Source organism: Pieris napi, chromosome 12, assembly GCF_905475465.1.
Source record: "Pieris napi chromosome 12, ilPieNapi1.2, whole genome shotgun sequence".
Lineage (NCBI taxonomy): Eukaryota > Metazoa > Arthropoda > Insecta > Lepidoptera > Pieridae > Pieris > Pieris napi.
In genome coordinates, this window is record NC_062245.1 from 10,013,353 (window position 1) to 10,085,441 (window position 72,089).

Below are 72,089 nucleotides of genomic sequence, written 5' to 3' on the forward strand. Positions count from 1 at the left end.
TCCAGATGAGATAACATATAAATGATAGTATAACCTCGGTATAACCCAGGGTAAAACCTCGTTTACATAGGAAACGTAACAATGAAATGATGTATGTACTGTGGAGTTTCAAACTTGCCTTTTCATTTCAATTTTACCCGCAATAGAATACTAAATAGGCGCATTAAAGTAGAATTACAAGGAAGATGCGCGGCACGGCATAAAATTTTGATTTTCGGTCAAGCTTTTGCGAGCTGTTTATGTACTTTATACAGTTGTAAACACGCGTTATGTTCATAATTTGGTTTTTCTTATAAATAAAAACCTTACCAAATCTTCAACCACACGCAAGCAGTTTTTGTAGCACCTTGATAACATTATCAAACCCTTAAATATGTTATTAATCAAACCCAGGATCTCTCCGTCGATCTCCGTCGATCTCATAGCATGCCTTCTAATTCTACTCGACTGATAGTGAATGTTTTCGTTAGAAATTGGCACCTATCAAATCTAGTCGTATTTGAAACTACTTTCAAAATACCGTTTAGTTAGAAAATGAATTTCAATATAAATCAGAATTGAAATATCAAACATTCATTAAAAAGTAGTTCAAATAGAGTACAAAAAGACAATCTATATTCATAAAAAGACGCGCCAAAGTGTTTTTCAATTACTGCCCCTCCGTGGAATATGAATCACTCTGATATTACGATCAGGGCGCTGTCACTCAAATTTTATATAACAAAATTGTAAATTCGCCTGTATTTATTTATTTTTTAATGTATATTAATAGGTAAAGAATAAAATCAGCATCACCATTATTAAGGGTTATGACTTCCCGGAAGTCGACCCCAAATTTTTAGATGTTGATCTATACATCAGAGAATGAGGAAAGAAAAAAATTGAAATGTTTTGTTTTATTTTTATGCCTTTTTTATGTGTATACGTATTTAGTTTTGAAGACAAGTTGCATTCGAAGTGCTTCGAAATTCGAAGCCTTATCTAATATAACCTTCTTCTATAAATTAACTTTATAACAAAAATAAATAACTTATCAATTGGGAGTAGTAGTTACAGCCAAACTTTCTAAAGTTACCAAGGATTTATTAACTATAAATTACGATTCTCTTAAAAGTTCACTTAAGGCTGAATTTTCTCGTTTTATATTTATTAGTACTTAAGGACAATGATTAAGGCCTGAAGCTAGATTAGATGTCCCTCAGGCATAGTCCCTTCTTAAGTCTTTTTACTTTCAATACTTAATTAATCTCGTTGATAAAATGTGAATTACTTTTTATATTTTAATGTTTGTTCTATAACTTATGCTTTCTTTCCTTTTTTTTAACAAGAGTTTAGTTATTACGCAACGCACGATAGCTTGGCACCATTGGGTTCGATTATCGGCGAAACATAACTGCAAGCTTTTAAATGATTCTCATAAATCATATTTACATTACATTCGTTTTGGCATATTTAATAGAAAACGGACGTACAGAAATAAGACACCAATATTGGTCACTATAATTGGTTTGACCAATTCTTAAAAGGCCGGAAACGCACTAGCAAGCCCTCTGGAATTGTGAGTGTCGATGGGCTTATCAATCACGGGCTATCACTTAACATCAGGTGAGCCTCCTACCCCCTGTTTTATAAAATAATGTGTGCGTGTACTAGGTGTAGGTACACACGTAAGAAGTGAAACTTCTTTATGACCTTATTTTTCGAAAAATGATCTACGCAACTTTATGCAACTACTATATGCAACTTTACAGAAATTGGTTAAATAAAGTTAAATTAGGTAAAGTTTAACAAAAGGCTTTTATTATCATAGACATGAATACAAATACAATTATTTCATTTTAACTTATTACTGTACTACCTACTATGTAGTACTAAGATTATTACAGAATTTCATTAATTGTAATAGAATTATTAGTATTACTATCATTGTTATCGTTATTATATATTTTTGTTACTAATAGCTTCGAATCTCTTCTGATCAACCGTGGTAGGGACATGAAAAAGATGGCGCATAACCGAAAAATGTGACAAATGTGTGTAAATTTGTTTCCAACGCCGATAAAGAAGTTTGACTTCAAAAAGCAACATGGCGCGTAACCTGCTACAAAATTTCTCCCATACGTCGATAAAGAAGTTTCACTTCAAAAGATGGCGCGTAACGGAAAAATGTGACGCGTAACGAAAAAAATGTTACACTAAATTTTTTTCCAACCCCGATAAAGAAGTTTCACTTCAAAAAGTCACTCTCACGAAATTTTACTTAAGCATAAAACATTATGGTAATCACCACTGGTTCATTGTATAACCTTTAAAACAATTTTTCGACTGCGTATAAATTTTTGGAACTCAGAGGTCATTATTCTACGTGCTATAAAAGAAAATACATTTAACACAATAAATAAGAACGTAAAAAGAAACTTTACAGCATTGTACTGTAGTCTGAGGAGTTCTCGAGACTTCACAAACGACGTACGACTAGAACTTTATCTGACAAGTATAAATTGTAAAAGTAAATAAGTATGATCTTAATGAAAGAATATGAATTTATTAAATTATATATATAATACTTAATTAAAGCGAGCGGTCTCGACGGTGTTCCAATTTTAAAAATTGTTATTATAGGCGTAGATCGACTTAGTGAATTATGACAGATTTAAATTGATAGTACGCGATTTAGTTACAAAAAAACGACGGGTTGCACTCCGGGAGTGCCGGCAGAAGTGAAAACTTGAATATTAACGTTGTGCATTTTTGATATTTTGGAATGGTTAGGGAATAATTTTGCACGAATTGCATTAATTATCAGTATAGAACTACTATAATTTATATCGTAGAATACAATATTTATTTATTGCGATATCCTACAGAAACATGACATTTATATTACATTAAATACGCCGCGTCAGCTGTCTACTCTCCATCAGTCTTACGAATTTTCGATCAGGTCACGTCTCCTGACGCGAGTTTAATTTTTTTTACCCATTCCAAAAAAAGTGTACAACGCCGCTAAAGAATTTTTTACTTCAAAAACCTATTTGATACTGTTGAAGTCATAAAATCCATTGCAATATAAATAAATATCAATGTAAATAAAAACAAATGCGAGTCTGAAAATGGTTCTAAAACTAAAACGTGTTTCAACAAAAAAATGTACATCCTCATATACCCTTTATAGACCAGTCAGTCAAGACAATTAATTCATAATAATTCCAAAAGTTTTCAAATTTTGATGTAAGGTCGGGAGTGGTATTAAAACAAACTATAAAATTTTGCAACCTGCTCTGCGGTCCGGAACATTGTTAAAAATAAGTTTTGGTCGTGAAAAAAAATCCAAAAGTTCTGCAAACTTGGGGAAGTTTTCGATACAATATTTCATATCACGTATAAAATTTGCAACCAACCTAAGTGTACGGAACATTTTTTGTTATTAAAAATTAATGTTTTTCTTTATTAAACTGAAGGAAAACGTTCCAAAAGTTCTGCAAATTTGACAGATATATCGAAAATAAAATAAATAACAAAAAATGTTCCGTACACTTAGGTTGGTTGCAAATTTTATACGTGATATGAAATATTATATCGAAAACTTCCCCAAGTTTGCAGAACTTTTGGAATTTTTTTCACGACCATACAGCAAAAATTAATTTAATTGCAATTTTAACAATGTTCCGGACTGCGGACAAGGTTGCAAAATGAGATTTATTGTCGTCCCAAGGTACCATTCACTTGACCGAAGTTTGAAAACTTTTGGAATTATTATCAAATTTTCGATTTCGAATGTCTATAATGACTGGCCTATTAGTAGAATCAACTTGACCTATGACCAGTTAATTGAGAATCGAAATAGTTACTATAAATTCAAAATAACTGAGTGTGGAACTTGTAAAGGCGATTGTAGTGGGGACCTTTGTACGAATGATATATGGCTACTAAATCTCGAAACACAATAAGTATTGGCAAGCTGACAGGTTCCCGTAACAGCCTAATTAACATACGCAGTTCCTTTACTTTTAGGTTTATCGATAACGGGTCATAGCTCTATACAAATACCCTTAGTTTATCACTTCTGTATAGGGTTACTATTTTGGTTTGTAAAATGGGAGGGCTGGTGACCTGCTACCATTTAAAAAGTAGCCATTAGCTGTTCACTTTATTATGAAGACTTGTGAAGAACCAAATAATAATTTAAATTTAAATAAATCTTGATATAGCACACAGTAGTAGAAGTAGTTTTTAAGTAACAACGGAATGTTGTGTACCTGGGCCACGTGATGCACCATGACCGCTACCACCTCCTTTAATTAATTATAATGGATAAAGTCAAGTCAAAATCAATTATTCATTTATGAACGTGAATAAAGAAAAACATATTAAATTCTAAATGCTTCTAATTTTAAATGTACTGCATTCTCAAATCAAGGGCGTAGAACGGACGAGAAGAACTGGCACTAAAGCCTCCGCTACTTTTTTTAATCGCCAAGTTTTTACTTTTACACAATGTAGTGCTGCAACCTTTACACCATGTTCCATATGATATCAAATAGGTAAAATCAAGGATAAACTGCGTGTTGGTCAGAAGGAAAAAATCATGGTTACGTAACGTTAGGTAGTGGACGGGTATTGCAACTGGTGATGAGTTGCTGCCTCTGGCAGACACGCTTCACGAGATTGACTGCCAACCTCCAGCAACAAAAGAAGAGGTTTTTAGAAACGTGAGATAAAACGCAAATTATTTACATATACTTTTCACTTTCAACTTTTCATTCGGTTAAGTTAAGGCTGACAAGCAAGCAATAGCAATATCACAGCAATATCATGGATCGACCTTCATTTCTAAATCTTTTTAGGCGATTTATTATTTACAATTTAATTTATTCATATTTTATAAGTGAACACGAGCTTTTCAATACAATAGAGTATTTTCAGAGATTTTTTCTGAGAATTTATCGTAATGAAATTGGATTTTAAGATTGGAACTCAACCCAGCGTTACTACTTTGACTCCCACACGTTCTTTTTACATACATCGAAAATCTATAAAATATGACTGATAACGCGGCCTGCTAGACATTTCAAGTGTTCATTTTTACTTTATTACCTATAAAGTTAAGAGTTGCTTTTATTATTCATTTTATTGTATTTCGTTATATCCCTTTTCTTTTAAAGCTATTTTTGTCTGAGCGGTCTGGAGTCTAATTTTTATTACAAATTTTTTGATAGAAATCTAGTAATTTTATTTATTTATTTACACTCCGTTGCAAGAAATACATTACAAGCAAGGCTTGAAGCTTTCGAGCGATGTCTTCCAGGCAACCACATCTGCCTCCTCCTCTGCTTCTCTTTTTTGTTTTAAATTTTGAATAAAATAAAAATAAATCAGTGGCGCTACAACCTTTTCAGGTCTGGGCCTCAGATTTCTGTACGTGTTTCATCATCAATCTAATAGACAAGTAGGTAGTAATACCTGTTTCATCATCAATCTAATAGACAAGTATTTACAATTAATTTAACTTCTTTCTGACAATTCATAAGTGTACTTGTTTACCTACATGAATAAAGATATTTAGAGTTTTAGTTTGAGGTACAGCCTCCTATGCCTGACACACGCCGTCGACTTTTTTTTGGTCTAAGGCAAGCCGGTTCACGATATTTTCCTTCACCGTTCGGGAATATTAAATGCGCATATACAAAGAAAATCCATTGGTGCACAGCCGGGCATCAAACAGGGATGAGAGTCGCACGCTGAAGCCACTAGGCCAACACTGCTCATTTAATAATTTTTATTTTATACCATACCATGCCATACCATGTACCATAGAGATGAACCTAGTCTTGTCACCAACAAGGCAGGGTTCCCTTAGGTGGAAAATAGCGTGCGAAGAATTTTGTAACATCCACATTTATTATTATAAATAAAAAAATGTATATATGTAATAATTATTTGTGGTACGTTTGACTTCACGTACGTAAGCACTTGCTTACGTTTATCATTTCCGTTGCGACACAACTCTTCAACAAAACCTATTCGTATCGAAGAATACAAGCCATCATGGCTAACGAAAAGGTAACCCTTTTAGTTCGGTGAGCCTTTATTATTATTAAACTGTTAGCGGTTCCCTAGTTAATTTACCGTTACCCACGTTGTTAACGGGTCAATAGATAATTGACCCAAGGAAACCTTTATCCGTTTTTTTTATTCATTAGATAAGATTAAGTAAGTTAAATACAGTAGACTTGTCTATATTAGTGGAGCTTCTTGGATAGTGACTTGTTTGAGACTAAGGGTTTGTTTCACAATGTATGGATAAAGTACCAAATAGCTATGCAATACATAAATTATTTGTAAGATAAATTGTGCTATTTGACACTTCATCGGACTCATAACTTATAATGGACTTTATGTGACGAATAGCGCTATCTGACAGTCTTGAAACGCAACAATAGTGTTTATCCTACCAATAAGTAATAAATAGCTAATTTGGAACTTATGTAGAACTTATCCGTACATTGTGAAACAGACCCTAATTAATTTTAATTCTCTATAAATTTCTTTGACGGATATGGGTTTCATATCACGATTTTACATTTGTTTTGTATTCAAAACGATAAACGTTTTGCATGCTTTACAACAAATATAATAATAATTATTAAGCCTTATTTATATCTAGAATCATTCATCCATATTTGCAAAAGTTACACACACTCAAAATTTTATATTTTTTTTTGTCAAGGACCTTGAATTATTTTGGCAACAAATATGTCATATATCATATAATAATAATCTAGAGGCAGTCCAATTATTTTTGTACTGACTGTATTTGTTTCTTTAATCATTCTTATAATTAAGTAGGGGTACAAAAATTACCCTATATCATTGCCCGCAAAAATTATTTTTTGGGTTTAAGACGTCCTCTTCAGGCTTTCACTGTGGAAGCAAAGGGTAATTGTACAATTGGAATAAAATATGATTGTTGCTCATCTGGAATTCGAACGCAGGATTCGATCGGGTTGAAAGTCTTTGAGTTGAAACCCTTTTAATACAGTAAAGGGTTTTCTAGAAGTGTAATTATATAAAAGTCAAAAATCATTTAATCATATAGGTAACACAATGTACACTTATGAACGACAAATAAAGAAATGTATATGAAATTCTTCTAACTTTACATTTAGTGCCAGTTCTCAGATATATATAAATAGTTTGGATAAACACATTTTATATAAACCATAAAAGTCATTCGCTTGAAAAGTAAGGACACAGTCGTTAACTCACACATTACACATTGAAAGTGTATTCTGTACAATTTGTTTGCACGCCAAGAAAATTTAACTAAGACTAAAGCAAATATTCTTAACTCATCCAAAGGTTTGAATAAACATTCATTATTACACTCGCTGTTGTTATTATTGTTTAGATATTAAATTAATACTGTATTTGTTTTCAGTCTAAATGTCAAGAAAGGGCAAAAATATTGAAATTCAATAAAATTATCTATATTTATTTTATGAAAGCTTGCCAACTGTCTACACAATTAACAAATAAATATGGTGGCGCGTGGCATATACCGTTCAACCAATCAGCGCGCGAGGTGCGATCCGTTTCACAATTTGACGGTTTCACTTCGATAGATTACAATCTACCGAATAATAATACGTTAAATTGTAAGCACTGCGTTGAGGTTCACAATCTTTCGACAGTTCACAATTTCGCAAGATAGATTACAATCTAACGGTGTTTACAATTTTACGGTGACATATTATATAAACTTTAATGTCTTGCAAATTGTCATGCCTAAGGTACCAGACTCATATAGACAAAAATAACGTTAATAACAAAGAATAAAATAAAAAACAATGGTGTACAAAAGTTACAATGCAATAGGAGTGACTGAGAATTTTTTAATTACTTGTTATCAAAGGAATTAAAAAAAAACGCGAACGAAAACTATGAAAAAAGACTCACTATGTACAGGAATTCTTTATTAATAAACTAATTTAAATAAGCTTGCATTTAACAAAGCAAAGGCGATTAATGCAAATACTAGATTTTTTAACTCCGACAATACAGCGAAATTAGTTCGTGGCACAGTAGGGAATAAAGAACATCAATGCATAATTCTTTATTTCTGGTTTACAGTGAACACTAATCGAATTTCTGCTTTAGAAATATATTTCTTCTTTATATTACTATTACAGCCCTGCGATTCTGTAACTCACTTCACGAACTCACACAGCGGTTTTCGCATCGGCAGTCGCTCTCAAATCAGTCGTGAAGCAGTCATTTTATGATTTGGCATTTAAGAGCGACCGCCGATGCGAAAACCGCTGCGTGAGTTCGTGAAGTGAGTTACAGAATCGCAGGGCTGCTATTAGATCGATTAAATACAATGGCACATGGTACACATATAGGCGTGATAATGTTTGGATGTTTATTATTTATATTTTATTTATATATATGGCGGAGTAAGACTAAGAACTAGGCCCCATAGTCTAGTCGACAAGTTGAAAATGGAACAAAATAGAGATACTGCTCTTAAAATTATGTGCGATAGCTCATTGGATCCGGAATGACGTCTAGAAAAATGTGCTAAAAGCGTGTATTAGCACATAAAAAATTGCAAAAGTTATAGACAATTAAAGATGAAAAAAAAATGACATTTAGTTTTTTGCCAATATTTAATAAACTATTAATATTTAAGAAATTTCAAACAAAGTATACAACCAAGCACGACCTGAATTTTGACAAAAACAGACCTTGCTGACGTCAAAAGTTATTTTATATGCATCAGCCATTTAATTTCGACATTAAAGTGGTCTGCTTTTTAAAGGCTTCTGCTTGGTACGACCGCTCAACCTGTTTCGTGACATTTCGTGTACTCGATCCGCGATGAAACCAGAATAGACTACAGAGTCAAACAGCAGTCGTAGAAACTAGTGTCAAATAATTACTTTAATATTTATTGGTTTTTAATTTTAATAGGATTAAAGTTACGATTGTATTACTTTTGGATCATCGTTAATATATTATAGATCTAGCAACATTGTCAAATCAATCAAACAGGGGGCCTCATAGCCTAGCGGTCTTATTAAGTGGCAGCTAGGTGAGGGATACCGGGTTCGATTCCCGGTCAAGGGCAAGTTTTAATTTAATTTAAATTTGTTCTCGGCCTTTGGGAGGGTTGTGTGGTACCGGGCGAGTGCTTAAACCGTACATGGAGGACACGGTTGAATTTCTAAAGACAAGCACGAATTATAAAAAAAAATCCTATACTTGACGCTGGCTAATGCACAAATCGTGCCTGAGCCATAAAAAAAAACTTTGTTGTTATTAAATTATAATGACAATGACAGTTGACACTAACGTAGCCAGCGTCATATTACTATAGACTATAAATAGTCGTTAATTTATAGATCTAGCAACTTTAACAAATCAAACCAACTAGTATTAACGGTTTTGAACTAATTTAACTTTGATGTTATTAAATTTAATGCTCTGAATAGATCAAAGGTTTTGCTACAATTAAAACTTCACCAATAATTTTGTGACTTCTAATCTAGTAAAGTTAGCTATTCCAATTGATTTTACATTCATGTTTGATAGTTGTCAGTTGATTAGAACATTTTCAGAAACTAGGTGTTTAATGGTGAATTCACCTTTGCACACATACTTTTGTATTATAATATATTTCGCGTTGATGGAGTCTTAAAGATGCCAACGTAGGGAAATCCGTCTGGACAGATTATTTTAAATATTTGGCTTAATCAGAAATATTTATGATTAAGCCATTTTCATTAGAATTGTCAAAATGGTCCCAAATTGGAATATTGAAGACATTTAGCTTAGTTCCTAATGAAGCAATGTAGGAATAAAATATGATGTGTACTCACTACGAGTGGACTAATTTTAACATCTCATCTCAGCTCCAATAGGACAGTTAATTAAGTTGTACTGTAAAGTCATTAGATAAATGGAAACACAGACCCAGCTGTTTTACTATAACAAAAGATACCAGTTAAAAAGTCCATCTTCCCAACCAAAAAAGGAGTTTCGTAAACAGTTTCTTTTATTTTAACTGTGTAATTTATAACTGTTGTGCATTTGTGTATCTGTAAAATTTTCTTTTCACAATATGGGCTCTGCGTTGGCAAAACCCTTGGTTAATTTTTTATTTGATAAGTGAATACATACATGAATACATCGTGTAATGAAAGTTCATGTAATCTGGCTAGATAATTTTGATAAAGAATACATTCAATTTGACATATCTAATCCTATATTTAAATAAGATTATAATTATAATACAATGAAAACAATAACTAACATTAAAATATAATAACTAAAATATATTATTAAAAGGCGTCACTTTAGGCAAGGTTCGAAGATACTGGCAGCGTTCCCCCTTTGAATCGCTAGACTAATTCTTTATCCGAGGTAGCTGCCAGCTCTTCGGTCTCCTGTGATGTCGACTAACCTTTTTGATATTTCCTTAAAGAAAATAAATATAGTACATTATATATGAGTCAGTCACTTGTCTAACGTATTTACAATAGCAAATACAAAGTAGAAAATAAAATTGCGACGAAATGTGGCCACTCCCGAGTTAATGGGTTAGAAGTATCTTGCCATTACGCCACGATCCAAAGGGTACTCTGACAGGGATATTACTCCGATATTTCAGTTCAGCCGCAAAGAGATAGCAAAATACCAATATTCCTCTTATTAAACGATTTAAGTGCAATATTGAACTTCGAGTCATACAGTATTTGAGAGGCAATAACTATTATGAATCTATGTTGGGGATATCAATGCCTTCTTTTACTTTGGGTTACTTAAAATATCGATTATAAAAAAATATAATAGGCATGCAAATTTCATATTAATTTTCATAATGTCATATAATAAGAATATTAATATAATGTCACAATAATAATAATAGAATTAAAAAAAAATTATACAAATTAAAGTTACTTGTTTAATTACTTATTCCCCTAATGAGGATTATTGACCTGATAGGTGCTTAGCAACGCTTTTTTAAATCGACCAGCTCACTACCGAATCAAGCTCTGAATATGTAGCGTTTGTCCCGTTGTATTCGCGAAGAATTCGAATGAGAGGTTGGGTTTTACAGAAGGAATTCGGAAGATTCTGTTGATTTTGTACCTTGGGAATGTATTTGGCCTTTTAACAGTGTATAAGAAGAAAATGCCGAAAATCTATGAACGTACAGTGAGATTTCCTAAGGCGCTGATGGTACGGGAGCCTAAAAGAGAATCTTGTACTAAAGCAAGGTGGCACCTGAATGATCTTTGAATACTTTCGATGCGTTGCGAATAGATCGCTTATAAGGTATTCAATATGATGCTACCGTATTAAATATGACGTACCGTTTATTATTGTCTTTGGAGAAAAGGTTAGCGACCGTGCGAATATGGAAGAATATGCATTTGGTCGAGACTAAAATCAGCTTTGCCTTCATATAATATTTCTTGAGTAAAACTATTTCTAATATGGATTTATGATTCCTTAATAAATTTCGTGCTCTTATTAGTTCGGTTTTCCCAATTCCATTTCATTTCCCAATGGAATTTTAGAGCATTTACGCGCCAAAGTCAATTGAGGTACATAGTTATTAAATCAACACGCAATTATTGGAATCTAATGCTTTGATAAAGGGAAAATGTTATTGATAAAAATAAAGCCATTCATTGATTTAAAAACAGTGCTAATAATATATATTCAGACCCTTGAGTACATCTTCTATTCAAGTGCGAAAAGTAGTTTAGTTTGTTTTGCCTTCACGCTTATTTTTCATATTTTTTGAACTTTCTACATATTAGAAAGTATTTTTTAAATACTTCTTTAAACTTCTTTTCCTAAAATACCCTTCGTTATACTAAAATTTGATCGTCGCGTGAAGTTTTAAAATAAAACCTTCAGCAAAACGTGCTAATGTGTTGAACACATCCCATGCATAAATCATGCCGCCTCTCACACTGTAAGAGCCTTAATGGTGGAAATTTTTAACGAATTTTCAAAACTTTTTCTACCATTATTCGTCGTCATAAAAATATACTAATATCGGAAAAAAATTGAATTAAATTTTTTGCATACGAAAACTACATTCTTTTCAATAAATTATACGTTTCCCGATTTACATATTTAAAAAACTACGAAAAGTAATAATAATTAAAAAATTATAAATATAAAACAACCAAATTTAAAAAGTTTGATCCCTGTACCGGTGTATCTTTAATGCTAGCAGCATTTCCTCGCTATATTGCTTATTCATTGAGCGAGGAAAGCAATAGCTATGGGGTCCCAAAAAAAATAAAAAATAATAATATTTATATAATAAAAATTATAGTTATTATAAATTATCCAGACGCTAGTCTAGGAGAATACCTAGTGTCTAACAGCTCTTCCTTGGTGCATTTATGCTAGTTTATCTTTATCACAAAAGAAATCTAATATAATAACAAATTAAGTAAGACCGTTAGGCGAGTGTTTGTGAATACGTGTCTATGCTTAAAAATGTACCTATGAGACTTAGAGTCACACAGAGAGTTATACAAAGGTATGTTGTAAAGTTTCTGTATAATCAAATTCCAATTGTTATAACATAATTCTTGAGTATAAAGATCTCCAACTAATAACTATAGAGTTGGACTATACCAGGGGTTGCGGAGATTTTATCATTTCGTGTGTTGACCATCTAGATAAGTATATTATTAAACTAGCTGCCCTGCTTAATATGTTTTAATTACTTAGCCTACCTTTATAGTAGCTACATACCAACATTTGAAACAATTTGCTTCACCATAGAGATTGTTCGCTTTTCAAGAATAAAACCCAAGTACTAAATAAAAGTAAACTTTACATTGATTTTTATATTTTTCAAAAGGCTTCTCTCCATAAAACCTCAGAGTTCAAGGAACAAACACAATAAAACTCGATTTGATCCAGCCGTCTTTGTTTTGGCTTAGCAATATATTTAACGATTCATTTTTAATTATAAATATTTTTTAGAAATTCTTTTATATATCACATTTTTATTTTTGTATATAAATATACTTTTACATGTACTAAATGCTTATTTTGCCTTTCCTCCAACTTTTTTGTTCCCTTTGGAGTAGAGACTCTTGGGCCGTGGGGTTCAAGTGCACAGGCGCTTATTAAAGATTTAAGTTGGCGCCTGGTAGATAGTCCCGGTCACCCCAAAGCTGGTGCTTTCCTCGCTCAACGAATAAGTATCGCAATCGTCGCTGACGAAATGCTGCCAGCGTAAAAGGTAGGTACCACAGGGACCAAACTTCTTAAATTTGTTTTAATTTTTAATTATTTTTATAATTACTATGTAGGTTAAGAAAATCGTAAATACTGTTTTGAAATATATTTCTTGAAGATATTTAGTGACATAAATACAACTAAATGTTTGGTAGTCAGTTTAACAGACAAAAATATACTAAGCGAGCAAATCCATGGGTACGCTAGGCAGTTAGTACGATCCAACTTTGGGCTGAATTAATTACCGAGAACTCGTAGTTGTCATGTAGTACATCGATATTGTTATCTGCAATTCAAATTGAGCATGTCTTAGCAAAATTTACAGTGTAAATAATAGAACTTACAGTTGTACTTAATATTCCATTGATTCATCGTAGATTAAGGACTCAAAACATAGCTACGGCTCGCTTATCTGCTACTTTTAATGATCCAGTGATTAGGCTATCTCGCTCTTATAATTTAATTACTAAAATTGATGAAAAAATTGATATATTACAACAATATTCCAACCTACCGTAACTTTATTTATCTTGCTCTTATTGAGGTTTAATAATCTATTTAGTTTTACTTATGATTAGTTTTTTAGTTATTATTTAATTTTTCCCCTTGCTTATGTTCTAATACAATTAATGTGTATGTGTGTTAAATTAGTTATGTCAGATTTTCTTGTGTAATTTTATGCATACAACGTGGTTTTAGAATTGATAAATAAAAAAAGTAAAATGGAAAGTAGAAATTAATTTAATCACGACCTTGAGTTGTTTGAGTAAAGTAATTAACAAATTTCAAATTAAAAGGATCTCTTTGATTTATACACAAATATGTTCTATCTTTGAGATGTAGGTAAAATAACTCTCCACATAACACTATCCGGGTGATAATTCAATAATATGAATATAATTAAAAAATCGAGTCGTTTATAGATTATATAGTGCTCTATTTTAGATATATCACATTATTAGTATCGTACATTTTACCGTCCCAAGCTCGACCCAAAGATATTCGTTAAATGGGCAAAGGACAAGTTATCTATATTTTGTCTATTGGTATATGATACTGAAAGACTGAATTAAGTTGGGTCCTGTGCGGCAGTATCGTTTGAGACGTGGGGCAGTGTGCACGCAGTCTTTGTTCCAAAGCGAAGTTGACGATTACGTAGTGACGTTAAAGTGAAGTGTAATTATTTTATAAGTGGTAAGTTTATAATCATTAACATTTAAAAATATGCACAATATTCAAGTAAAAATTAATATGAAATTAATGGTCTTACTCAATAAGGTAGAAATAAAATTATTTATTTTTAAATTATGGGTTACATAATTAATTACCTCCAAAACGAGTATTTCGGTTGTGCTGTGGTTAAAATATTACATTAATTAAGTTATTAAAACGTATAATACAAGCAAAAGTTTAACACTGGGACACATCCCGCAGTGATGATAAAAATTAAGGATTTTTGAAAATTATGTATTTATTATACACAAATATTTTATAATACCACCTTACACAATGAAGCAATGCATTCAAAATTAATATAAAATTTAATTTAGATAGAACTTATTTCCTTTTCATTTTTGTATTCATTCTATATGATTCAGCAGCTATTTTTAATTTAGCAAGTATGACTTTAATTAATGGAACACGAATTGTGTCAATATAAATTATTAAGCTTTAGAGGTCTTATTCACGTTATTTAAAAACGTTTCATACTTAGAAGTCTGTACACTTAAACTAATATTAAATTTTCACTTCATTTTAAGTGAGTAATTGACATAGTTAAAATTAAGTAATATTTTTGAGATGTTTGCAAATCGTAAATGGCTGTTTCGTGCAAAATGCAGATCCAATGGTGTTAGTAAAATTGACATATAACTTATATAGGAAATTAAAATGTACCATAAATAAATAAAAAAACAAAAAATATTTTTTAACTTTAGTAAAATAATATACACTTATGAACATTACTAGATATTAATTAGGGATGATAATTATAAATTATTCAATCAATTTTTAATTAAATATAAATTATTCCTTAATTTGGATTTATCACTGACACTTTACGAATAAGAATTTCTGAAAATCGATACTTACGTTGCCTTCCAAACAGATCTGAACCTTCAAACTAATTAATAATGAAGATGTAAGAATTAACACGTTGTGACCGTGGAAGGCAAAAGATCTCGTGGCCGTTTTCCTACCAGATAGTCCGATCAAGTGAAAGAGTCATGTCAACTAAGAGAGGCGCTGAACAGAAACCGGTGGAAACGTCCAGATGTTTCCTTGCCGACCACGGCGCTCAGACACGTGCTACCGATGGAAGAGAGATAGAATAATACAATATTGATTTAACGGTGAAATCGCTTCGATTTCGTCGCGATTTTATTACAGGAATAACGATGAGATGGCTTTAGCTTCTATGAGGGTGTCATAATGACGGCTTTGGATTTACCGCGTATTATCTTGAATGAAATATCATGCTTCGTCATTGAAATGCAATTTTAATTTCATAGGATTATTACTTCCTTTTATAAGGAGATGATCGGCTTATTTCATTCTAAGTACAATCTGTTAATTAATAATTGGTTAAATGTAGAGTAATACAATATTCTGAACCTACATAGTAATAATAATATTTAAAAATGGAAATAAAAAACAAAAATAAATAAAAAATTTGGCTCTGTGGGATACTTATTCTTTGAGCGAGGAAAGCACCAGCTCTGAGGTTACCGGTACTATCTACCTACCAGCCATAAAGTTAAATTTTTAATCACAGCGCACATGAACCCCACGAAATTAAACCAAATTTGGAAGAAATATACTTTTGACCTGTATTTTGTTGATTAATGAATTATATACGTTTAAATAATCTAAATATGTCTGACTTAAAATAACTGAATAAATAAATAAAAAATAGCAGTTAAATACTAAATTGCCTCTACTTTGCGTCCTTTTTGGTTATTGTTTTTTCAAGTTACCCGCTCTACGCCCTTGACTTGCGAACTGGTAGTAAATGTAAATTTACAATTAATTTAACTTCTTTCTGACAATTCATTAGTGTACTTGTTTACCTACACCAATAAAGATATTTTGAGTTTGAGTATGGGGACACATATTCATCGGTGCTATATTTTACACAATAGCACACATTTATCGCGCATAGTAAGAAATCTCTTATATTCAGACGTGAGACCAACTACCTCCCATGTGTCAAAATCTAATCCAATCCAATCTGGCGCTGTCAAAAGTTTCCCATAGAGTACTCATTTTTTTCCTAGTGACTCGTTACCTTTAATTTAAAGTAAATTGTCATTGGTAATTGTGTAGTTGGTTGTGTGTAATCTATATAAATCTATAATTTGTGGTTTATTTAAAAATATCTAACTGTATCTTGTTTAATAATAATAATCCAGATGCTACAACCCTATATTAGGTTAGCCACAGATTGCATCTGTTTTTTGGTAGTTATTTTATAATAGACAGCTTTCTGTACGTATTTTGGATATTGCCGGTTTCCTCGCCTTGTTCGCCGCAGAAGAAAGTGATAATTGCGCACATAGAAAGAAAATTTCATTAGTTCTAATAATTATTGAATTGAAGCATATGAAATTTATACAAACACACAATGAATCAGTAATACTAGAGTAATTTTAAAACCTTATCTTTGATAACGCTTGTAAGTTAAGAACTACTGAAGTCAGCCTCAGAAGAATTACTGTTATGGGGTTTCTTGGTTTAATGGATCAGCATTATTTTATTGTATCGTTATTTTTTATTTTAAATGTGGTGTGTGTAGGCACGGAGGACTGTTGTAGCTTCTATGTTCCTTTGTTAAAGTTGTTTAAATAGCTATATTAATTTTGACCGCCTAGTTATTTTAATATTAAGTTAGAATTTAAAGTTTCGCAGTGACACCCAACTTTTCTCGTATATTTCCTTGTGTTTGGATTTTTTGCTTACTTAATATGGTAGACAATTTCATTGCAGAATATTTTAAAATAGTTTTACGAAAGTAAGATGTACCCTTATGCATAAATACTAAAACAGTCAGTAGATTAGACAATTTTAAAAATATTATCCTCCCTTTTTATCACATAGCAAACATAACTGGATAGAAAGAGACGTAGAAAGATTTAACATCTTAGAAAACCAAGGAAATACACCACTTTATTTATTTGGCTTTTAAAACAAAACACAACAAAAGGTGACATTACCAACTTGTATGAAACAGCCCAACGGGGATCAAAATATTACCCTTTGCTCGTGAAAATCTGTCCATTATCCCTTACGGGCCTATTATTTTTTATATCGGTTTTCCACATAGCCGTTTTGTTAACACTTGTTAAGGTTAAATTTAATCCCGAGGGTAAATTTTGTATATTTGCTCACAAAATTTGAATTAAATTGGTTTATCTTGGAAGAGCTCAAGGCGAGGCACAAACTTTTTAAAAACATTGAAAAACAATACTTCTTAAAATAACATTCAGAGGCGAAGTTAGCGCAAGTTCAATGCATTTTTAACATCATCATAGTACTGCTAACAGTAACCCGGCAAGTAACAAAGCGACTTCTAAGTCTCAACAGAATTTATCTCAAAATAATGATAGGGACACTTACGGGCCACTTGCTCCTTAAGGATCTGTCCTATCGCTAAACTCCAAAAAAGGACATTGTTTCTTTCCATTTTTCGTCATCGTTTCTTGAAGTAGGGCGAATGGAAAAAATATATGGTGGAGTTGAGTAGTTTATGTATCCATTTTGAAAGATCGATACACGATTTAAATAACTTCACTCGATAGAAAAATAATCCAAACATAGCCAATTTTTAACACTTTGAATTCATTTTATGACGAAAATGTATATATTAATCGCAAGCCAAGTAATCCATTTCAGAAAAAAAAACAGATAAAATTACATTAATTTAATGTTTTACATAACTAATTGTTATAACGGGCCGACGCGACGCGCCTCTCTGCGCACCGCAGTCCACCCCGAGACACTGACACAGCAATTCGTGCTGGGATAGGGCCTTAACTATCCCTTGTGCAGATGTTTCAGCGCAGAGGAATCTGACCCACGTAGTCGTAGAATGCTTCCCAACGAACAGAAATCCTCGAAGCAGTGAGGTCGCTCCGTGAAGTCTGAGAAGCGCATGAAGGGCTAGCCTAATTAGCTACAATTACGCACAACGGACCAAATGGGCGTCTAAGTGCGAAAACTGAGTCCACACTACATACAACATCATAGTTTGGGCAAATTTTCGACTCCGACTAATAACCTTAGAGCCAACTAACAGAAACTACTTTCCTCAATTAAATAGATTCGGGAATTAGACATCTAATAAGGGCTTGTACTAATTTCGCATTCGGCTTAATCTTAGTTTTTGTGATACTTTCAATAACGAGACGTCAAGATAATTCCAATCATTGTAATTAATAAAACCGTATCTTTTTCGAAGGTAATTTATAACTCACTTGGTTGGTAAATCATACTACTGGTTTCGTAAACTATTACTGTAGATTAGTCTATAAACAAAATGTATTCAATTTTACAAGCTTCTTGGTAGAAGGAGAGCTTATTTAGACCAGTGCAGATAGCCTTTAAAATAAATAAAAAGCGAAAAAAATTACAGTAGGATGAAACCCATTAGAAAAGCAGGGGAATATGATCAAAATGAAAGGAAAAATAAATTACGGTCGATCTGAGGTCGGGAAGGGGAGGGGGGGAGTTTTAAGGGTAAAAAACGGTTTATCTCGATTTCCGGCAAAACTACAAGTCCTATCGAAGAAAGTTAAATGGCAAAGTTGGAGGTAATAAAAAGATCTAAAACTTTTGTATTCACACATTTTTCACATAACCTCAAAATTTATGTGAAAAATTCAAAAAACCAAGTTTTTGGTTTTAAATTTTTATCTTTTACAGAAATATTTTTTTTTTAACGAAATTTGGTGAAAACTTACCTTTCTATGTCCCAAATACGCTGTAATTTATTTGATTAAAAATATTTATTTGTTCACCTTATTTTGAATTAATATCGAAAAAACACCCTAATTTTCAATCGAAAATTCTGACGTCAAAATTTCAGCTTTTTTCAAAAAGTTGGTGTGCTTTCAGTTCGTTGAAATCTCTACTTTCCTATGGTAAAAAAATATATATATATTACCATAGTAAATCTTCTCAGAAAACGCAAAAAATCGTATGCAGTAACGCCCAGACCTGTCATCCCCTTCCTTACTTCTCTATGAAATACGAAAATTTTAGCCCATCTAAAGGCTAAATTTTTTTTTAGGTCACTCAGGTATATATAAGTTATCTTAAAATAGTAATAAATAGGCATCTGATTATAATTTAAAGAAGATTCATAGAGAAGTAGGGAAGGGGATGACAGGTCTGGGCGTTACTGCATACGATTTTTTGCGTTTTCTGAGAAGATTTACTATGGTAATATATATATATTTTTTTACCATAGGAAAGTAGAGATTTCAACGAACTGAAAGCACACCAACTTTTTGAAAAAAGCTGAAATTTTGACGTCAGAATTTTCGATTGAAAATTAGGGTGTTTTTTCGATATTAATTCAAAATAAGGTGAACAAATAAATATTTTTAATCAAATAAATTACAGCGTATTTGGGACATAGAAAGGTAAGTTTTCACCAAATTTCGTTAAAAAAAAAATATTTTTGTAAAAGATAAAAATTAAAAACCAAAAACTTGGTTTTTTGAATTTTTCACATAAATTTTGAAGTTATGTGAAAAATGTGTGAATACAAAAGTTTTAGATCTTTTTATTACCTACAACTTTGCCATTTAACTTTCTTCGGTAGGACTTGTAGTTTTGCCGGAAATCGAGATAAACCGTTTTTTACCCTTAAAACTGCCCCCCCTACCCCTTCCCGACCTCAGATCGACCGTAATTTATTTTTCCTTTTATTTTGATCATATTCCCCTGCTTTTCTAATGGGTTTCATCCTACTGTAATTTTTTTAGGTTTCAAAAATTATCGGCACTGGTCTAATTGGAATCTATACAAGAACGAAACGCGTGAAGGATATTCCGGTTTGAATTGAAATAAAATGTTCCCATTTATACAAAATACAATGTTTTGGGAAACCAGAGCATTGGGGTTATTACCCACAAGGGAGACCTTCTAACTTTTCGTAAGAGCAACAAAACATCTTTAAATATTTCTACCAAGTTTATCTCATAATAAAAAGCTTCTATACAAATTCATGGACCCTTGTCTTATAATTTTTCGTATAATAAAAGTTAAATTGATTCAATAAACCTCCCAAGCATCAAATCAATATTTATACATAAGTTTTTGTAGGTTTGGAAAATTTGCAATGTATAGTGATAAATAACGATATATTTGTTTATAAACTACATGGATTTAGTCATTAATAACGTATAATAGAACCGTACATAAAATTCACAAAAAACGGCAGAGTATCCTCAGAGTATCGACAGTATATTAAGTAAAAAAATGAATTGGAATTCTTTTTTTTTTTAAGACATTTCACACCAATTGACCTAGTCCCATGATAAGCTGGTGAAGCTTGTGTTATGGGTACTAGACAACGGATATAAATACATATTATAGATAGATAGACATATAAATACATATTTAAACACCCAAGACCTAAGTACAACACCAAATGCTCATCACATCGATGTTCGTCTCAGCCAGGGATCGAACCCGGGAACCATGGATTCGCAGTCAGGGGTACTAACCACTAGACCAATGAGTCGTCAAAATTTTAAGGCGTTTAAAGTAACCTACCTGTCAGGTTTCTACTATTAAGTATTAATTTAAAAGAACTGAAATACCCAATGACGTACTTGGCCTACACGGCTCTTACATATTATTATTCTCGCACATCAGCACCATTTCGCCCACAATCTATCAAGTGGCTGTAATTTCGCCTATTCGAGTATTACGCGACATGACGTGCCCGTGACAGGATTATTTGTCGCTTGTCGGGTTCAGTCTTACGTAGATATATTAGTTTAAAGATAATGGAAGATAAAGGCCTCAGAAAAAATCGTATTTTAGCGATCTCTTTAAACTGATAACTCGTATGGATTTAAATTTTAGGCCAAATTTTATCCTAAAATTGGATATCAACAATACGTGCCACATTAAAACCTTTCAACAGCATTGGGCTTGTAGTGAATTTCAGTGAAAAACATTTATTCAAACTGCGTAAAAATAAACGTAAAAATGTTTCAGAAACCCTAAAATTAAAAAATATATGCCTTTGGAGCAATGTTGGCCTATTGGCTTCATCGTGCGACTCTCAACCCTGAGGTCGTAGGTTTGATCCCCGGCTGAGCACCAGTGGACTTTCTTTCTAAGTGCGAATTTAACATTCGCTTGAACGGTGAAGGAAAACATCGCGAGGAAACCGACATGTCTTAGACCCAAAAAGTCGACGGCGTGTGTCAGGCACTGGAGGCTGATTACCTACTTGCCTATAAGATTGAAAAATGATCATAAAACAGATTCAAAAATCTGAGGTCCAGACCTAAAGAGGTTGTAGCGCCACCGATTGATTATTTTTATAAATGTCTTTTAGCTGAATACTGATTTAATAAATTCAATCAATAAATTTAATAGAATTACTTCTATACGATATAATATTTGTATAAATGTACTTAATAAGTGCCAATTTAGTTTTAAATTATAAAAATAAAACCTTTACTATTTCAAGCTCACGTAGAGACATTAAAAAAATATTAATTCAATATTTTGTATATTTCAATTTGTTATACAAATCAAATCTAAGCCGAGAGGAATTCTTAAGAATAATACCAAGCGTTGCTTTAAAATCTAAAGAAGATATTGAAAATGATTTTACTAGTGAGAATATTTTTTTCATCAAAACAGTTTTACTATAGTTGTATAGTCATTATTTTCTTCCACCACAAAGAACCTTAATATTTAAAGAAAGTTCTAGAAAAGCCTGCTGTAATGATGAGGTTTTTAACCTATATTTTAATAAATTTTTACATTAATAAAGCTTTTCGCTGACTATGATAATTGAGCTTTTAGTATGAAGGTAACTTCTCAGTCGTACTCTACATTCCTGAAGGTCGCGTCATTGTAAGGATCTGCTGGAAGATAATATTCATTTATATGATTACATTTATTTTTTATAAACACGCATATCTTAAAATATTTGTATGTTTACTGTATATATATTGTTTACTGAATAGCAACTAAGACTGAATTGTTACTAACTCTAACTAAAACTACATGTAGATTTAATCTAATCTAGATAATAAGGTATTATTATTTAAAGGAATACTCTTTACAGTGCTAAATTATAATATTATATACTACCCGTTTCCCGCCCGCTTTGCTAGGCGAATACAAAAAGGAAATAAATAAAATTTTATGTTTCATTATTATTATTATTTCATATTTTTATTATTCTTCTTTTTAACTTCCCGCTAAGAAAATTGAAAATTTTCGAAAATCTTGTTTTAACAAATGTTGACGTTTTGAGGTTCTAGGAAGCCTCCCCGAATATTTCCGAGGTGAAGTCCGTATGTATAAATTTTCATAAAAGTAAAACAGCAATAAAAAAATTAAGGGACGTTGGAATTTTTAAACCATCTAGGAAAAATTTCGCATCGAATGGCATTAGTTTCATGTCGATACAATCAGTGGTTTAAACGAAGACCATTTTTCTTATATATATATATATATATATATTTATAGATAGATTAAATGGCACGACACATGAGACCTTTAGTGTTTTTGGTAGTCTACATCTTTTAATATACACATACACTTAAGCGCTGTGCTATGTCACACAAGTACAAAGACATGCTTTATCAAACCTTTTGTAGAGGCACCCTATGGTAAGCTTACCCGTGATGTAATTTCTGGTACAAATTGTTACTGTCAAAACAGCCTGTGTTATTACAGCCTGCCCTTACGGTACTTTATGTTAATTGGAGTTTCCGCTTTTCCAACTGCCGAGCGTAACTAGTGTAAGACATGGGGAAGGGGAATTCATGTGTAGTATACACAAATATGCGATTTTGTTTTTTAAATATTTAAGTAGAAATGACACTTCAAAGATATTCTACAAGAAATTGAGTTGTTTGTTAAGTGGTTTGAATGTAAAATACTACATTCGTTGATTCCAGAGATTGGCCTGGCCTCCTAAGTGCGATTCCACGTATTCGTTATAGATGTTTTTTTTATAAATATTGTAATTGTGTATCCTTATTGACGTGATAACGTCTTTAAAATCGTTTTAGTCGGGTGACATGTTCAGAAACTTGTGTCACACCAAAACCTCACGAGCGCGATCGCAGGTATAACGAGAGAGAGACGGACCGATCTCCCGTCTCATCTCGAGCGCTGCCAGTCATTCCGTGAATGTATGAAGAAAAATGTATATCATAGTCGAATAAGTAAACTTGTCATTTTACACCCGAAATTTATCATCAAAAGTGTGAATAAAACGATAGATGTAATTTAAAATTTGAAAAAATTGTTATCTTCATTAATTCCTTACTTCCCAAAAACTTATATCACCAATAAGACGTTACCGTCACCAATAATAACACGTAAACATCTCGATCGTAAACCTACTTTACAAACAACCAATATTTTTTTTTTGTATTATTTACAGTATACTAATACATTATTTCGCGAGTGTTTTTTGCTTATATTGAAAAGCACCATATTACGAAATCAGTCAACATTTTCTTTTGTTTTTTGAAACGAGAATATCCCTACGTCTGACGATGGTATGTCATTATATTTGAGTTAAATATGTACTCAGGGCTTTATTATATTGTGTATAACACAATGACTATTAAAAAACCGTATCGTTCATTGTGATACACCACAGAAAACCAAATGTTGTTGTATACATAGAAGGCCTATCAGCTAAATGCATAAAAGAAAATTGAGACTTTGCAATGTGTCTACCCCATGCCTGATATTAAGGGACATCACTATAGGCAAGACCCATAGGCACTTGGTGCGCGCATACTCCTTCCTGCATATTATAATCCGTTGTATTCTTGCCAGGGGTAGTCATATATATATATTTTTGTGTTGACTATTTACATTTACATGACTATTCTATACTACGAATATATATTGTTACTAGCTGACCGGGCAAACGTCGTTTTGCCATGTATATAATTTATAATAAAAATAGGGGTTGATCGTAGAGGGATGAAAGTTAGGGTTTGTATGTATTTTTTAATGTATTTTTTAAAAAAAATAAAAACAGAAAAAAATATCTAAAAATAAAATAAAAAATATATTTAGGGGTGGACTAACCTTAACATTTAGGGGGATGAAAAATAGATGTTGTCCGATTCTCAGACATACCCAATATTCACACAAAACTTCATGAGAATCAGTCGAGCCGTTTCGGAGGAGTTTAACCACAAACACCGCGAGACGAGAATTTTATATATTAGATACTTGATCAACTTGATTATTTATATTATTACCAAAGAAGTTGGTATGTTAGTAATATGAAAACTTTTTTATAATATTCTTTAGTCTCTTGATATTAATTAAATGGTTGGAAAAACATCTTAAGAATTTACATGAATAGGCAGAAGGAATTGTAAACCGATTCTTCTTTTAAACTCACGAAAACGAATTCACAAATGAAAATTTTTACGAAGAAAATGTCAATTGAAGGTAAACATTTTCAATGGGTGGAAAATTTCAAAGGAATTAATAGAAGGTGAAAAATTTTATAGCTTGTTACGATGGGACCTCGACGTTGATAAATTTTATCGGTTTTCTTAAGAATCCCAGCTGAGGTGACAAGGTGTTGATAAATTAAAAACTGTTCTCGTAAATCATTACTTAAGTCTACAACCTTAAATTACAAAGTGTTCTCTTTATTAAACTAGTCGAGGTTGGAGACAGAAAATTAAATGCCATATTTGAACAGTTTTCAGAATTGTCTGAAATTTAGGTACAACATTTAAATTTTCAACTATAATCTGTCGTCGTGGCTTAGTGCTTAAAGGTGATACAATGTTCGATTTCCGGTAAAGTAATTATAATTATGTTCATGTTAATAAGTAATAATAATTATGTTCAAGCTGGTCAGCACAGAAGCCGTATGTACCTTAGTATTGTCTTTTATTGACATAACCTTTACACATTTAAAGAAAACACTTTTTACCGGATTGAAGTTATGTATTACTAGTAGACTCGGCCAAGCGTTGGTGTGGCTAAAATTTTTGTTATATTACATAGTAGTAAACTATTCAAGAGAAACGGCAGGAGAACACCAATCCACCATGCTCATTTGGTGGTTATGCCATTAAATTGTAGCTTATGTGAAACGTTGGTATTTATTTTCATAAGGATCAATACCTAGGTACGAATAAAGAGCCTTTTCTAGCGGTTTTCGCAGCGCACGCGATTGAAGGAAGTTTTTTGTTTATTTTTTTACACCTTGGGTTAGATTATTAAAGTTTTAGTAAGCATCCCTAATTTTTTTGAAAATGAAACATAGCCTATGTCACTCGGGAATAGTGTAGCTTGCCAACGGTAAAATAATTTTTGAAATCGGTCCAGTAGTTTCGGAGCCTATTCATTTCAAACAAACAAAAAATCAAATCTTTCCTCTTTATAATATTAGTATAGATTATAAATTAACAATTATTTTACATAATTTTAAATTTAACCGACGTTTCGCGTGCTTTACAGCGTGAGTGGTCACGGTAACTGAGGACAAAAGGTGTTGAATGTCAAAAATTATCAAAAAAATAAATAAATATAAGTATAAAAAAGTTAAAATTATGTAAAATAATTGTAAATTTATAAAAATACATAACTTCAATCCGGTCAAAAAGCATAATATGTATCTTGTAAAGTTATCAATGAGACTTAGAAATACAGGATGCTTAAAATGTTTTTTAAAATAAATTAAATTGAAAATAACCTTAGTAATGTTTTTACAGGAAATTTATCTCTCATCGCTTTCCAGCATAGGCCTCTCTAGTCTCATGTCGGTCCAGCTATTTTTCTAATATCATTATACCATCTACGATATTGTCTTTCTTTATTTCTCTTTTTATATAAATGGACACCATTCACATTTTGTGTTATGAAACTTCAAAGAACATTTCGGGTTATGTTGGTGTTGTTTGGTAATTTGGTGACATAGTTTTAATCGGCTATATGTCCTATGTGATAAAATAATGTTTTTTTTTGTAATTATTTTTTACAAAGTAAGCTGTTTTCCGCGATAGTACTTTTTTTCCTACGTCACATTTCCAACAAAAGCTACTCATCAGAAGAGGTTTCATATTGCAACTTGAGCGTTGAAACACAAAAGCTGAAATAACCAAAGGGTGATCTAGGGAATACAGGTAGTATTAGATCTACATATGTATATGCAATACTTTATCATAATGTCAAGTTAAGTGAAAACTTCCAGCAAGGAAGACATCACCCACAAATTAGTTTTTACGTTACATTTAAAGGTTAACTTCTGTTATTTACGAGTACTACAGTTTTTAATTATTTTATACGTAAATTTACGTTTTATTAGAAAAGTATGCTACAACCTTTTTAGGTTTGGGCCTCAGATTTCTGTGTCTGTTTCATGATCATTTGTCAATCTAATAGACAAGTAGGTGATCAGCGTCCTGACACACGCCGTCGACTTTTTGGATCTAAGGCAAGCCACAGTGAGGAAACCCACAAGGTTTTCCTTCACCGTTTGAGCGAGTGTTAAATGCGCACATAGAAAGAATGTACATTAGCGCACAGCCGTGGATCGAACCCACGACCTCAGGGATGAGAGTCGCATGCTCAAGCGACTAGGCCAATACTAATCACAACTGCACATGAAAACCTATCTTTATGTTATTTAATGCGCGATTGTTTAGCCAATATCAACATTTGACCCGTGAATTTACATAGTGTTTTGTTGATTTTCCACTTCATTATAACCCGTATTAATATCAGCTCAGTCTGACTGATAACCGTTTTGTTTTATTATTAACACCTAGGTTTTAATACACACATAATAAGGTAATCAATCCCAAGAGATTTTCATATCGGAAATATATCTTTATATATATAATTCTTCTGTGAGTGTGTATGTCACTGAACTTCTCTCAAACGACTGGACCGATTTTGATGAAATTTTTTGTGTGTGTTCAAGGGGATCTGGGAATGGTTTAGATTCACAAATCAGCCCGCCAGATGGCGCTGCAGTCGGTACTTTCATACTTTGCTTTACCAATTGCATGAAATATCATGCAGGACAACGTCTGTCGGGTCTACTAGTGATATATATAATAATTGAATAGTCAGGGAAAAGTAAAGTAGCACAAGTACCTACTGGAATAACATTTTTTATACGGAAAACTTGAGCAAAGTTCTGTAAGCTTATTTAGAAGTAAAAAGAAGCATGAAATTGTTTAGTGTACTAATAGAAATTGTATGGAGAATGATCTACTAAAAACTGACGTAATGATAAAAAAAATCTAAAGGTATTAATTAGAATGATGTGTATTAAGAGTTCATTTAGGTTGGGGAAACAGTACACCATCATTCCACATTGGTGACCCCGATGTGAACGTGTTTGTTAGACAATAGTCTAAATCTGTTTTTGGGTCAAATAAGCTGTAATGGTTGAATTGATTTCATACGTTTAAATTTTGTCCTTGAAAACTACTTTTCTATTTTAAATATATATTTCTGTACAATTACTTATACCTTATAATGTACAACATAAATAGTTGTAGTTGTATAATAGTAGAAAAAGACACAACCAGTGGTTTATACTAACGTCTCGTAAGAAGCGCGACAAATGTATTAGAAAATGTTCATTTCAGTGAAACTAATTAGGGACCGACTGGGTACTACATTTAAAAGACTTTTACTTCCAATGTAGACGATTTTATTTCATAAAGTACAAAGCCAAAGATGCGTTTGAGCTCGGGTTTGTACTTGGCCAACTCGTTTTTAATATCTTGTAGAAAAAAGCCCTCTAACAGAAATTTATTCATGTATAACAATCTATATTTATGATTTAATATCTAGCGGCAGTACGACACATAAATGATATGAAATTCGTTAATTACAATTAAACGCTTCGATAATTTGATAAGTGAAGCTTCACAATTTCCAATTCCATAACTATACATAGGATTCATTTAAATTCAAACTAGAAGCTCAGTTAACAGTCAAAAGTTTTATGAAAGTTTGACGAGCTGTGCGGTGGTTTTGGGTCACAAAACCGTCGAAAAATATTCAAAGCCGTCAAATATTTAACGAAGGAATTCCACATCAACTATTCTATATAATTAAAATTCATATGACCACTTGGTTTTCACACAAAGCTTTATTCGCTGCAAAGCTTTTTCTATCAGGATATTTTTATGATAAACTATAAATATGGAAATGTATGTATCATTACCGCCTCCGTTTAGCATAGCATAGCATAGTCCTTGGTTCGATTTCAGGTTGTTAGACATAAAGGGCTGATCTACTAGTGGTCTAATAAAAAATGATCACTGAACATTATGCTCCATTAAGTTACGGGTCTAACAAAAAAAAAAATTGTTTTTACAGAAAATACTTATTACTATATTAAACCCAGGTATTGAACATATACGAGAAAATTTATGAACTTAAGGTGTTTTAAATATATATAACTTTTCTTGGCAACCGTCCATGCCAATTTGCATTGGCATGGACGGTTGCCAAGAAAAGTATTGCAACTTCTTGAAATGTAACTTGTAATTCGGACTGGCGTTGCGTCAAATGGAAGATCTTGTTTTGTAACAATAAGGTAATAAAGCATTAGCTGGAATCCTTTGTCCTAAGAGTTCTGTATCTGTTTCAGTCATCAGTCAAGGCCTGACACACGTGATTGATTTTAGATATAAAACATTTCGATTACTCTCGACAAATTGGGTAAATGGGAACATATAGAGAAAATTAAGGGCACAATCGGGGCAAGAACGAATGACCTCCGAGATGAATATGGCACGCTAACCTTAAATTATACAATTAACAGATTTTTCTATGTAACACTTTCCATTGGAAATTTATTGTACCATATATTGTATAGTATGTATTTTTGGGTACTTTTGCCCTTCTATGGTACGTCCTGGATTTGATCTAGGTATGTGCGACAAGGCCAAACGGCCACCTAAGTAATCCCTTTCGTATTCTTGTCACTAAATCCTCCTTTATACCACACTGCTCACATCTCACTATTGCTTGTCTTACCTCACACACTTCTTTACGCTCTCATTTCAACAGCATTTATCCTACTTTCATTTTTCTCTGACACACGTTTCATATTCACTGCCGTAAGTTAACGTTGGGACAAGCATTCCTTTGGCGAATGCTACACGCTCGATATTTATCGTGATATTTGGATCGAAATCCAGAATCACGGTGTGTAGTACAGGCGTATCACGTATCGTGATACGGATCGCTGGATTTCTAGAAATCTAAAAATCCACGATCTGTATCAATTATCGTCGATAAATATCGAGCGTCTAGTGTCTGGTCGATATTTATCGCGTCACTATTAATGCTGCCAGCGATGGAAGAGGACGCGCATATATGGAGGCGGAATAATATAGAGAATTCATACTTGTATTAGAAACATTACCTATAAGTATGGGACACCTCAAATGCAAACTAGGCAAACTACAGAAAATAATTTAAAAAATTACAGATTTGAAACGATCTGGTGCTGTAGCGGAAAATGTTTACAATCCAAAGTCTTGGATATTGATAAATATCAGCATATACTGATAATAATAATAATAATAAAGGCAACGCAAGCTTTCTTAATATTGTTACTCATTATTGTAACACGAAACGTACGAGTGTACTCAATGAAATTTACCGTCGTACTGACGCGATTCGTATTGAGTGTGTAGTATACTAAAAAAATACCAGATAAATATCTCGATAAATATCGAGCGTGTAGCATTCCCCTTTTTTTAAGTATTCCCAGTACTGTTATATTTCTCATTCTATTCCAGCATTCACTAATCTTTCTATATCATCGTCATTCTTTTCATCCTCAGTAAACCAACAGCCTAAGAACACCAACTTATCCACTTGTTTAACTTTCTCTCCTTCTATCAGAATATCACATACATTCCTATTTACATTTCTTTAAAAAACAATAGGTTTTTTTTCATATCACTTTCTTCCACCAATCATTCTGCCGAAGGATCAAGTCGTCGTGGAATAGTATAAAAGTTTAATATTATAGTATCAAAAGAGAAAGAAACAGTTGCGAATTGCGCTGTAGAATCTCATCGATATATAATCGCAATTTTATCTTTAGAAATAAAGCTTAGAATCCTACGACATTACACGAGCACGCTTTACGAGGTATAAAAATAGGCTATAACCCTGTTATTACAGTTGATAACGGAAGCGCTTCGAAATAATATTGAACAAGTGATATTTTTTATATGATTTAAGTGGAGTAATAATTACTGTAAGAATATAGTATCTCATGAATAATTTTTGGATCTATTTGGATTTTAGTATCTTATATTTTCATTTATCTTTATATTGTTATAATGTTTTTCTTATAAAAATCTATCGTCCGCTGAAGAGAATCACACTACCACGTAATTTTACAATAGTTCTTGGACTCCAGGTTAACCAAATAACTATAATTTAGTTAGTCAACGGTCTCTATATAATAAAAGCCTTTTCAGATATTCTGGTTATTACATAATGGGAAAGTAAAATATAAGCTTTTAAAGTATTTACAATTTTCTTAACCTACAAAGTAATATAAAAATAGAAATATTAATAATTAAAATCAAAATCAAAACAAATTTAAAAAGTTTGGTCCTTGTGGCAGTGTACCTGTAAAACGCTGGCAGCATTTCCTCGCTGTATTGCGATACTTATTCGTTGAGCAAGGAAAGTGTCAGCTCTGGGGTCACCGGTACTATCTACTTGTATTTTTATCTACTTTTTAACAATTTAAAGACATAGTTTGTGACAATTCACAGCCGAGATTCAAATTCACGACCACGGACCTCGGCACGCTTAACCTAATGAATTATGCTGTTCACATCCTCTCAACAATAGAAAAAGAGTGTTTATTGATGGTTCTTCTTCTTTCTTCAACTCTCTTATTTAACAGGTAGTAAATGCAAATTTAGAAGCATTAAATATTTTACTGACGTTCATAAGTGTAAGTTACCAATATAAATAAATAGTATTTTGATTTTGTCAGCACCAGAATGTTAGGAATCATATAATAAAGGCAGAAAAACATATTCACTATAAATTTCAATAAAAATAGCTATTACCGTATGTTAGAGTGTATTTTGCACAATACAGACCCTAGAGCATTTTAGTTTTACCCACGATAAAATATTTAGCAATACTGCGGTAGGAATCTAGAAAAGTTAGTGAATAAATTATACATGAAATTGGTTAGAAAAAAGAACGGTTGAATTCGTTCATTCTTTTAGGTTGAACGAAAATATATTTTCTCCTTATTTGCTTTCAACGGTGCGTTTTATACAAAGCCATATTCCTTACTATATTATGGTTATGCATATTTCACTTTCGTTCATAATGGGAATTAATTTTGTTATTTGTGTCCAAGTTATAACTTTACTTTATATATATGTATAACGATACAATAATTAAACATAGACATAAAATTTATTCGTAAGAAAAACACACACACATAATAACAATAATCAAAGAAAAAAAAAGTATAATGAGAGATAACAAAAAAAATTATGGTTCTGATTGGCCGTGAAGACCACAGCAGCTAGTTTTTCCTCAGTGGCAAAAAAGAAAAAGAATGTAATAATACTAATACTTATATGCTATACGATTCAGTTTTTTTTTCTTAATCTTAATGATCTGATTATCTTTCAAAAGTAACTTCAACCTGTGTGATTACCTCAACACAGGAGTTTCTGTGAAGTTAATGTATCAACATAATTCGTATAAATGTATTTCATAATTTGTTTGACAGTATTCGTAATTAGAATTGTAAACCTATATTGCTTGACATCCAGCGTGACACAGTGAAACTCATTATTTCAAGCGCTGAATAATAGCGAAGGTAAATCTGAAAAACTCCCGTTTTCATTGTGGTTGTTCGTACATATTGGAAAATGCAATTGTGGTTTGCTATTGTTTCTCGGCTTTAGATCGATGGTCTAGTTTTTTCCTGTGAGTTATTGTGTTGGGGTCGAAACGATTCAAATAGTTCTTATAGCATTCAACCGGAATTATTATTTTAAATGTAGCACTACTTCTTTAAGTTGGCAGTTTTGTACTTGTATCCTTCTGGCTTCTTCTATCTATGTTTGCCATAGTCATTTTGTATGATGATTGGGTATTATAAAAGAGTACCGAGAGTTTTATACACTCCCTCTGTCTTCTTTGCCGATGAGTAGGGATGTCTGATCTACCGGTACAAATTTAATGACGTGGAATAAGTGACACCTGTATCTTATGTTCCATAATAATAATTTTTTTTTTAAACATTCGCCCGAACGGTGAAGGAAAACATCGTGAGGAAGCCGGCTTGCCTTAGACCCAGGAAGTCGACGGCATGTGTCAGGCACAGGAGGCTGATCACCTACTTGTCTTTTAATTGACCTGAAAAGGTTGTAGCGCCACTGATTTTTTTTACTATTTTTCTACAGCCTAGTCATATATTCGTCAATATGAGTTTTTATAAGTCGACATTTATATTTTTACACATTTAAATAATCCGTACATCTAAAATTAATAAATTCGTATTAATTTTCAGTTTTTGTTCCTTTTTCGTGACCATTTCGTAATAGACAAGTAGATGATCAACCTTTTAAGCCTGAAACACACCGTCAATTATTAAGGCAAATGCCAAATACCGGTTTCCTCAGGGTACTATATCTTGAGGGAGTTTTAAATGCACGTATAAAAAATTCACAATTGTTCACACATTTCAAACGACCTCAGGGTTGAAAGGCGCTGGCTTCCGCCACTAGGAGCTCTCTCCTCCTGCTTTAGTTAAAAAAGATCTGAATCGATTTAGAGCTATACTATAGGCCAAAACAATAAACGATGCCTCTTGACGGGAACACGGCCAGCGTTGGTCACAGGTATCTAACCCGTCCAAATTTATTGTTCGCAATGTTTGGCGCGGGCTCCAAAGCCCGTTGATAATGTTTTTGGCAAATATACCGCATTATATCATACAGTTGCTTAGTACCAATTAAATAAATACTATCGTGGACACAGCTATTTAAAAAGTTTAATATGGTGGTAGGAAAATACTTACTTTTAAATAGTTGTTTTAATTGAATATAAGCAATAAAAAAAGCTATTTGCATAAGTTGATATTTTTGGCCAAATAAACGAGCAGTTGTAGGTAATGTAGCAACATATGTCCCTAAACTATATTGCAGAAGTCTCTATGGGCTAGTCTGACTTACACTTGGCTACTCATTTGAATTTGGAATCTTATGACCTTAATTTCTTAATAAAACTTTTGCTTATTCTTTTTTGTAAAGTAGGTGCTTGTTAGGCGCGTTCTCTTTTCAAATTGTTTCATTTATATTCTAAAGACGATACCTACTTGTTATCGTCTGTTTCGAAGACTAAATTGCAGTGCACAGGGTAAATTGAAATTCCAACATAGAGGAGTGACGAGGTGTTAGCATTCGCAATGGTTATCTCACCATGACAGGACTGGTGAATATACATGAGAATAATTCTACGACATATGAACTCGATGGATTTGGCCACGTTATGCATTGCTGTTTTTAAGACCAGTAAACAATTTCATTAAAAATTGTTATTGTTTGTAGATGACTTAAATCGATAAGGAAAAGTATTTTTGTAAAATTATTCTTTTTACTGCGGCAACTCTTTACTTTTATATTACATTCAAACAATACATACACATAGAAATAACAACACGACATTTAACTATAGGAATTGACATAAAGCAACCCTTTTGACAGTTTGAAGTTCGTCAATTGTTTCCATGAATTGTGATATGTGGCCTGTGCCCTCTACCTGTGCCTAGCAACCCAACAAATAAACCCAAACCTTTTTGTTGTATGAAAGTATAAATATAAAATTCTCGTGTCACAATATTCGTTCCCATACTCCTCCGAAACGGATCAACCGATTCTTGTGTTTATGCATATTCTGTAAGTCTAAGAATCGGCTACTATCTATCTTTTAACCCCCTCAGGGATGTGTTTCAAAAAAAAAAATGTTTTTATACAACATTTTTTGTTTTTATGATACAGCATACAGCAAATACGTAAAACCCTTAATTTTCATCTACGATCAGCCCTTATTATTTATTTGTTTATTAAAAACTATTGACTTGAACTCTGAGGTTTATATATAGCGAAAAATTTCTAAGCTAAAAAATTTTCATTCCGGAAAACCGTCCAGTCTCTGGGGTAGCATAGCAATGTTCCATGTTGGTATGTACTAAAAAGGTAGGCTAAGTTAAATCACATTAAGGAGAAACGAAGTTCGCGGGGACAACTAGTATATAATATATATATAAAATTCTCGTGTCACAGTTTTCGTTGCCATACTCCTCCGAAACGGCTCGACCGATTTTGATGAAATTTTTAGTGCTTATCCTGTATCTATGAGAATCGGCCAACATCTATTTTTCATCCCCCTAAACGCTAGGGGTAGTCCACCCCTAAATTTTAATTTTAATTTTTTAGACAAAATTTTTAATTTCTATTTTTTTATGATACATCATTAAAAAATACATACAACCCCTAACTTTCACCCCTCTACAATCAACCCCTATTTTATTATTATTAATGATATACATGGCAAAACGACGTTTGCCCGGTCAGCTAGTAATATATATATATAAGATATCATTAATAATGATTCATTTAAATTTGTGCGCGCATTCGTGTAATATAATTTAAAACCAGTAAATAATAATATATAAACGTAAAAAGTTTAACTGACTATTTTATGAGTAGTAAAAATCAACATACTAAGTGCAATAAATTCTTAATAATGATAAAAATATGCTAAATTATTCGAAAATGTATTTTAAAAAGCCGTACACACGCTTCGCAAATCGCTTGCCACTTAGTTGTACCTACAGTACAGTTGAGCTACAGATAAATGATCGTAATCTCTTGGCAGAGTTTCAGTCCTTTCAAATGCAGTAATAAAGCTAGGCTTTATCAGTATACGAGCATGTCCCTTAGAATATGGGAAGAGAGTTCTGAGACAGGGTTGCCAACAAAATTTTCCGGGTATACCTATGCTTTTGGTAGTTTTATGGCAATGTTTTTATGTATAATTCAGGGTACAGACTTAGGTAAGTATGATTCTGGCATACGGGAGTTATAGTTTGCGCTGAGTCATGACTTATATCTTGAGTTGTTATATATAGTCGTTTACAATGGTAAGTAACATTCACTCATTATTTTTAACTTTCTATGTTAGGTTTTGTTGTCTTCCTTTAATCATGTTAGATTTATGTATCTGTTTCATGATCATTTTTCAATCCAATAGGCAAGTAGGTGATCAGCCTGCTGTGCCTGACGCCGTCGACTGTTTGGACCTAAAGCAAGCCGGTTTCCTCGCGTTTTCCTTCACCGTTCGAGCGAATGTTAAATGCGCACATAAACAGAAAGTCCATTGGAGCACAGCCGAGAATCGAACCTACGACCTCAGGGATGAGAGTCCCACGCTGAACGCCACTAGACCATCACTGCTCTAGGTGTTGTAATGATAGTTATAAAATTGAAATTTTATTCTGTCCTAGTGGAAAGCTCAACACATATTTAAATTTTGTTAAGAATCTTGTCCCTCAAATAGATCGAATAAGATTGGCAACCCTGAAATCACATTTGCATTAAAAGCGGGGAATTATTGTGTATACTTTCATATGTCCTCGCGTATAAGTTTTCACATATTTCACCACGTACTTGTTACTTGTGTTATCGATGCAGTTTCCAAGTATAACTTTTGAATTTAATTTTATATGGTTTGGTATTCTGATATTCGACTTACGAATTTAACCTATATTAGTAATTGGCCAACTTACCATTAGACAGTATGTGAGTCGACTAAAACGTCACCATATTCTAGAGCTAGAAGACCGGCAGTAGCTCTAGACAGAAGATGAGTAGATGCTTCCATTGGGAAGTCACTCCACATGACAGCACCACAGAAAAAATTCGCTCATAGCCTTAGGGCTGATTGCAAATAACCGCAGAAAAAAGAAATAAAAAAATTAGTAATTGTTTACCTATTGTAAAGTCGAGCCGATTGCTTGCCCGTTGGTATGAACAAATTAAGATAGTTATTGCTCTCAACTAATGTTCTAAGATACGCTTAGGATGGAGTGGTGGTGGTACAGAGAGTCGCCGCGACGTATCGGTTAGGGCTTTTCAAGACAGGCAGGTATTGAAGATAACGCAGAAGAAGAACTACTTGTATAATTATTTAATTCAATAAAATTTATATTTTCCAATTAAGCAACAACCTAATAATATAATCATACTAGCTGACCCGGCAAACGTAGTTTTTCCATGTATATTATTCATAGGAAACATTTTTTTAGTTCAATAAAAATAACTATGCACTATAATAAAAAAATAGAGGTTGATCGAAGATGGTAGATGAAAATTAAGGGTTGTATGTATGTATCATAAAGAAATAAAAACAAAAAAAAAATCTAAAAAATAAATATTTTTCTTGTGGTGGACACCACTTTTCACTGAGGGGTTTGAAATATAGATAGTAGCCGATTTTCAGACTTATTGAATATGCATACAAAATTCATAAAAATCGGTCGAGCCGTTTCGGAGGAGTATGGGAACGAACATTGTAACATGAGAATTTTATATATATATAGAGATATGGCGATATCTATGTTTTATATCAATTGATCTGAACTGTAGATAACTCCCCCAGTTCAATATATAGTTATAATGCATTATGCATTTTTGCGTATTTTATTGCGTAATGCACTCCCCCACTTAAAAAATATTGTGTAGCTCAAGAGTTTGTTTAAAACAGGTAAATCTATGGTTTTCACTACTATAACTAGTAACTCAAAGGTGGAAATTTTATTTTTCGTACAAAGTAAACGTGATGTCCAAATATAACAAGACTTTTCGACATTTTACGGCTATTTCGAAAATAGAACCCGGATTATCCTATTTTCATAAAATAGGTATTCCCATCTGTAAAAGTTTCCGGTCATGTCGATGTCTATTTCCCACAGGTGTCATTGAAAACAGCGACATTAGATCGTAACATTTGCTATTCTAACTAGAAAGCGTTATGCTTTTGTTTCTAATAAATTAACTTAAACGATTTTAAAGCAAAAAGCCAGTTATAACGGCGCGAATTTCAGCTGTTCGGACATTTCATATCCCGAAAACTACCCATCATCCACAGATTATAAACGTTATATTTAAATTATTTTTAAGTCTTAAATGTCTCCATCTTATTTCGTTGGGTACTAGATTGCCGGATATTAGATTGCCTAACGCCAACCAACATAAACAGTAAATTAAAAAACTACCTTTACATGCATTTGTCGCGCTCCTAAACAAGACTGCTATGGTTACATTAATACAAACCACAGCGGTTTTCTAATGTAACATATTATGATTGTATTATATTATTTTGTAAAATAATGAAATTAAAAAAAAGTAGTCTCTCGTTGACGACGATCGAGTTAATTCGCGTTTATACCCGTTAAAGAAGTTTTATTTAAAGCTAAAAAATAAATATTTATAACCAATTTAAAAAGTATGTTTCCTCGCTGTATTGCAATACTTATTACAATATACAACTGGTGTGTTTACATCAAATACCACATAATGAATATTTACTAAACTAAAACTATGTTATACTAATACATACAGCGATGTAAAATTTGAGTGATTAATGGTTTTGTAAAAATTCAATAGTAAAATGTTCGCCATATTTTACGATTTAGATTGTTGCTTTGTTCGCGAATATGAATAATATTTGAACGTAAAATAGAGTTCGTTCAATCTGAAATCCAATTCCTATTTAATTGTTTTATAATGGAGTTATGTAGCTTTAAAATGTATGATATGGTTTAATACATACAGCGCTATTATCGCTATAATCCATTGCTATAATTAAGGACAATTCTGACCTACATGCAAAAACTAAAATGTATTAAGTCCAATGGGGTATTTATTTGTTTTATATTTACACTCTCAAACACCACATGTGTTGAAATAAGGATAATTAAACACTCATGATAATATGTTATATAAAGTATATACAGGTGTGAAACTTGAACTTAATTAGCCCGCAATATCGCAGCACACAACTCCCTTTTTGTATCGAAAAATACGAATGGGTCCGCCAAGCCTCCAATACTATGTGTTTACATGGGGCAAACACCCTTCGATTTTATTGATGATTTGTATTTATACTAATTATCTGACTTCTGAGTCTGACAGACAATCGATTACTCAGGATGTTTATACTGCTACAAACTTTTCTTGGCCGGCGGCTGATATTGATACTACCGTCGCCATTTTGAAATGTCAGACCGACATTGTTGCAATCTACTAAAAATCCAACTTGTAACAACAAATAAAAAAAATCGAACGGTTCCGATTGCTAGGTATCTTAGAAGATATTATATTAATAGATCAAGTAAAAAAACCTATAATATCAGTTGTTACTAATTTTGTGCCACATTTATTTAAGCTTAGAACTGTATTTTTTAGATACAACAATTTAATAAATTATTAAGTTAGCATGACTCCAAATTATTCCCTTAATGGATAATTTTTATTTACTGGCAATACTAATCTGGCTCTTACCGGCCGTGAAAAGTTTGTGGCACTGTAATTCACCGTACAATTAAAAAATCTATTGCACAAAGTTCAAACATTCATAAATCTATCTTCACATCAAAATTTGCTCAACTACTAAGCTATTGCTACTGACAAACACGATAGTGAAGTCATCAGTGTATTCGAGAATCATGTTTATGTATATTATGAAGTGTAAGCGCAATTCTAATACTAATTCCGATTTTAATAATAGTTTTCGAGCTATATAATTCCAAATTATATCTTATTTAACTATTAAGAGTACAAAACTGAGCGTTATTTCCGAACCATTTCGACTTAGAGAAAGAAAAGAGCGTACCAATTCTTAAAAGTGAGCCCTCTGACATTGAGACGTGTTCATGGGCGATATCATTTAACATTTTTGGTCACGAAAGGTCAATGGCAGATTGTGCAATGATAATTGTCAGTCAGTTATTGAAAATGGTTGTTTTGTGTCCTTCTTAATCTTAAATAACCTGTATGTTCATTTTATTGTTCAGGCACCAAGATTACCCAATACCCTTTAGTAGTTTTTTTGGGATTCTGTTCTCTGTTTAGCAATAAATTACAAAAAAAACTAGAACACGGCTTTAGCACAAAAATACATAATAACTCTGGTAACCACACGAAAAGAAGAAAATGTCCGAACAAGAAAATATTGCAAAAATATTTATCTCAAACAAATGTATCTTTTATTTTTTGTCCGCAAATATTCGCTAAACCCTACTAAGTCAAGAAATACGAGGGTCACACAGCTTTCGATCTCAGACTTTTTCTCCATACACATCAGATGAAATCGTGTTGCTAATCGACAAAAAGGCATTTCCTTAAATCATGAATAAAACTGTGTTTTTATAAATAAACTACCACATATATAAATTGTAGGCATCTTTGATGTTATAAAGAGAAAAAATCATGAGCCTTTAAGAAAATATGTTTTATAATTATTTATTCATCCGTAACTTGATTTGGCTTGGCTGATAAAGAATAGTAAATTTGTGACATTGTCCCTGGATTCGGTGTATTCGGTATACCTTATGGTAAAGTACTGAACAGGTTTTAAAAATAGTCATCAACTTACAAATTATTTCAATAATAAGACTATAAATATAGTCAAGAGTATAAGAGAGAAACGTTCATAAACACGTACTTAAAACATTAACAAAAATAATAAATAAAAGTAAATTTAAAACAACATATTGGAGTTCGCAGTGTTAATTTGCCTCACTCAGAACGCTCGCGGATATTCGGCGAAGTCGTACGTGCAAATAGATACAACATATAATTATATGTATGTGAAGTAGTAGGTTAGAGTACTCCAACGACGAGATATCTGTGTCGCCGATATCCAATCACTGTAAAAACCCAAGTATTTATTTTTGAAGTTATCCAATTATTAACTTCGTTATTGAGAGAGTACGTACTATAACTATATTTCCTAAAGCCTTGCAAAAAGCACACACATATATCAAACGAAAAATGGCCTGAAATTGAATGGCTATTAAGGTCAAAGCGACCAGCCGTCGCAGAGGGTTAAGTTCGGATTTTTGTTCTTATTTAACATTTCATCCATGACCCTTAACCCATTCTTTGTTAAAAGCTTCTATATCCTTTCTTGATCCTTGGCATGAATCACCTGCTTTCACGTTTTGTATTAAAAGATTTATATACCATAAATTAGTTAAAGTCGTATTTATTTGAAGTCAAGTATAAAAGTTATTTAGATCTTAGAGACTTAGACTAAATGCTTCAAAGCCAACTTTAATGGCTTTGCAATAAAACACAGGATAATTGATTTGACATTTGTATTAATTATCTTCTTTTGTTAATTCTTTATTTCCGACTTGTTCAAATAATTTTTGATACACACACAATACAATACGTACAATTTTAATGTAATGCATGCCACGAATTCACATCACACATCTTATACCAACCTTTTGGAAAATGAATGATTTGATTCAAAAAATTGGCGACACAGCGTGGACTTGCTATTAGATAAACTTCCTATCACTATAAATTATATGGTATTTTCTTAATAAATAAAGAGTTATTTAGAGGATCATAATAAAAGCAACATTTAGTTCCCTAAGGTGTTAAAATTCGGGATATTTATTTGCAATCGTAATCGTAATAACACAGACTTGCAGCAAAATGACTCATCGGCCACTATAGAGCCATTCAGTTGAATAAAAAATACTTTAAAAATTCCTTTATTCTGTCCGAATTATACTGTTGATTGATTTAAAAAAAATACTAGTAATTGGTGATCAATTGCTATTGGTTTTACGACGGTCCCCGAATAACTGGTTTTTCTATATCAGCAAATAATTAGTATGCTCATACAAGTAAAGGAAAACATCGTGAGGAAACCTATGCATCAAAAATTAATCACCTAGTTGCATATAAAGTTGATAAAACGGACAGCGTGAGGTGACCAACGCTTGCAACGCCACCAGTTAACTAAGAGTGGCGATATACGGTAATATCCCAAAACGTCGTTATACCGCAGTTAATGTTCAAACTGCCAACGACATTTTAATGAATAGTGGGCACTTCAGACATTCTAAATCAAATCAATGATCTATCAAATCCATTCACGGATGAAATCGATGTTTCAATACTTAAATTCCTATGCAATATTTCTGTAGAATAGTTCAAAAGTCAAAATCATTTATTCTATAGGTAATACAATGTACATTTATCAACGTCATACAATATACATTAAATGCTTCTAATTTTACATTTACTGCCAGTTCTCCTAGTAGTTCCTCATGGGTTCCCAGTAGTTCGTATTCATAGTGTGTCATTCGGACAGCACGGGTTTTGTCTTTCACGGAAAATACAGAAGGCCAATAGATTGACACCCTTCTTTTCTCTATTAAAAATGATACAGAAATGTCCTTGCCCAAAGCGCCATAGAATGTAACAGCTTAGCAAATTAAATTGTTTATGGAATGTTAAAGTTTCATTAACTCTTTAAAATATACAGTTACTTCAGTTAAAATCAGTTTGTTTGTTAGTGCCCACGTCAATCTTGTTTTTTAACCATGTTTTAACTAAGAAATTCGTTACGACAATTGCTTCATTTTAAAAATTATTTTAATTTTCATGTTTGTAAAATATTGGGACAAAAACACAGTTTATGATTAATTATGTTTAAAATTTAAAGCATAAATTTAATCGTAAATCCCGAAGCAAATTGGCGCAAATATTTCAATGAACAAAGATCCCAATCAATTTCCAACATTGAAAACAATTATCGACTCATTATACAGTAATGAAATAACCGAGCATTACCATAATTCTCATAAAGATGTACGAATTGACCCTTTTCACATAATTTTTAATTAATATTCGCAAATTAAATCAAGGTATTGTTGGATATTGACTTTTGAGGATTGAATTAATTTCCGTTTGACTTACACTCCCATCTGTCAATTTCCATAATTAAAATGCTGTGCCTCATTTCAAGTCGACTGAAATTTTGACTGGTTGTATTTGTGTATCAGAGATGCAAGACGTTTGAATCAAATTGATATATCTGTCGCAGCCAACTATCTTAATTAGCCGTTCATTTAAAAGCCCAGCCTTTTAACTAAACGGCGCCGTTTAACAAGCGGCCTGAAAGATGTTCAGCCGTAGCGTTTGTAGCGTAGGGTCTCGACACCAAATGGGACAAAATCATATTCGGAGCCTAGACCCCTAATAATATAATAAAATTGTTCACAGATGAGATGAGGATGTAGCGATGTGTGCGCCAGCCACTGCGGCACTCCTCTTAGCCGCGCTTTCTGCTCTACCTTGCCGTGGTAAGAGTATTCTTAGTTATTTGTCACTGTCTACATATAAACTATTAGGTGTTCGAAGTTTTCTTCCTTGAGGTGTTTTTAAAATTTCGTGTCGTACAAAATCTTATTTATTTAATTTCAACACCTAGTCTTGAAGTTTATACTTACAATTGCGGCTTTGAATACTGGGTTAAATTATCATGGAAACAATATTTATTCGGATGTACAGAAAATGTAACGATATTTTCAGCAATTAAGTTGACTTTTATGAATATATTTCAGGTACCGACGCTGACTTATCAACGATACCATCTAAAATACACGAAACATTACCAACCGTTAATAAATTCTACCAAATGCTCCACGGCACATTGGAACCAAAATCTAACTCGAGTAACTCTATGCATAACTTTCTAGCTAATTTATTTCCTACTAAATTCCAAGAATGCTGTACTTCAGAAGTTTTAAATGAAACAAAAAGTTTCAATGGTGCTATAGATAAGGGTAGAAAGCATAGAAAGAGAAAGGTAGATAATGAAAATGCATCGTATGAAGTGACAACTATAGTTTTGCCGCTCCCTGCTGCGCTGGAAAGGAGACGAAAGCCAGGGGAAACTGGCTCCAGCGCCCCACTGCTCAATTATATCTTTGATACGTATACAAATACGCATCAGCATAGGAATGATAGGTGAGTATATATTAAATGGTAATAAAAAATTACATAAGTTTTTCTCATAATTTTCGGGTCAACAATTGGGGCCATATTCTGTGTTAGTCTCAATAATTATTATCAACTCAATAAATATAAATAAATAGTTTACATAACTAGTTTCATCATCAGACGTCAAGGCAGAATACGAAAAACCACCAATATCACCTCGCCGTCCGTCGTTCCACAACTGGCTGTTTTTACGGCAATTTTTGCTTATGGGTCCGTCAAGAAAAGAGCGTACTGATTCTTAAAAGGCTGGCATCGCACTTGCGATCCTTCTAACAATGTGAGTGTCCATGGGCGGCTGTATCACATAATATCAGATGAGGCTCCTGCCTGTTTGCTTTAAAAAAAACTAAGCACCCTAATAAGATTTTTTTCAGTACATAATTCATAAACCAGTTGCGCTACAACCTTTGGTCCTCTATTCTATTATATGTCTTTGTGTGTTTCTTGTGCTTTATTTTGTAATAGGCATGTCGGTGTTCAGTCATCTGTGCGTAACATTCTAAGGGCGCGTGTCGACACAGCACGGCACCGGGTAGAAACCGTGCTCGTCGACACGCGTCCTAATGCATGCCGGTTTCCTCACGATGCTTTCCTTCACCATATATGCGAGTGTTAAAAGCGCATACAGAAAGAAATATCCATTGTCTAACCTTAGCTATAAGAGCTGCACTCTCAAAGCACTACAGCTCATTTACACAGCTACTAATTATTAAACATTAATGCATTTCCTAATAATTTTTCAATTCTTTTTCTTAATCTAATTTTTATTTCATATTTCTAAATATAAATGACGTAAAACATTTTACGACCTAATTATTTCCCTGTTAAAAGTATGTCAGAACATTAAATAAATTAAACTCGAAGTAGTTGGTAGAATACTCCCTGTAATCTAATGACGTTAATTGTTTCGGCGAACCAGTATTTACTTTAACTTGTAATTGTCTGGCCCTACCTTCAAATTGAATAATCGTAGCTTAGTTATCGTATTTTCGTTCTATGAATACAATGTACTTAAGTAAAAAGTTCAAAACAAACAGTTCGTGTGTTTACTAATGCGCAGAAGCTGTTTAATGTAGTCGTGTGTGACTCTCATCCCTGAGGTCATAGGTTCGATCCCCTGCTTTCTATGTGCGCGAAACACTTAGCTACACACCGTACCCCGCAGTAGAAAACATCTTGTGTAACCGGTATGTCAAAAAGTCAACGGCGTGTGTCAGGCACAGAAGGCTATTGGACTATACTAAAAAACAAATGACCACGAATCAGATATAATAAAATAATCATTTATTAAGCATACATATTTGCTAATTCAAGGCGTTTACGTTAAGTAGGTAAATTTGGTGGTCAACACATATTTCAATTATGTTCCTAGCGCTTTAAGGCTTTTTAAAGAAACATCAAAAAGGTTAGTCGACATCACAGGCAACCGAAGATCTGGCAGCTACCTCGGACAAAGAATTAGTCTAGCTATTCACCTTTATAAGACATAGTTGTAACACTAAAATTCTTTTTTTTAAACTGTTTTAAACATGTACCACGGAATAATTGTTACCCATAACACGGGGACTCGCGATATATGCATTTTGTCACAAATAAAGTTTTTATTAAATATATATTAATTATATATATATATATATATATACTATATAATAAAAACATTAAATTTATTTACTGATTTATAAGAAAATCTATACCATTCTCGCTAGTTTACATAGTGTTTAATAAACCAAGTAATTTTAATTCAGGACTGGCCACGGCAATAGTATTTACGTAGCAGCTGCCCCTGAAATTGAGGCTCTTGTAGGATCAACCGCTTACATGGACTGCAAAGTGGACGCCTTACATGATAAACTGGTAATAAGTATGTCATTACTTTTGATTTTTACTTTTATACTTGATTTTTGAAGTGAAAACTTCTTTAGCGGCGTTGTACACTTTCTTTGGAATGGGTAAAACTCGCGTCAGGACACGTGACCTGATCGAAAATTCGTAAGACGGATGGAGAGTAGACAGCTGGCGCGGCGTATTTAATGTAATATAAATTGTCATGTTTGTGTACGATAGCGCAATAAATAAAAATAGTATTCTACCACATCAACAATGAAAGTACTTTTATACAGATAATTAAAGCAATTCGTGCAAAATTATTCCCTAACCATTCCAAAATATCAAAAATGCACAACGTTAATATTCAAGTTTTCACTTCTGCCGGCACTCCCAGAGTGCAACCCGTCGTTTTTTTTATTTGATTTTACGTTAATACAAAATTACCTTGCTATACTGTCATGTATAGCCGCTAATATTAAAAGGTAAGTGGAAAATATAATGTTAAATTTTAAGTTTCCAGTCACGCATGCCAAGTGACTCGTATGAAGTTGAAGTGTCATTACTTCGCTAGGTTTGACATAATTTGGCGCTAGCTATTTTTAACCTTAACTCCCAGAGGAGAAGGTTTGAAATTCAACGCATATGTTATTTTGTCCACATGCACTTCAGCCGTAGGTCAGATGTATTTTTTTTATTGTACTTCTTGCCATGGAAATTCAAAAATTATCCTCATAAGATCTACTTCATTTCACTTGAATATAAATTAATAATTCAATATTTTAAGGTCAAATTAAAACTATAATTTTTTACATTAAAATTGTAAAAAAAAAAAACTGTTTTTGTTCGTATAAATATTATTTATATTCCACTATAACAGGCATTTTATAATTAATAAGAGTTTAAATTAGTTTTATTTCCCGCTACTAATTACAATCAAAAATAACTTGTTTAATATGATTTGTAAGGTTTCGTGGGTTCGTCGGAAAAGCGATGAGGCACCCATGGAACTTCTTACAACTGGAACACAACTTTATACAGCGGATAGCAGGTCAGTTAACTTTTTATATATAACTGTATAGTTTTGGTTCGAGACTATTGGCTATATTTTTAGTGAGTTCATCGAAAAAACTGTTTAATTATTTATAATAGTATTTAGACGATATTTTGTCCATAATTAAGTCTTAGCGGCTTGAGCGTGCGATTCTCATCCCTGAGGTCGCAGGTTCGACCCCGGCTGTACACCAATGGACTTTCTTTCTATGTGCGCATTAAACATTCGCTCGAACGGTAAAGGAAAACATCGTGAGGAAACCGGCTTGTCTTAGACCTAAAAAGTCGACGGCATGTGTCAGGCACAGGAGGCTGATGACCTATTAGATTGAAAAATGATCATGAAACAGATTCATAAATCTGACGCCTAGACCTAAAAAGGTTGTAGCGCCACTACTTTTTTAGTCAATACCCATTTCTTCTGTATAATCCCATATTCATATAAGGTAAATTACATTTAACGTCCTTACTTCTCTCATGATTTACAAATAAATAAAACATAATTGTTCAGTGAACACTTTCTTGTTGAAAATTTCCCCTTAAACATAGATTATCTTTCTGTATTAGGTATTCCGCTCGCTTCATACCTCCTGACATCTGGCGACTCGAGGTGAAATCAGTTCGGCCGACGGACGCGGCGTTTTACGATTGTCAATTGTCTGCCCATCCGCCCCGCACTGCTAGAGTCACATTGAGAGTTCCTGGTAAATATATGGACACGAGTACAAGACTTAAATACAACTTATTTTATTGATTTAAAAGGCGTTTGGAATGCTTTAGAGCAGCCACAATCAGCGAGAGGCACTTTCTATTTGCGCGTTGATCGTACATAATTTCGTGATAATTGTAGTAGTGATACTTTCTTGGAGATGACATTAATGAGTAGACTATGACAACACGAGCTGTAATACAAGTTTGTCTCTATAATTCGTAAACTTCTTTGGTGAGAGAACGTTGAAGTATTTACTACCATAAATGGACCGTCATTAAAAATTAAGTTACAAATCGTTTTCTTGTGCATTTGTCGCGCTTCTGACAAGTTTGCTGCTATTGATACTGTTAAAATAAAATTGGCGCGTTCTATAGTCTGTGGTTGGTTTATACTCTATACTTAGTTACTTCCTTTCGATGACCTTTGTTAAACTTAATTATTGTACCTATCGTAATCTCTGTTATATTAAAACAATAAACCTTTTTCAACAAGTAAATGGTATTCAATTACACTCTGCTAACAGTTAATTTACAGTATTAATGGTAATAATAATGGTTTTCAAGTGTAGTATTTTAATTTTTGTTATATTCTGTGATATAAATAAATGTTAAAAATGGTAAGTCAATATACTTGAAATGGAAAATAAGTTTTAACTTTTCATACCTGGTGAACTTATAACATAGAAACTGTGAAAGCAAAAACACTTTAAAACTAAAACACTTTGGTCTTAAACTTACACGTCAGCGTGTTCCGAAGCGCGACACTTACAAGTATTTTTCTTCGATAGTACAAATTTTACTCAATAGGGAGCAGTTGATTTAAGTACTTTTCTCGTTACAGTCGTGTAATTAGTTTCTTTAATCTTTGCTTACTTTACGGGGTAATGTTTATTTCTCATTACTTCCAACATTCACTTATATGATAAATATACGAGTTGATAGGCGGGTTCGGATCACAGACTTATTTATTAATATTACTTATTGCAGATAGACGATAGATACCACACACATTCTAGACCACTAAACTAGGATACATAAATACACAGAGAATAAAAACAATATTACAAAATGACAATTTTTTTTAACGACATTTATTAATAATAATTCGTTAAAAAATTTACACAAAATAATTTTCTTTAAAATAATGTTAACACAAAATAATTAATAATTAAAATTAAATAAACAGAAAATTAAAACAAATTTAAAAAGTTTGGTCCCTGTGGCAGTGTATACAGACGTTACACATAAGATATATTTATCAACTAAAAAGTTATATATTTATCTAAAACAAACAATTAATGGTAAAAAAAACTTGAGTTTTAGAAATTCTATCAACAAATAGTTATTAAAGCTTTAAATATTCTTGAATTAAAATTACGCGTCACACCCAAGTTATTTCATGATGACAATTTACATGAAAATAATCAAACGTCGATTGAATTATTATTTAATTAAATGATTTATTCCACGATTGACTACATAGAATAAATGCATTCCAAATGAAACATTTATTGTTTTCGCCTCTGCGATAGATTCTTAGCAGTGAGTTGTTGTTATTATATATACTGTTCTCTATGTTACAAACTACTGTAATTGTGTACTAAAACAAAAAAAACACAATTAAAAACAATAGTTTTTAGAACTATCCTTTTTGTCTAGATATTACTAAAAAGAAATATATTTCAAAGTTTATAAGTGTAGATTGACATATATTCAACATTTGCAGAAGTATCGGTGCGTATAGTAGATGGCGCTGGCGCGGTAGTATCAGAGCAGGTGTGTGAAGTTGGCAGCACTGTGGCTCTCCGGTGTGAAGTTCGAGGCCTCAAGATGGAGGGAGGTCCTTCACTTCTTTGGCATCGGAGGGAGTTCCTATTAAACGACGACACCACTAGAGGTGGTATTAGGTGTGTATACTATGATACAATTATCTTTAAAAAGAACATTAAAGAAGTAATATTATCAATACTAAATGTGTTGGCCTAGACTTCAGCGTGCGACTCTCAGGGGCCGTTCAAGTAGTACGTAAGCACTGTAGTGGGTGGTCGTTCCTTTTATTTTCTTATTTGGTGATCAACAGTAATTATTTACTTTTTTACGCATTTTACTTAAACATTGTCTATGCTTGAAAATGAAATGCATTTTACAATAATTGTTTTGAATTTAAAAACATAAAAAATGGGCAAGCTTTGTTATACCAAACGTTTTATTACAAACCCAATAGTTTTAACCAACTCAACTGAATGAACGTACTAATGAGGCTATACTCTGAATGTAAGGTTATATAGAGTTTAAGGTTTCTACGTTGCAATTTTATATATTTCCTCTGTGTTAGTATAAAATTATTTCTTTTTCACGAACGCGAAAGCTCATTTTGTGTAGAGAAGGCTGTGAGCCACTTACAACCATATGCGACAGGAACTTAAAACTAACCTTCTTATTCACAAAAATTGAATCAGTGTCATTGCACTCTTTTGACTAACGAACTCTTTCGTCCCCTTAAAATTTATAAGTCGAAAAGTCAGATTCCAAGATGACTGCCTTGTTGTTTTTTTTTCATTTTGACAAGGTTTCTAAACATCAGCCTTAAAGATAGACTCGATCGAATGATACCTATTTCTCTTCGATTCGATTCGATAGTATGTCTGTTTATTAACATTTTTAAGGGGTGTCAATTTACCATGGGGGCAAACGTGATCCTTAATATTCCTTATCGTATAATTATCGCTATTAAAGCCACACGTCAAATCATATATACGTAGATATTTTGTTCACCAGCACCCTAGGTATGATGTTCAATACTTTAGTCAAAATAGTACAATTATATTTTTATCGTATACATATTACATACATTACTTAGCCTCTATAATATTCGTAGATACTTATCATTAATTATCATATCTGTAATACGGCTAAATGTTCAACACTGTATTGTGTACTTCATTTCTGGTTTACACTTCTTTATCTCATTCGAGATCAGGTTTGAAATTGAAATTTATTTCTTTTTAAAAGGAATTAAGTAAAATTTTCTATTACCATTGTTTAGAGTACTTTTTCTTAGTAGTAATAAACATTCTACCCGATACATCCGTCACGTTTTTTAAATAAATATTTCAGTGTACGCACGGAATTTGGGGCAAACGGTGCAAACTCGGTCCTCCGCGTGGCGAGAGTCCGTGGCGATGATGCTGGCAGATACAGTTGTAGCGTCGCTCGCGGACCACCCCCAGCCCCAGATGCGGCGCATGTCATGTTACATGTTATAAAAGGTACGTTCTTGGTTTGGACTTTAAGTTATAGTAAATAATTCAAGGTCTTGAGGCCTCGGGGCAACAAAGGACTCAAATAAAATAAACAATTTTTTTCAGTCGAGTTTTTCAATTAATAATTTATTGTGATACCGAGTAGATTCATTATTTTTTAAGATTAAACAAACATATAAAAATATATATATAAAGAAAAGTTTACTAGTGTTTACTAGTCGGAATTGAAATCATTTTTTCCGAAGTCTATTATCAAACTAGCTCCCTTTGCCCTCCCCTATATCTGGCCAATCTATATAAATGTCTATAATTATAAGTCAAATACTAAAGCTAGGTACACTGTACTATACTATATATATCACTCGAGTACAGTAATGTCTTGTTTTTATATCTAAATACGTTAATACCACAAGCACTATACTGCACATTTGACAGTAATTTTCTATTATAATACCACAAGAGTCGTCATGACGACTATATTAATTGTTTGCAACGAACCTATCGGGAAATACCCGATAATTTTGAAGCTCGTGTGGTATTCGGGGGATTATTTTTCCGACCCAAATGTCGGCCAATAGAATTGCACCATGAGACGAAATGTACAGTTAACAAATAAGAATTTCATAATGAATAAAATAACTACTTAATACTTTTCTTGAAGCAACGACCAGAGAAATTTTCACAAAAAATTATCAGTATAATACCATGTAGGTTGTACCACGTGACGTCGAATGGTGCAATTCTATTGGCCGATATTTGGGTCGGAAAAATAATCATAAAAATACCATTAAGAGATATTGAATTCAATCCAAAGAGAGGGTGTTTATTAGAGAACGTACACACGCTTTGCAAGTGTATTAAGTACCTATACATGCTCTCTGATTTCACGAATCAAATCCATGTTTGCAGGCAAAACAAATCGATAGCGATAGTACTTGAGCGCGCAATTATTTCATGAAACTCGGTAATTTACGTTACGAATTTCACTTTGAACGCTCTAGTTTTCCACTTGAGTTTTCAAGTGTGACAATATGTTTACGAGTGGAGAATTTTAGTGCTATGTATCAATTACTAAATATAAATTTACTTCTGTCGAATTTTGGTGTGGTTATCATTATAATTGACTTGCGTTTTGAAATTACGAACTTATTTAACCCTTTCAGAACTTCTGAGATGTATTATGGAAGTTATAATAACATAAGGCAGACACATTTCTACGTCTTCTTCAGTGATTACTTTTCTTAAAGCTGTGTTAGGATGGATTTTGGCATAAAATTGTTGATTTAGTTTAAAATCTATTTTTATATTTTAATTACTGGTTAAAAACAGGGTCAAATTATATCGATACTTATCTAAGTAAAGACTCTCCACCCAGATAATTTGTTAAATATAAACCTAATTATTTTTAATTGGGCGTAAACAGTAAAACACAAATTAATTACTGAATTGAAAATCCCTTTGCATGTTAAAAATAGCGTGTTTAACATACTTTCTTAAAAACTTGAGAAAAAAAATTACTACATATTTAAAAAAAAATAGATAACAGTTTTAAATTCACGTTATTAGTCTTTTATCGTGATAATTTCGATAAAATATAACATGTGTTCGGAAAGGTAGAATAATTAAATTGCTAGTATAATATTCAATATTAGCTTATGCGCTGTTCTTTTTCTAATTAGCTCTTTATACCCACTTTTGATATCCTCTGGGCTTTTGACATAAACAATTAATTAAATAATATTTTAAGGGAAATATTTCCCTTATACCAAGTGTATAGAATTTTATGACATTGCGCAAGTCTTAAACATACTAATTTTTTTAGGTGAGAGTCTTGCAGAACTCCATCAAGGTGTCAATCCAACCAGTTCAGACTCCATCATGGTGGTTACTTTGGCGCTGTGCGTCATTTTACAAGCTATCTACGTTTAATAATAAAATATTCCTAATTACTCTGACTTTTATTTATTGTCATTTAAAGTCATATCAGATTTCGTAATTCACATCCCTTTATGAAAACCTTTTTTTTCATTTAATGTGTTATTTAAATTGTAATATGTATTTGAATATTTTGTCGCTAGTTTCTTTTAAAATCCTACAGTAGGTACCTATTACGGATTACCGATGATAATTGGACAAAATTGTAACATTAAATATTTTACAGTGACGTGTATTACTGTGACGATAAAAATCAATACATTCACTCAAAGCTCAAAATTATATTTGAATTACGATTTATCGATTGAAACTTACAGACAAACATAAAAACGGTGTGATACGAAGCCGTACAAACAAAAGAGTTAAAGTGGAAATGGGCCATTCACATTGCCCGCATTTGTGATGGCAGATGAGTCAAGGAGACCCTTACTTGGAATGGCCCAATGGGAAGGAGAAAGCGAGGACGCCCAGCAGAAACTTGAGAAGATGGAATAAATGGGATAGCGGGGCAGAATTGGAAAATTGTCAAAAGGAGGTCGAGTACTAGTGTAAAATATCGAGTTTTGATGACATGGACTTAGTGTAGTACTGAAATAATGGCTATTTTTAATATATTTAATTTGAACCGAATCTAAACGGAATCTGAAGAATACTCGCTTACAAAAGCTATTTTCTAATACTCATTATGAATTTGTTAATAAAGCGCGAACCCTTGGTGAAACATTTTGTATTCGAATTGTTTTTCTTAGTTTTAAATGCATTCATAAAACTGCCTTTAGACGGTATAATTATTATTTCCATAAAATATTTTATCTCTTAATATAACTGTTAAGATGTCTACATTATTAAATCTCGAACTCTGTAACAACTGCTTTTTGCTTAACAAAAATACATTCAAAAAGTTGAAATTTTCCCGAGTTACTGGAGCGTCGGTAGAATAATAGAACATTTACATATTTATGAGGTAACGGAGTATTAAACGTTATTGTTAAAGGTTCATCAAGGATCTTCAATGTTTATCAAATTACATTTCGAGTAAGGTTCTATTGAGGTTGTGTTTACATAAGGAGTTACTTAAAAACCTTTAAATTCTTTGACACGTATTAATATAAAAATACAGAATGAATCTTTTGTTTTTTTTAAGTAATTAAACATGAGTTTGTCTGTTATAGCTTTACACCATTTGGCTATCCATATAAGTTACAACGGATTTTTAAACAATTAAAGATATATAAAGAAATTGTATTAGACTTAGGAAGAATACATCTTTAATTTATGAATGGGTTATTCGAAAGCTAGTCATTAATTAACTCATATTTATATCTACTTCCAACGCACAAATATTTACAATATTCTTAACCTATATAGTAATAATAAAAATCATTAAGAAATTATAAAATGAAAATTTAAAAAGTTTGGTCTCTGTGGCTGACATGATCTGATTTCCTCGCTGTATTTCGATACTTATTCGTTGAGCGAGGAAAGCACCAGCTCTGGGGTTATCGGTACTATCTACCAGGCGCCAACTTAAATCTATAATTAAATATAAATAATTTTCAATAAAATTTTAATTCAAGTGATAATAAGAATCTGAATCAATTTCTGCAGTCTTTTGTCACTACAAACAGTTTTTATAAACGAATTATCACCGCTACTTAATAATAGTAATTGAAAACGATTATATGCATTAAAGATAAGAAAAATATTGATGTTATATTTAAGAAACACTACGTAACACAAGGAAAGCTTCGTAATATTAGCGCGTTTAACCAATTCAAAATGGCATTAAAGATACATGTCAGAATGAGCCTAGTAGACTAAAATTAGGACGGCTGATGGCGACGTATATATTAATTTTATAATTATTCTTAAAAAAGATTTACTTAATATAGTCGAAATTACAAAAACATCAAAAGTCACGTGAAACTCGTGAACATCTTTAGGGTTAAGAAACCATGCTCAAATACTTACTTTAAAAATTGATACGAAACATTTGCAATATGAGACGGCGAATTTGGGAATATTGTGTAAAAATATCGACATATACAAGGCACGTAGGCACCTCGATGACGATCTGAGCATTCAATTCTAACAAACTGCGGCCTTTGAATACCCAAGCGATGTTTAACTTTGTATGAAAATTTTAGTGAAATACCGATTCATGTTGAGCGAAGCCAATTTTTGAAACGCTTAAATCGAAACGATTCAGAAATATATGAAATTGAACATTGTACGTTATAACAGATGTTACCACATTTTAACGAAAAGCATTTTTTTAAATAAAATCATAAAACTAAACCAGTGGCGCTATAACTTTTTAGAACTGGGCCTCAGATTTCTGAATCTATTTCATGATATTTTTTTAATCCCAGGGTAGTAGGTGATCAGACTCCTACACACGCCGTCGCCTTTTTGGGTCTAAATAAGGCGGTTTCTTCACAATGTCTTCCTTCGCTAAAATCACACACGCACACACGTGCACAAGTGTTTGTATAACAAGGAATTGTCATACTATGAAGGGACGAATGTCTGACACAACCGAAGGATCCCGATCTGTGGATGTCCTAAATTTGGGTTAGTAACGGTGTAAAGGAAACCGAACCTACAAAGCAGGTTTAAAAATCGCACGCCTGACTACTAACATTGCTTACCTTATCTAATCCTCGAAAATCGTCCACATATTTGATATCGCAAAAAGAATTACCCGGAGAAATATAATGTAAAAGGGGCTTCTATATTTTTTACTCGTCTCACGAAATACATCCGATACGCATTCCTTAGAGAAATATGTGGGAATAGACATTTGCCCAAATGTTACGGCAAAAATGTACAAATGTAGTATGAATCGTGTAACTAAAAATTTATATTCAGTTGCAGTTTTATATTTTTGTTTTGATTATATGGTTTGAAAGAAAGTATATGCTGATTCTGTAGCGGTGAAAACAAATTCACGAGAGATTGTAGAATGTTCGGTTAAGTATTTTACCTGCCCAGCCTTGCGGTTCTGTAACTCACTTTTCGAACTCACACAGCGGTTTTCACAGCGGCGGTCGCGCTCAAATCAGTCGTGAAGCAGTCATTTTACGATTTGGCATTCTGATAAGGAGGGAGCTTGTAGTTTATTGTTTATCAGAATGCCAAATCGTAAAATGACTTCTTTACGACTAATTTGAGCGCGACCGCCGCTGTCAAAACCGCTGTGTGAGTTCGGAAAGTGAGTTACAGAATCGCAAGGCAGGTATCCAATTTTTTTTTATCTTATATTAGGCAAATGGGCAGGAGACTCATCTGATGTCAAGATATAATTTTATTCATAATGCTTTTCGTCCACATTTTAGTCCAGTAATTAATGGCAGGCTGAAATGAACGAACTATTTTAGTGTCAACATTGCCCCCGTAGAAGCTGATCACTAGTTAATAAATAAGGTTGTAAACCGAACTTGTGCCAACTCAAAGTTTCACTGAAAGTAAAATATTCGTCAGAAGACCCACAACTTGCGGTATGTGAAGCATGTAAACTAATTTAACTTGAGGTCGCCGATACCACGTTCAAGCGAATTCAATTAAATGTTGAACGAATAAACAAAGTCTTTAATTAGTTGTTTTTAGAACTTTCCAAGAAGCCTTAAGGCGCTTTTTCTTTTAGACTCTTCTTGCTATTACAAGTTTGCCACGGGATCTAGTCGCATTACTAATAATTAAATTATCTCTTCTAATTATAACTTCTTCTAATAATGCCATCGCCTTGCGAAGGTTGGCGATCATTATGGCTAGTTTAATTTTGGATGCCGCGCTTCTAAACAATGACTTGGTGCTTTGACCTTGGTCTTAGGTTTTTCAACCAAGACGTCTGCAGCCAGGTCTCCTTCTACCTGCCACTTTGCCTTGTATGATTAGTTGAAGGAGCTGGTGTTTTTTAGTGTTACGTAAAACGAAATACTCAAGTTTCCTTTTCTTAATCGTCATAAGCACTTCTTTGTTCTTCTGCATGTCCAGCACGGATTGCATTTCGTATACGGTCTGTCCAAGATTATAACTTCCAGAGATAGAAATCCTTGTTTCAGAAGGCATTTTTGACATAATTCTATCAGTACCTATAGCAAAGTTGCAACCTTAGAATCGCGCAGTACAAACACAATTTTCATTTAGGAATCTATATTGGGTGTTGACTACCTCGCAAGACTTTCCTAGGTTCAACAAAATTAGCACGACCCGCCTTTAACTTTGTTGATTGGAATGTTTATATGATCGCTTATTATTATCATAGGACTTGTTTATAGACAAATTAAATATCGTACACTTGCTCTTCTAACTTTGTCATTCAGATACCTTAAGGTCACATATGTCTACGAATCGTAAACAATTATTGTCGCCCGGAATCGAACATAGGGCCTCCAGTGTAACCACCATTCATTGAAGAAGAGACAATAATATTAAAATTTCCATTAAAATTAAAATAACGTATTTCTTGTAATAAACACTTTTTTTTTAAATTATGAGAAAAGTTATCGTATTGTTTACAATACAGCGTCTCAGTTCTTTACCCCATGCGGAGGTCTCCGAATGATTTGTGACCAACTTGAATTAATTTTAACTTCATCCAAGTTTCCGAGTTTATTATTTAGCGACTGTTATAATTCTACAAGTTTTTGAAAATTAATATATTTTATTAAAAAGGAACAAGACGACATCAGGTTAGCTAGACAAAAGACGATAAATTAAGAGCAGTGCCTCAAAAGCTAAACTTACAAAATTAATATTCATTACAACTAAATTAACTATATGAGTTTATCTTCAGTTCTTACTGACGCTAATCATGTATTTTAAAACTATTTCTTGATATTTGGTTTACGCGAAACTTACCTTTATGACAAAAACTTCAGGAGTTTTTTTTTATGTAATAGGCGGCAAACGGGTAAGAGGCTTACCTGATGTTAAGTGATACCGTCTCCCATGTTCACTCACATTGCCAGAAGGCTCGCAAGCGCGTTGCCGGCCTTTCAAGAATGGGTATGCTCTTTTCTTGTTCATAGTTGTTTAATCTTCTCACTAGATTCCTGGAGTCAAGAAGTTGAATAGCGACATTCACGTGTTGGTGAAACCTTTGTTCGTTCTAGCAATCTTCTTGATTATTGTGGTGTTGTTCTCTAAATTAAGGTCCCGATGGAGATCGTCATTGCGAATGTACCAGCTAGAGTTATTAAAACTAATTAACCTCAGTTTATGAAAACCAAGTGAAGTAAACAAAATCGATGTTTAATTCAAAATCTTTCAAATAACATTAACAAACTAGAAAATAAATTAATTTTCTTTGACTTTTTAATTTATTTTCTCACAAGTTTGTAGTTTGTGGTTTCTTGAAGTTAATAAACTAGTGCAGATTTATCCAGTTTATTGCGTTATTAAAACTTCCTCGGATTTTTCATTTAAGATGAGAAATATTTCAAATTTACACTTTTTAGTAGTAATATTTTGTGAGGAGATATTTGCAGTAATATTTTGTATTCATATGTGTAATTTTCGTTACGTTTTTAATGAGGGGGCAAACGGGCAGGAGGCTCACCTGATGTTAAATGATATGGCCCATGGTCACTCTCAAAGCCAGAAGGCTCGCAAGTGTGTTAACGGCCTTTTAAAAATTGGTACCTATTGGACCCTAAATTGAATTACTCCGGACATACTTCAGTGGGCAGCTGGTTCCACATAGCGCGGCAAAAACTGCCTTAAAAAACGTCTTTGATTTGAGTATATCTTGAAAGTAATTTTTAATGGTTCCGCTCTCCCCTAAAAACGTATTTTCTATCTTCAAGGAATCAAAAAGCAGTGATGTGAGACAATTGCGTCGAGGTAAAACGGATACTCCAAATTTATTATTTTAATTGAGATAAGCAAATAATATTAACATTTTAATATAATTAAATAATAAATTACAATAGTCGTGTTATTCATTTTGTACATCGTCGTCATTAACTAGAAGTTCGGAATTGTCTCCCGCGTTGGATCTGGCTGCTGCAAGCATACTTGCGCGCATTGATTTACGGTACTGCAAAAGAGAAATTGTCTTTAACATTGAACATTCCCAGACAGCGAAAGTGTTGTTTGGATCTATTTTGATATATTGAAATTGCTTGAAATTGATATTAGGTTGATGACCTAAAAGCAGTGAGCAGTGTTGGCCTATTGGCTTCAGCGTGCGACTCTCACACCTAAGGTCGTAGGTTCTATCCCCGGCTGTGCACCAATGGAAATGCGCATTTAAAATTTGCTCGAACGGTGAAGGAAAACATCGTGAGGAAACCAACATGTCGTAGACCCAAAAAGTCGACGGCGTGTGTCAGGCACTGGAGGCTGATCACCTACTTGCCTATTAGATTTAAAAATGATCATGAAACAGTTTCAGAAATCTGAGACCAATCTGAGAGATTGTAGCGCCACTGATTTATTTTTATTTTATCACCTAAAAACTTTTTATCTTAGATTTTTCTTAGTAACATAGCCCGCTCTACGCCTATGACTTACGAACTGGTAGTAAATGTAAATTTATAATAAATCTATCATCTTTTCTATTGACGTTCATAATTGTACTTGTTTAACTATAAAAATAAAGTTATTTTGAGTTTGAGTGTGAGCCTTTAGACATTTATATTGTTGGTTGAAATTATTCATTTTGAGAAGTCTCAGCATTTAAAAAATTAATAACAGCCATCTAAGTGTTGTTTTTTCGTAAAATAAAATAATTTAATTTACTTACAACACTCTGCCGATGAACGCTTTCCTTCAGACCTTCTAACTTTTCTCGATTATTTCTCCGGAAGAAACCGCACTGAAAGTAGACATATAAAATTAAATTTATTTAGTCAAAAGTGACACTTATCCAGTTTATAACCCAATTTAAATAATTCGAATATTATTTATTTATTCGTAAAATACATACACTATCCTTACAGTACCATGCTAATACGATAACGTTGAATCTAAAATAAAATATACAATTAATATCGCATTTGTAAACGCGCTACGAACGTATAAAGTTGTCCATTATTTCGGAGATTAATCGGAGACAAGCATTTATTTAAGTGTTTATCATTTGTAACTTAGTTGAGTCAAACAACATAACTCTTCACTAAATAAATAAATAAATTTTAGATTCTATCTAAATATAAATTGCTGTTGTTTGTGTCGCTAAAATTCGAGATAATTGGACCGGGTTAATTTTGATTGTGAAATATTTGTGGAAGTGAAAGGAAGGTTTAAACGATGAGAAACATTTATAATATATACTAAAAAAAACAAAAACATAAGCATATATAACTTAATTTTTAAATACAATTAGTTTTTGGCATCAAAACATTTGTGATCCTTTGGTTTTTTGAATAAAAAATGTTCATTAGGTTGTCAAATATTTTTAGGTTCGTTCAGAAATTTGTCTGTTTCATAACTATCGTATGAGCTCCGATCCTTTTAATGTGTTTTGGAAACAGTTATTCATGAGTCAGTGTTTATGGAATCCTAAAACAAAGGAAACATGCTTCCTTGTTGACCACGACGCTCAGAAACGAGCTGCCAATTAATGAGAGAGAGAAAGAAATAAATAATAGTTTAAAAAAACTAAAAAACACGCTTTTAAAGCACATCAAACTAAAAAGTGAAAAATAATTCCTAATTAAGGCTGAAAATGGTAATGAACAAAAAATACTGGTATTATTGTGAAAATGCGTGGGTTGCTCGTTAGACGAAAAATATGGCACAGAGCGCCCCACGTAGTTAAATTTTTTTTATTTTTTTTTCGGATTATTGCATTGTCATCGATCTTTGACAGGTGCGCAAAGTGGGTCAAAATCGAGTCCGAAGGAGTCGGTTACATACATACATATTACATACGTTACTAGAAAGGTTTTACTTTAAATCATTTTCAAACGTGATATTGTTTGTTTGAGGTTCAAAATTATCAGTCATCTGAAAAATACATAAAAACTGATAACTAAAAACTTTGTGGTAGTTTTTCTTAATTGCTGTAGTTTGTCCAATGATGACTTAAGAGACCCCTTATTCTGTAACTTCCAGCGATTCTGATCCCAAACGCCAATTTTATTTCCGCGTGATCCCAAGGAACATCTTAATATATATATTTCTTGTGTGCGTGTGTATGTGACTGAAATCCTCCTAAACGACTGGACCAATTTTGATGAAATTTTTTGTGTGTCTTCAAGGGGATCTGGGAATGGTTTAGATTCACAAATCAGCCCGCCAGATGTTAAGGGTAGTCCACCCCTAAATTTTTATTTTTATTTTTTAGACAAAATTTTTAATTTCTATTTTTTTATGATACAGCATTAAAAAATACATACAACCCCTAATTTTCACCCCTCTATGATCAACCCCTATTTTTTTATTATAAATGATATACATGGCAAAACGACGTTTGCCGGATCAGCTAGTCAGCGTATATTTTTCAGAGAAACTACATGGAACTTGCATACAAAAACTTCGTTATTAGAAGTTACAGATTACTGACGCTGCCCTGGATTATTCAGTATGGAAGGAACAAATCAGTCTTGTTTAGAAAACCTATTAACTGTATTCTAAATAATTACCTTATACATAATAAATGCTATTATTATGAGTAGGAGAAGACCAAGTAATGATGATAGTATTATTATCCATAGCGCTACGCGAGTTGAACTTATATGAAGACTTGTACTTAAACTGAAAACAAAACACTGTAATGTACTAAAACAACAATTAAGAAACAAAACAACAACAAGACAACAGTTGAATAATATATAGCACGCACTTTTTCATTTGTTTTATATTCATTTGTTTTTTTCTAATAGGCAAGTAGGTGATCAGCCTTCTGTGCCTAATACACGCCGTAAAATTTTTGGGTCTAATGTTTCCTCACATTGTTTTCTTTTATCGTACGAGCAAGTGTTAAATGCGTACATAGATAAGTACATTGGGGCCAGGGTTCGAATCTACGACTTTTGGGATGTGAGTCTCACTCTCAATCCACTACGCCAACACTATACCAAATGAAGGTTTTACTATAACCAATTTTAAATTTCTAATACAGAAACGTCTTTTTAATCTGTTGACAATAAGCACCCATTAAGCAAGCACCCTTAAGTTTATATTTCGTTACAAAAATTTATCGAAATTATTTGTATTCGTCTGAAAAGATTTTTGGGATTCATGTAATATGAATCGAAAAATCTTTGATTGGTTCGTTACAATGTTAATTAAAAAGGAACAGCTGTAGGTTGTCAAAAAGACAATTAATAATAAAAAGTAAAATAAATAATAATAATACCTTGAAAATGTGTCGAACCTCGCATCCATCGTTACTAAGTACAGCTCAGTTACAATCTCAGTTGTAGTGTCTTCATCTTTCTCGTCTTAAAGTTAACAATACGTAAAAATAACTGTTTATTTGCTTATATTTATTGCAAAAGTTCTGAATGGTTTCCACGACTTTGCTTACGCAATTTTATCAACCAATTTTTAAAAGGCCGGCAACGCACTTGCAACCCTTCTGGCAATGTATGTGTCCATGGGCGGCGTTTCATTTACCATCAAGTGAGTCCGTTTTCAAAAATGTTGATAATTATAATATAAGGTCGATTAATATAATTCCCCTTACTATATAAAACCTACACAATACATTACTAATATTTCACTATTTTAGTTAACTTTTGTGTTACCGTCTTATTTATTTTAGTGCTTAATAAAAACTAATTATACTAAAACAATAATGTGATTGTTCATAACATAATTAATAACAAGAAGGAATAAGAAAGTTACAAAAATGTTTTTTTTTTCTTTGATTCTAAGTGACTTTGACGCTAAACAATAATCTTACACAGAAGGATAAAGCAAGGAAGTAGTGGCTATTTGGTACCTTCTTCCTTGCATCTTTAATGATTATATAAATATATGTATGATTATTACCGAATGAATCCTTTAGTAACTCTATAGAAATATGTATTTGTGCTTTTTGTTTACGATTTAAGGGGAAATTGCAGACAAAAATAACACCAGAATCATTGTTCATTGCACATTGTATTGCACCTGATTCCGGATACACCTGTTAAATAATAAATATTAATAAAACTGTTACTGAGTTTCGAACATCAAAGCCTACAAATGTAGTCTTTATCATTTATCTACTTCTCTTTTTTTAATTTAATAAGTTTCTTCAATATATTTTTACCTTAATCTTTGATCTTGTTTGATGATGAAAATGATATTTTTTCGCCTAATCTTTGAGGGAAGAACTGCAGAATTCATAAAAAAATCAGTGGCGCTACAACCTCTTTAGGTCTTGGCCTCAGTTTCTGAATCTGATTCATGATCATTTTTATCAAAGGCAAGTAGGTGATCAGTGCCTGACACACACCGTCGACTTTTTGGGTCTAAGACATGTCGATTTCCTCACGATGTTTTCCTTCACCGTTCGAGCAAATGTTAAATGCAGAAAGAAAGTCCATTGGTGAACCTACGACCTCAGGTATGAGAGTCGCACGCTGAAGCCACTAGGCCAACACTGCTCATTCAGAATTCATAGGCACAAACAATAGCTACATCATACAATGCACATAGGATAGTAGATAACCCGTTTTACCTACAATTATATTTCAATTCCGCTACATGCTTCAGGTTCACACTTTATTACTACGTTTCATTTGATTTTGTCTCCTTGTGTTTTTAAGTTTAACTCACATTCAGAGTAGATTAGCTCTAAGAGTGACTCACGAATGTCCAATACGATTGATTGAGTCATAGTTTGAGTCTCAACTCAGAATCTTATCCTTCGATATTTACACAAATTCGCAATTGCGCGCCAAAATAAATGTCGCTAGCTGGAGTTTTGACATATGAACTCATGTTTGTGCGTTTAAAAACAAATGTTTGTATTAATATAATAATAGAAATTAAACCATAACTATAGCGATGTCGTATATTGCTGATATGTTACTTACCAAAGCTGAACTATTGAGGACATTGATATGTTCCGAATTATTAAAAAGAATTTGAAACTCCAAGTCCACCCAGTTGGTAATACCATCGTTGGTTATCTGTGAGATTAAAAACAGTTACCAGAAACAGGTCTATACTAACAGAATATAAAGGCAAGAAAATCGTAAAAATCGTTATTAAATCTCTGTATAAAAATATATTTAAATAGCGTAGAGCAATTTCCCTCATCATTAGTAGTCTCATGTAGACAATTCGATTTGATTTAATAGAATTTTCATTAAATAAAATATATTAAAAATTTCTAAATACAGAATGCATTTTTAGGAGAAAATTTCTAGCGTTTGAGTATATTTAATCTTGGGATTGGGCTTGGCTTGATCGTTTTTTAATAGTCCCTTCTAAGCTGCACCGTTGATTTTTGGACTATGGCATTCGTCACATTTTCCTTCAATGTACGAATGTTAAAAGCGCATTAAAGTTAAATAAAGTTTCGTCGCGCGCTAAGCTAACTGCTCGAATTGAAAATTCCTTATAAGTACAAAAATAATACATTTACGTACCGTATAAACATGTTTAATTTGTTTCTGAAAATCTTTGAGTTCGTTTATCGTAGTATTTATAATATCACTGGGATTTGATTGTCTGTAAAAATGAAATTATATAATAAATTTTATGAATAAATCATTTATTTTCTACACTTCAGTGTATGTATGACTTTAAGTTAAGAGTATGCCTTCTCCGAAGTAAAAAAAAATGAAGAAAATTTGAGGACTTAAATTCCTGAGCCGCACGCTGACGTCTCTAGGCCCACACTTCTCAGTGCAATATTATATATACACACCCTTTTATCTCAAAATTTGATTCAGGATACAATTTTATAGAATTTTCAAATGTCTTTTTATCTGTAGTGTCATCACAATGAGAATACAGGTCGTATTTAATTAATATGCTGTCATCTTCACTTTTTAAAGTATTCATTTCCATTTCCATATAGTTAATATTCTGAAAATAAAATGTTTTATTATCTTAAATATAATATGTCGGAGTAATGGCGCTGGTATCAGCTGCTATTTTCATTATTAAATAACTTCAAAGTCAAATCAGTTCAAATCTGTTAAGACCTACAAATTAACAGACTATTTGATAGTCTGTAGTAATGTAATAGTCTTTATTACTTATGTTGAAGCAATTGTGTTAGTGTCAGCTGCCATTGTCATTATCATTTAATAACGTCAATGTCAAATTGGTTCATAACCGATAATAATGGTTTATTTAAATTGCCAATGTTGCTAGATCTATATATTAACGACTATTCAATGCTCGAGAATAATAATGACTCCATTATTATTCTACTCCTCTCTCCGTCATATATAATTCTACCGATTTGAATGATTTTTTTTGTATGTATTTGGGTGGCGCCCTGGATGGTTTAGATTCACAAATCAGCCCGGCAGATGGCGCTGCAATCGGTATCTAGGTTATTTATCTATACAGCAGATAAACAGCTGGTATATATATAAATCTCCTGTGCATGTGTTCGTAATTAAACTCCTAAACGACTGGACAGATTTTGATAACATTTTTGTGTGTTCAAGTGTAGTCGAGAATGATTTACATAGTAAGATATATTTTTTGTATGTAAGACAGCAAAGAAAGTCCTATCAATTATTATTTATGTCTCATAATCATTCGTTAGTTTATTTAGTTCATAGTACCAGTGGCGCTACCATCTTTTAGGTCGGGGCCTAAGATGTGTCTCTCCATGATCATTATTTTTAATAGACAAGGTTGATCCCCATAACCTTCTGTGCCTGACATCGTCGACTTTTTTTGGGTCTAATGCCGGTTTCCTAACGATGTTTTCTTTCACCGTACAAGCTAGTGTTAAATACGCACAGCGAAACTCTATTGGTACACAGCCGGGGATCGAACCTACGACCTCGGGGATGAGATTTGCACCTTGAAATCACTGGGCCAACGAAGTATTATCACGAGAAATTAATCACAATTTCTTAAAGTTTCATGATTCGTGGCACTGATGTCGCAAGAATTGAACAGAATACCTTACCCAAGTATTATCCTTCAAAACGGAATTGGTAGGACTACAAATATATTCCTCATATAAACCCAGAACACAGTCTTTTGATGCCTTCAGAATTCGAACTCCACGCACTTCCACCTTCATACAAGGGGCGTACGCATTGTCACCAGAGTTGTATATAGATATATTAAAATATTCTCTTTCCGTTGAACCTATTATATATTTGTCCCTGTAAAATGTTATATTTATCAGTTCTGGAACAAGTGTTGTATTGCGATTTGGAGCACATTCAATTCAGCTCCTACAATTTAGTGAATTTACAACAATTTTTATTTCTTTTTCTGATTAGACGAAGTAAGAGTAGTTCTGCCACATATGTGTTTGTGAATTCTGGCACATATGCATGCATTACTTGCATTATTATACACAATTTCCCCGTACTAGACTATCTAAAGTTAGGAATTCTTTTTTGGGAAAAGGGATACTTTTCTTTAATAAAATCCCAAAGGCTCTTTTATTTCTGCCTTTCAATAAATTTTAGAAATGTATTAAAGAAAAGCTGTGTAAAAAGGCTTACTATAAAGTTAACGATTATCTAGTTGATAAAATGGCCTGGGACTAGTGCTAGACAGGCTACTTCTAATTAATTTTGCGATATTTGTTTTAAAGTAAGTGTTGTTTGATGATTTGCTATTTTAAAAGGGTACTGTGCCTACATGATTAGTATAAATGCATCAGTGTTTGATTATAAATTAGTATTGTACCAACACTCGTATTAAATAGTCGTGTCTTAAAGAGCCTCGTTGCCTTACAATACTCAGTACCTTATAAGGACATACTAATAACAAGAGTTTTTTACGCCGGCTTTTTCTCTCGGCCCTCTGTTTTCTTTGCCGATGAGTATGTCTACCTATTCCAATTTAATGATTTGGAATAAGTGATACCTGTATCTTATATTCCATAATTAACATATTTAATTTTTAATTACACTTAAGCCCTACTTACATTAATGATGTCGTCAAAGTAGGTTTGAGATTAGGCATGCATCTCGCCCCGGTACAACGGGAACTAGTCTTTGTGTCTTGCTCAAATAACCTGCTGCTCTCACTCAATAGGACACGGCTTGGATCGAATGGTATTGTCATTGGATCTTCCATTAATTCCACCGTTATTCTATATGATATCACTTGGAAAACATCTTTTCTCTAGAAGCAAGGAGGTTTGTTTATTAATTAATTTGCTTGTACAGTATTTTTCTTTAATATAACTTAATACATAAGCTTGTACTAACATATAACTTATATGTAATAATAATAATAAAAACACATAAACTTACACACATAGTGCACAAAATAAAGAAACAGTTATTGAAGTGAAACTTCTTTAGGCGCATGAGGGTAAACTTTTTACGGAATTCTATTTTTAAAATTAAAATTTCGTAATAAGAATTATGAAATATTAGTATTTTGGATTTTATGCAAAATAATTTATTGAAATCTCAAATGACGAATTATAATGCCAAGTGTTTTTATTATAGAAGAAATAAATTTAAAAAATTAAATTTATTATTTGTATTAATTTTCAACACTTTTAATATTTTAATGACAATTAAATTTCCAACATATCTTCCTTTTTCCCTCCCTCTAAGTTTCGGAAATCTAAAGTTTTAGATTTGTATATATGAACAAGAGTTAAAAATAGGTTTGCCATAAAAGTTTCACTTCTGACATGTGTACTTTTGTCTTCAGTCATCGTGACGCGAAACGTCGGTTAAATTTAAAATTATGAAAAATAATTGTAAATACATAACTTCAATCCGGTAAAAAGTTGTTTTATTATCAAATGTGTGAAAGTTATGTCAATAAAAGACAATACTAAGCATTTACAAGTTACGTGAGAATTTTTGTTATTATAATTCCTTTACCACTCGTATAAATTTGCTTTAGTATTTATGTGATCATTATTAACTTGTTACATCAAACAGTTATAACTTTATATAAAATTAATCAATAGTTAGAGGTTGGAACGCCTCTGATTGAATTATGTACTTCATTTTGTGACGTCGTCATCTACCTTAGTTTATTAAGTATTATTATTTAATTACTCAACAGGTTTTAATCTTGGTTGCGGTGACTACCTCGCCCTTCCATTCTTACTTTTCGTGGTATTTGTACATTTTCATAAGTTAACCGTTCCAGATACAAGAGCGGTTTAAAACGTTGTTCTACTCACATAACCATTGAATTTTTTATTGTATATATAATATATATATACTTAAATTAAAGAAATATAAAAATACTTTACCGGAATAACGACTTTCACGGGAATACTATGATTATATGACGACAATTTGTCATTTAACGAGTGAGTATATATATATATTCCCGTTTCTGGATTATTCACAAATTTCGATTTCCCATCCGTTAATTCGGCTGTCACTTTGATATCTACAAAATTACTTAATTTTTAATCACATTTAAAATTATTTAAATCTAATATATAAAATTCTCGTGTCACAGTTTTCGTTGCCATACTCCTCCGAAACGGCTTGACCGATTTTGATGAAATTTTTTGTGCATATCCGGTATCTATGAGAATCGGTCATCATCTTTTTCATCCCCGTAAATGTTAGGGGTAGTCCACCCCTAATTTTTTTTTTTAATTTTTAGATAAATTATTTATTTTTTATTTTTTTATGATACAGCATCAAAAAATACATACAACCCCTAATTTCACCCCTCTACGATCAACCCCTATTTTTTATTATAAATGATATACATGGCAAAACGACGTTTGCCCGGTCAACTAGTATACCAATAATTTTCTAAATGATAATGTGGTATTAAACGATCGCCGTCTAAGTTCCCATATCACACATGTATCCTTACTATATCATATTTCCGTATAAGTATCTGATGATCCTTCTTATAACATATGTGTTTGAGAGCAAAATTAAAATTAAAAATCGATAATTTTCTTATTAAGGAAAGTACCTCCAACACGCGCTTGATTTACTTGGCCAGAGATCAATTTTATATCAGTAAATTCAAAATATCAATTAGGTAGGTTGTATTAGCTTGATCCATTTACCTTTAATGGGTAAAAGTCATTTTAGTGACCTAAATTACTGACAAACTATACATAAATAGCACAGAACATTTAAACGTACTTACCACCTGTAACATTTTTCGCCTTTTTTGGATAAATAACTGATAAAATCACTTTAAACGTTATATTTTCATCGATCTTGTTACTTTCAAACTAAAACAACGAGTATAAATTTTAGTTACAAATAGAAATCCCATAATTCACTATTGACTACATAAGATATAAGGTTGAGTTTTGGTTGTGATAAATAAACTACCATCAACTTTAAAAATAATAGTAACTTCACTTTTAATAGTAACATTATTATCCAACTATTTTGAAGGACGTTGAGGTCACGGTCAATACCAAAACAAATGAACTATTTTCATTAGCGTTATCTCTGAACGGAGTGATTAGATATTAAAAATTGGCACCGTAATATTTTTAGATAATCCATGTCTAGCAGCAATAACGACTTAGAAATAGGACTTAGTAGCCGTGATGATTTATCTGAATTATATAAATCTGGAGAATCATGGCATGAGTTTACGAGATGGATGGAGAACGGGATTTACTTCTGTTTCAATAATTCTGTAGAGGAAAATGGAAGAAGACATGCAATAAGTGTTGCATAAGATACACGTAATTTTATGTAAGTCGTTGGTTACTAAGTCGCCTTGAAAAATAATTACTAACCTGTAAAAGAGGGAACTCCGTTCTTAGATTTACAGTTACTGATGCAAAGGATCTTAATACTAATATCTTATCACTCTCTGGTGCACCAATGGCTAGACCTGAAAATATAATACAAATAAAATACGAATTATAAGAAGTAAAAATGAGAAATAATAAAAACAATACCTTACAATACTAATGTATTTTAAAAGGTTTTCCTTAAGCGCACATCGAACGCGGCCAGAGATATGTCAAATAAGTAATTTGTCATAGACTAAAGAGATTTCGCGCCAACTTATACTTCGTGAAATCGAACATTGACGTGACCAATGAATTTGACATTCGAACATTGAACATCTTTAAGTTCCTAATTCAAATACGATACGAGATTAAATAATAGGAAAAAACAAAAGCTATCAAAACTAATACTTTATGATCAAGCATAAAATAAAGATTTTAAGAAAGCTGCCAGTGCCAACCTCACAGAAATTAAAAAAAAACATCTGAGGCTACAAACCATTGCTCCCATTATCATCATAATCCCATAATGTGGCTAGACTCAGCCCAAAAGTCTGGAAACCTTCTGGCTTAATTTTCATCATGTATTTTCCGGGTTCGCTATCTAAAGCTTTTCCGGTATAAATGTACACAGCGCCGTCGTTCTCATATGGTGCTGCTATTGCAACTTCTAAGTGACAAAAAAATTTTATCAATTATTTACTAATAATGTGACTTGTATAGAAGAAATATGAGTTTGGATCTCAATTTAAGACATAATTTCGAAGAAATCTTATGGAAATATTCAAAAAAATAAATCAGTGGGGCTACAACCTTTTTAGCTCTGGGTCTCAGATTTATGTTTCTGATTCATGATCAATTGTCAATCTAATAGGCATGTAGGTGATAAGTCTCCTGTGCCTGACACATGCCGACTTTTTGAGTCTAAGACAAACCGGTTTCCACACACTGTTTTATTTTATTAAAGAAAGTCCTTAGGTGCACAGCCGGGGATCGAACACGGCAGGAATTAATCAATAGTTATAAATAAATAGCAATAAAATAACTTTAATCGGTGATATAAAATGATTGGTACCATCTTTGCCGTCACCGTCCATATCACCAAGATTAACAATCGTTAAACCAAAACGCCCACCGGGAGTTTTGGCTTTTATAATCTTCTTAAAGGTAAGCATCTGAAAATTATAAAAGTTACGCTACATTTAAATGTATTTGAGCTTTGACCACAATAGTTATAAAAAATAATCGATATTTCATATAGAATCTTTTGCATTTTGTAAATATATAAAAATCTACATTTCTTAGAAGTCTTTCTTGCTTAGTTAAGCTTGATAATATAATGTATGTATGATGACAATAATATATGTAGAAACGCTTGTTACGTAACCTGTTCGAACGTAAACATAAACTAAACAACATTAATAGGCTCTTTATTAATTATTGAATCAATCGTCGAATTTAATTTAATAAAGCAGCCGTTATGACTACTTTCTTAATAATATGGGTAATAAAGATCGCTTACTGTAGGAGAAGTGTCAGAATTCGGTTTAAATACATATACAGCGCCAGTGTCACTTTCATAGGCCGATCTCGCATACAACGGAGCACCAATTAACAGAGAATCATAATCAGCCGACAACCGAACAGCGCATAGGCAGCCTCCAAATAAAGTACCAATTTCTTCGTGTATTAAGGTGTTTATGTGGGCATATTTTGAGTTAAAAAAGTAAACCTAAAATTAGTAAATGCTAATTATAAAATGGTCTAATTACTAGATGGCAGTAGGAGTATTACATTAAAAAAAATCAATGGCGCTACAACCTTTTTTTTTTAGGTCTGGGCCTCAGATTTCTGTATCTGTTTCTTGATCAATGGTTAATGTAATAGGCAAGTAGGTGATCAGCTTTCTGTGCCTGACGCACGCCGTCGACTTTTTGGGTCTAAGGCAAGCCGGTTTCCTCACGATGTTTTCCTTCACCGTTCGAGCGAATGTTAAATGTGCACTTAGAAAGAAATTCCATTGGTGCACAGCCGGGGATCGAACCTACGTCCTCGGGAATGAGGGTCGCACGCTGAAGCCATTAGGCCAACACTGCTCAGGAGTATTACATATATCAATAAATAATTTTGTGCGTTCCATAATCCCACAATGGGACATAGTACACCCTTCTGCATCTGTTTTATTGAATTTCTTTTTATTAGAATAAACTAAGACGAGGAACTAGATTACAAAGACCAGACGTAAATCCATGTTTTTGTAACATGTGGTACCGTACCGAATTCCTATATAAAATATACAAACGTATATTAAAGCCCTTCAGCTGTTCAATAAATCAGTCAATACTCAAGTCTGGAAGATACTAAAGTAATATACAATGATTTTTATACTGTTTTTACACGCTTTATATTAGCTTCACCTGTATGTATGTATGTATACATACAGGTAACCGACTCCTTCGGACTCGATTTTGACCCACTGATTTTATTCAAAATTTGCGCACCTGTCAAACATCGATGACAATGCAATAATCCGCAAAAAAAATAAACTAAAAAAGCGTGGGTTGCTCTATAGACGAAAAATATGGCACAGAGAGCCCCACGCTTTTTCACAATAATACCAGTAGTTTTTGTTCATTTCCATTTTCAGTCTAAATTAGGAATTATTTTTCACTTTTTAGTTTGATGTGCTTCAAAAGCGTGTTTTTTAGTTTTTTTAAAGTTTATTTTAATATTCTAAAAATATATTTATAAAACCTTACCTTTGCAAATCCCACATCGCCATAAGTGGTGCTTACAGCGTATTCCACCGATTTATCACCAAAAAAATTACCATAAGTTATACTGTAACCTAAAATA

At 32.6% G+C, this 72,089-nt stretch overlaps 2 protein-coding genes across 2 annotated transcripts in view; one reads left to right on the forward strand and one right to left on the reverse strand.

Moving 5' to 3' along the window:
* Positions 1-14,364: 14,364 nt before the first annotated feature.
* On the forward strand, positions 14,365-52,449 carry LOC125054915. The gene is made up of 9 exons (XM_047657068.1): positions 14,365-14,475; positions 42,870-42,949; positions 43,211-43,616; positions 45,395-45,503; positions 46,442-46,524; positions 47,094-47,230; positions 48,964-49,144; positions 50,355-50,506; positions 52,323-52,449. The coding sequence occupies exons 2-9, from the start codon at positions 42,889-42,891 to the stop codon at positions 52,427-52,429; spliced, it is 1,236 nt and encodes a 411-aa protein (XP_047513024.1). The 5' UTR covers positions 14,365-14,475; positions 42,870-42,888; the 3' UTR covers positions 52,430-52,449.
* A 5,879-nt stretch (positions 52,450-58,328) lies between these two features.
* The window catches only part of LOC125054901 (integrin alpha-4-like), a 21,225-nt gene continuing 7,464 nt past the window's right edge, over positions 58,329-72,089 (reverse strand). Inside the window, exons 9-25 of the mRNA XM_047657047.1 lie at positions 71,993-72,081; positions 70,756-70,965; positions 70,309-70,408; positions 69,733-69,903; positions 69,237-69,334; positions 68,627-68,714; positions 67,758-67,900; positions 66,459-66,658; positions 65,481-65,682; positions 64,254-64,414; positions 63,973-64,054; positions 63,415-63,510; positions 62,384-62,519; positions 61,746-61,830; positions 61,030-61,141; positions 59,187-59,258; positions 58,329-58,478 (exon numbers count right to left, since the gene is read on the reverse strand). Coding sequence (XP_047513003.1) covers positions 58,377-58,478; positions 59,187-59,258; positions 61,030-61,141; positions 61,746-61,830; positions 62,384-62,519; positions 63,415-63,510; positions 63,973-64,054; positions 64,254-64,414; positions 65,481-65,682; positions 66,459-66,658; positions 67,758-67,900; positions 68,627-68,714; positions 69,237-69,334; positions 69,733-69,903; positions 70,309-70,408; positions 70,756-70,965; positions 71,993-72,081 — 2,147 coding nt within the window. The 3' untranslated portion in view covers positions 58,329-58,376. The remainder of the gene's footprint in view (positions 58,479-59,186; positions 59,259-61,029; positions 61,142-61,745; positions 61,831-62,383; positions 62,520-63,414; positions 63,511-63,972; positions 64,055-64,253; positions 64,415-65,480; positions 65,683-66,458; positions 66,659-67,757; positions 67,901-68,626; positions 68,715-69,236; positions 69,335-69,732; positions 69,904-70,308; positions 70,409-70,755; positions 70,966-71,992; positions 72,082-72,089) is intronic.

What these genes read in the sequence shown, in the direction of transcription:
- LOC125054915 (XM_047657068.1), top strand. Translation starts at nt 42,889, where the DNA reads ATGTGTGCGCCAGCCACTGCGGCACTCCTCTTAGCCGCGCTTTCTGCT. An exon ending in ACGCCTTACATGATAAACTG is followed by an intron (nt 45,504 to 46,441) that starts GTAATAAGTATG and finishes ATGATTTGTAAG; the next exon opens with GTTTCGTGGGTTCGTCGGAA. An exon ending in ACCACTAGAGGTGGTATTAG is followed by an intron (nt 49,145 to 50,354) that starts GTGTGTATACTA and finishes TAAATATTTCAG; the next exon opens with TGTACGCACGGAATTTGGGG.